The 68,443-nt window shown below is 44.6% G+C and overlaps 2 protein-coding genes and 1 pseudogene across 2 annotated transcripts; 2 read left to right on the forward strand and 1 right to left on the reverse strand.

Moving 5' to 3' along the window:
- Window positions 1–1,272: 1,272 nt before the first annotated feature.
- Window positions 1,273–1,525, reverse strand: LOC121456035 (annotated as a pseudogene).
- A 5,366-nt stretch (window positions 1,526–6,891) lies between these two features.
- On the forward strand, window positions 6,892–13,269 carry LOC121461966 (lysozyme C-1-like). The gene is made up of 4 exons (XM_041673358.1): window positions 6,892–7,050; window positions 8,659–8,823; window positions 11,866–11,944; window positions 12,412–13,269. Exons 1-4 carry the CDS (start codon window positions 6,915–6,917, stop codon window positions 12,476–12,478), a joined length of 447 nt encoding a protein of 148 aa, XP_041529292.1. The 5' UTR covers window positions 6,892–6,914; the 3' UTR covers window positions 12,479–13,269.
- A 5,869-nt stretch (window positions 13,270–19,138) lies between these two features.
- Yeats4 (YEATS domain containing 4) lies at window positions 19,139–29,767 on the forward strand. The gene is made up of 7 exons (XM_041669018.1): window positions 19,139–19,380; window positions 23,314–23,433; window positions 24,354–24,420; window positions 24,516–24,610; window positions 26,935–27,027; window positions 27,266–27,353; window positions 29,061–29,767. Exons 1-7 carry the CDS (start codon window positions 19,330–19,332, stop codon window positions 29,228–29,230), a joined length of 684 nt encoding a protein of 227 aa, XP_041524952.1. The 5' UTR covers window positions 19,139–19,329; the 3' UTR covers window positions 29,231–29,767.
- Window positions 29,768–68,443: the final 38,676 nt, after the last annotated feature.

Consider the following 68,443-nt stretch of genomic DNA (forward strand, 5'->3'; position numbering starts at 1 on the left):
TGGCAATGAGCAGAGTCAACTAGTAAAGAATAGGCAGGCAATGATAATAGGATGTCAACACTTCTAGTAGGTAGAGGAAGAGAGAATCCATGATCCTCATCATGGACTCCAGCTATTATACCCTTCTCCCTTTTCCCAACTGCTAGTGATTCTTGGTCATTATTGAATATACTATATGTTAGCTGGGAGGGAAAACTCCATAATGAACTTCCATGCTGTGGCCATTCATGATTGGTGGGAAGTCAGTGATGCAGGTAGCTGTTTCTCTTATTTCTGACTCTTTAAGAAATATCTCCTTTATGTTCTGTACCTAAACCCACTACACTCCTTGCCTCCCTGAACTGAACTTTGGTGAATTGTAACTTTGATCTATTGTTGGTGTCCTATGTGAACACGTGGACTTTTGTTCTTATCCTTTAAAAAAGTTATAGAAACACCAGTCCAGGGACAGAGTGGTTATAATCAGAGTTATAATGTCATATGCAAATTGTTTGATAAAATAAAATCCTGCATTCTGAGCCATAAGCCAGGACCCATTTCTATAAGCTGCATTGGAACAACTTGAGTTCCCCCAGACATAACTGCCTCCAGGTAGGACTCAATATGATTTCTGTCTGTGGCAATCATCTCAAGAAGGAGAAAAGACATTTTTATCCTAATACTCATGATTACCTTTGAAACGGCCAGTTCTACTCATTTGCCTTTGAGGTCTCTGATTTTCCAGTTAGTCACTTAGTGTTTAGGGCTGTATAAAACCAACCAAAAATCACCACACACTATCCAAAATTACTATGAAAGACAGGTCAAAGCAATCATTTAGAAAGATTAATTCAGAAAAAAAGATGCTCAGGAAATAAAAAAAAATGACCCATAATGTGTATCTTATAGACAAAAGAAAAAAATCACACGCATAGAACAAGTTTTTTTTAAAAAAAATATTTATTTATTTATTTATACAATATTCTGTCTGTGTGTATGTCTGCAGGCCAGAAGAGGGCACCAGACCCCATTACAGATGGTTGTGAGCCACCATGTGGTTGCTGGGAATTGAACTCAGGACCTTTGGAAGAGCAGGCCATGCTCTTAACTACTGAGCCATCTCTCCAGCCCCTGCATAGAATAAGTTTGATGCTAAATTTCTTTCTTTCTTACTTTTCTTCTTTTTTGCCCATAACGTAAGTAATTTATTGTATCTTCAGAACACTATAATATAGACTCCTGTCGCAGAAAAGGGTCTTTCGGGCGGGAAACTGTCATCCAAATGCGTGCTGCTCACTTGTCATTTTTATACATGGCCTGGTTTTTCCTCTTGGACTGCTCAAACTCTTGGCTCCCCCAAGTGTAAATCAGAAAAAATGCTACAAATGGTGGCGCCAGGCGCAGGATGCGCTCGCGGGTGCAGTGCAGCACGTTGTGGATGCCTTGGCTGAAGTAGTTCCGGAAGGAAGGCGAGCTGCTCAAAGGGTGACAAGCTGTAGGAGATCACGTGAGGCATCCACCTCAGATTCTGGAATTTGCAGCCCATGTTGGCAGCGGCCCTAAGGAGGGAAGATACAAGCGTGGCTTAGGCCTGCAAGGAACTCCCACTGCCCCCTGATGCTAAATTTCAATGATATAATAAAATAGAATTTTTATAGAGAGAAAATATAAATTATATTATAAAAGAAAAATGCGATTGCATTAAGAACATTTACTAGGAGTGCTAAGGCATGTTCTACAACCCATGTCTACATGATGGAGGCAATGGAGGGAATCGTCTGAAGGGCACATAGCTGTTGGGTAAAGAGAGCACACATTGCTCTATCTCAGAGGTCAGGAAGCTCAGGGGAGGAACCTCCTGCTTTTGGATGATAACCTCAGCTTCAGCTATAACCACTGAATGTCTGTCTCAGGAGGAGACTGGACCCACTCTGAGAGAGATACCCTCTTTGTTTTAGGTTTTTGGAGTTTGGTTTGTTTTTGTTTGTTTTTTGACTGTAGTTTCTTGAGACACTTGTAAATTCCTGTACAGGAAATGTAGTTAGTTTTTGTTTTTGTTTTGAATTCAGAAAGAGAATTACCACCTTTGCACTTGATAAGCATTGTGGCTCAGAACAAGATGACCAATTAGAAAAAGAAGGTGAAATTTCCATTTACGATTAACAAGCTTACTCCCACTTACATAGTCAAAATAGATTTCGTTCTTCTGATTTGAATGAGAATGAAAACGGGGAGTGAGATGGTCCCTGGGAATCCAAGGCATTGTACTCCTTTCTTTTTCTTTTTCTTCTGAACCATCTTTCTGGTTTCTGCAGTTCAGAACCCTTTGGAACTGTGAGGGCATCTTCGGAGGTCTGTTTGCAATTGTCCTCTAGAATGAGTCGTATTAAACTAGAATCCATAGGGCCACTCTCTGAGCTTGTATCTGAAAGATTGCTTTCCCTTTTGTATTAATATGAAAATGGCAAGAGAAGTTGCATAAAATTGCAATTTTCTAACTGTTGTGTCCCTAAACACACAGACCGTCTTAAGCAGCTGCTTTTTGCCTCCTGGGTCAGGGGACTTCTTGTGAGTGCAAGCAGGAAGTCTTACTCCTAACCCAGAAGTGATATTTTGGTGGTTCCTGTAATACCTGGGTTGCTAGCCCAGGTTTTGGGTGTGTGAAAGTCAAAACCAGTGCATTTGGTTTGAAGACTAATGATCAATTTCTGGCCTTTAAATAACCAATGTCTCTGAGTTGAAAGTCCTACTCAGTGAAAATTAGGTAAAAGAAGGCAGCAAATTTCCTTCCCAAGTCTCCAGACACAATCCCATCACCTTGGTTTAATCAAAGCTATAGTCTGACCTCAGTTGGCCTTTACATCAGGAAACAGTTTAACACTGACAGAAATGACAGCTCAGTATATTCCAGAGGCCTGAGTAAACAGTGCTATTTCTACCACACTGCCACCATTGTGCCAGTTTCTAACAAACAAAACAAACAGAGCCCAACTAAAGGTTACCGTGTTCCAAAGCCGTGAATGATGCCACAGCCTAAGCAGCAAGTACCTAGCTGGCGTCTGCTGTACATTTGCCCCAGACACATGAGAGAACTCTCTGCTCTTGCTGTGACTGCACTCATCCTCCCTGGGGCTGCCCTTCTGCTGTTTCCTTCTTCCCTTTGTTCTGTTCTACCTGGTCCAAGTATGGGTTCCGCACTGATGCTCTGAGAAGTTCATCAAGGGCCGCAGAAAGAACTGTTCTCTGCTGTTTACTCTGCTTCTCTCTGTCCTCTTTCTTACTCTAGGTCAGCAGGTTCTTGTGTCTGTCCTTCTCTTCATGGCACCATAGCCATGGGTTGTGGCGATAACTGTTAGATAAGCATGGTGGTTAATATGACAGATGCTGAGATGTATTCCAGGTAAGCAGGCAGTATTGATAATGGCTGCCACCACAACAGGGAATCCATCTCAGGATGGATTAGAAGGAGGAGTACAAGGATCACACAGAAGTTCTTACTTTTCCAAGTTTCCTGAGGGGCTCAGTGTTCTAAGATACGTGACTTTACTATCAGAAATGAAGCTATAACTCAAGGGTGTGGGTGAGCATCAGGGCTGTGCCTGCTTGCAGAGGCAGAGATTAAAGAAGGAATATTAACTTTACACTGTTCTTATAGCTAAAAAGAGATAGAGACCCATGTATTGGGGAAGGTGTGGCTGCTTTGTCTTACAGTGACCATGTGAAAAGCAGCAGGCCATGACCTAATATTCCCTGCTTTGGTTACAGTATATGAAGGAAAGAATTCCACAGGACAGAAGGCAAAGGGTGTGGGGGTCCACAGATAGGGTCATTCCCCCTAATGTAACTTCTTCCAGTTGGATTGCCATGCTGTGGGGAATCACCTCCCTCCTCACCTTCATTCTGTGCTCATCGGATGCCGGTGCTTGGATAAAAGGCTGGAATCTGTACTCCTGCATTAGGAGACATTATACATAAGAGTCCAAATGGCATGTTAAACTGTGCTCTAGATTAATTGGATCAGCATGTAGGTTAGACAGGGGCCTGAGATATAAGAATCAAAGCGTTTATTAAGGGAACAGCCATAGGTCCGGTGTCGCGACCTCCTCGACCAGCATGGATGACGCGACACCGGAGCTCTTCTTGCAAGCAGTTTTATTCAGGACTTTTTTACAATTGTAGCTCTCTCTCTTCTCTCCCCGGGCAAGCCTCTCCCAGCCCTTAAGTAGGCCTGGGCTACCAACCCTGGATAGCCACGTGGGCACCGTCCATTGGTCCACGCATATGCAAACAGCTTGTGATCATCGGGTGATGATCGCAAGAGTCCGGCCTTAGCCAAATAAGGAGTTGTTTGTCAGAGAGCGCTCACCTTTGGGATCGTGGAGGGCGGAAGCCAGCGCCATCTTTAAGGTGCGGCTCCACGCAGCTCTTTATACTTAGATATAAGAATCAAAGCGGGGCTGGAGAGATGGCTCAGAGGTTAAGAGCACTGACTGCTTTTCCAGAGGTCCTGAGTTCAATTCCCAGCAACCACATGGTGGCTTACAACCATCTGTAATGAGACCTGGTGCCCCCTTCTGGCTTGCAGGCACACGTGGAAGGAATGCTATACACATAATATAATAAATAAATTAAAAAAAAAACAAAAAAAAAATAAGAATCAAAGCGTTTATTAAAAGAACAGCCATAGGTATAAGCCAGGAGATCCACTAAGAGTTTTGAAGCCTCCTGTCCAGTGACGCTGATGCCTGTTGTCTGATTCTGATTCTTAAAGCACAGTTATCTTTTGATTGTCTTACCTGACTGGACTGGCACAACTATTCCCAGCCTGTTAGTGTGTAATGTAGAGCCTAAAGTATTTATCTAGCAGCTACACTGAGCTAGGCGTGCCTTTTACCCAGACTCCGGGTTGAGGGAGGACAAAGGCACAGAGCATCCTTCTTGTCCTCACAGCACTTATGGGAAGTTCATCACACTGACTGGAACACAATTCATGTTGTGGTGACCTCTATAGGAAGAGTGGAAGCATTTATGGGAGGCAAACATGTGGTAATACTGGGAGGGAGGTACCCCCAAGCCTTAGATTATAAACAGCCCGTGTTTCATGCTAGATCTTGACCCAGAACCCAGTCACTGAGGGAGGGGTATGTGAGACCTCACTCCTCCCAGAAGAGCTATCAGCAGAAAATGGTTGCTGGCCAGAGGGGGAAGGAGTAGCCTTCCTCAGGGGTGTAGCCACTGGTAATTGCCCTTGCTCAAGTCAGTAACACTCACCCATGTTAATGCAACAACCTAGGCCGTGCGCACACATTCACAAAGGCAGTATTGTGGAGGCCAAGGCTGACACTCAGTGTCTTTCTCGGTTGCTCTCCACATTACACTTTGAGGCAGGGTCTCTCACTAAGCAAGGAGCTCACCATTTTGGATTGTCCCACTGGCCAGCTTACTCTAGGAATTCCCCGTCTCCCTACCTCATGTGCTGGGATTTCAGGCTGAGCACCATGCCACATGGCATTGTACATGGGTTCTGGGTAATAACCTTTGATCCTCCATGCTTGCACAGAAAGCAGTTTACCTGCTGAGCCATCAGACCAGCCTCAGTTTTGAACTGAGAAGGCAGAGGGACACAGGGTCTCGGGCAGCAGATTTCAAACTGGATACTTACGCAAAGATGACCTTGAACCTTCTGGTCCTCCTGCTTCTCTGTCTTGAATGTCGAAATTATAGGCTTACAGCATCATTCCTAGGTTTATGGGGGTTTAGAAGGCATTCCAACGTTTTGTGCACACTAGGTAAGTATTCTACTGCCCCAAACTGCAGTTAAACATTCATGAATATTTCCCTATTATCTCTAGGATAAGAGTCTAGATCCTACTGTAGTTTGGGTCTTCAGTTTGCGGTGCAATTTCCTCCAACTGCATTTTCTCTCCAGACACCTGCATTGCCTTACACATCTTCCTCAACATCTTCTTGCTGCTGCACCTCACTGCAAGAAGTTCTGTTCCTATCCTGCTCCACTCTCACAACATTGCAAATTGTGTCTTTAGAAGTTGGAAGTCCAACAAAATATAACAAAAAGACTCGATGCACACAGCTCTATATTAAACTGTTATTCAGGGTGTGGACAGAAAGTTTTCAGGGCTTTAAAGACACTGTTTCTTATATCAAAGATGACCAGTATATTGGTTTTTCCTTTGCTTATGCTCAGAAAGGACTTAGATAAGTAACTTGAATGTAAAAAAGAAAAAAAAAAAACCTGGTTGCTGCTCATGGTAGCACATATGTTTAAACCCAGCATTCAGTAGGCAGAACAGTTCAAGTACAGTCTACTCTAATAACAATTTACAAGCCAGTGAGTGTTGCACAGTGAGACCTTGTCACAGAAAAAAAAAACCAATACACTGGTTTACAACAAAATACAATCTAGAAGTCTAAAAAAGGAAACTGATTAAGCAAAGACATATAACCATAAATACTAAGAGATTATTTATGTGGTAAGGTCTATGCAAGATAGTTTGCAGTGAAAAAGACAATGCAAGATGGTAAATACACAGAAAACAATTAAAATTTAAAAGATGTGTGACTTATAGTCACACTTTATTTTAAGCAGTAAAGCATAACCGCTTTTCTCTTTATATTGGCCATATTCAAGATAAAATAATATGGGCTTCCTGTTTAGGAGGATTGCAATCTGGTTCTCTGTGAGCCAAGTCTTTACACAGTCTCATTTCATCATTGTCTATAGGACAGAACATCTCTGTTCACACACTGGGAGAAAATAAAAAATTATTTTCAAGTTTACGGATCAATAAGAACTTCCTGCTTGGAAGTTCACAGGGAAGATCCCCCAAACCACTAGAGGATGAAGGGAGTTAAAAGATGCTTAAATACTGGTGTCACTTTGCTCCAGGAAGCTGCTGAGTTGATTCCCAGGCAAAATGAAGGCTCTCCTAGCCCTAGGGTTGCTCTTGCTTTCTGTCACTGTCGACGCGAAGGTCTACACACGCTGCGCATTTGCCAAACTTCTGAAAGAAAATGGGATGGATGGCTACAAGGGAGTCAGCTTGGCAGACTGTAAGTCTCTTCTTACATCAGCACCCCTACAGAACAGGTATAAGAAAGCGATGAGTGAGCGGCGCAGGACCCAGAGACAATAAGCTTGTAGGATTCCCGTGTACTTGGCTTGATTTGATGGAAAACACCAGCATTTGTCTTTATCATCACAGACACTGGGGTGAGGAGAGCACGGGAGGGGGCATCTGTGCCAGGCTAAGGCAATAGAACCTGAGGTGCTCTTAGAGCGTCACTGGGTTTTCAGGTTGCTTCAGACTCGAAAGTCCACAGGAGGCTGAGAATACAAGAGAGGACTCAGAGCTGGAGTGACTGGCATTTGTCTTCATGTCTTTCACTATGGTATGGAGAGTTTTAGAGAAATGTTTTCAAGCTTTTTGAACTTCCTCTGCAGAACAGAGGGGTCTGATTTCCCCTAGAGGCTGCTGAAATGATGTTGGACACTGTGGATGCAATGATTTAGTGTGCTTCTTCACTCTGAGATGGCCTTTCATCCTACACAGTGGAGGACATGGATGAAGAAAACTTGTTTGTGGCTTACTCCCATGATCACATTATAACTAATGTGGTTTTCAGATTAGATTAAGGCAGTTACTACTCAATAACTAATTGTCCATGAACAAGTAAACCGAGAGAGCATGTGTAGATGAATTGGTGGACAGATGGATGACTGGATGAATGAATGGATGGGTGGATGGATGAATGATTGGATAGATGGTTCGGTAGATGTATAGGTGGATTGATGAACATATGATTTGATTGGATTGCAGAATAGCTTTTCCTATTTTTGCTTTCAATATTCTCACCAGCATTTGTAGTGCTACACACTCATGGAATTCAAGCAATGGGACGCTGAGGCAGGAGATTGCGTATTCTGTACAAAAGTAGAATACTTAGTGCCACAGAGAAGAAAAAAGAGTTCTAATTTAACATGCTAATTGACTTTGGTTATTATAGCATTATCTTAGGAAATCCTTAGTTTTCTCATAGGAAATCTATTAGCATATGTATTTGATATTAATTTATCAAATTTACCTAATTACTCTCCATGAGTCTATTTCTGGCAGTGGGGTTTTGAGGATAGACAGAAGGGGGAGAAACAGTGGAAGAAAGAGCTATTTTATTTTAAAGAGCAGGGGGAATGCTTTCATTCTATAGCATTGTTTGGCCTGAAACTTGCTGTGTAAACCAGGCTGTCTCAAACCCATGAAGATTCACAGCCTCTACTTAACCACTGCTGGGAATATAATTGAGTACCACTGTGTTTGTTTCATATATTTGAATATTTAAAGGACCGTATCCCATTTATTCTCAGTGCAAATCGATTTGTCTTCAAGTAGATTTTGTTTGGAGCACTTGAAATTTTTCACTGGCTGACAGGACAGCAGTTCTACCTACTTGAAAGGCAGAGGCAGGAGGATCATTGAGACCAGGGACTTCCCTGAGGAACACAGCCAGACCTGATCTGAACTTGTAGTATCATATTTTATTCATATATCTGTCCTTATAAATAAATCACTTGTAAAACACAGCAAGAGAAGAAGCTAATTTGGTATCCAGTGTAAATCATTTGGTGTCGCCGCTTACTGATGAATATTCTTTTCTTTCTAGGGGTGTGTTTGGCTCAACACGAGAGCAATTTTAACACAAAGGCTACAAACTACAACCCTGGAAGCCGAAGCACCGACTACGGGATATTTCAGATCAATAGCAAATACTGGTGCAATGATGGCAAAACCCCGAATGCAGTGAACGCCTGTGGGATATCCTGCAGCGGTAAGACATGGCAGGATTAGTTCAGAGAGCAAACAGCTCACCTGCCCTAGGTGCAAGAGCAGAGATTCTGTGCAGGAGACAGCACTGACGCAAACACCAGGAACCTGGGCAGACTGTCTAGACTGCTAGAAAGTCATTGTCATTCACATTGAAATTAGCCAAGGGAGACAGTAGACTTAGAGCATAGTGTGCTGATAGAATGCCCTGCCTACCAATCAGAGGGCCTGGGTTCCACCTCAAAATCCCTGAATTACAAACCAAATACTGCCTGGGAAGACAGCTCAGACAGGAGTCCCATAAATCAAGGTTTTACCCTCAGCCTCCACATAAAAATTTGTTGAAATGCATTTGTTTTTGTTTTGCAATAAAATCATTGTATTTTCATTTTTAATAGATTTTATTGAGCTATTAATTTTCTCCAATCTGTCCCTCCCTCTCCCCCCTCTCTTTCACCTCTCCAATTATTCTAATGCTCCCAATTTACTCAGCAGATCTTGTCTTTTTCTACTTCTTGTTAGATACACGTAAGTCTCTTTTAGGGTCCTCCCTATTGTCTAGGTTCTCTGGGTTGTGAATTGTAGGTTGTTTTTTTTTTTTTTGTGCTTTACTCATACTTTATATGAGTAAGTATATATATTTGTCTTTCTGGGTCTTGGTTACATCACTCAATATTATGTTTTCCAGATCCACCCGTTTGTCCGCAAATTTCAAGATAATCATTATTTTTTTTTTCTGACTTTCATGCATTTGTAAGACCAGGCCAGCAGAGTCTGAGACAGGCAGATCCATGGACCTCACTTGCCAACCAGCATAACCTAATCTGTAAGCCAGTTCCAATGGCAGACAATCTCAGAAACAATGGGGACTGCTTCTAAGGAACAGGTCTTGTACCTGTCCTCTGAATTCTACATTATAATAGACACATGTACATTTTTATGGGTGCACATACCACCAGAGACACACATGTTAAAGTAGTAGAAAATTTAAAAATAAATAGTTGTTATCATTAAAACTTGACGTTTGATTAAACCTATACTCACATACACTTACTCATTCACACAATTAAAATTAATAAAAGTAAATATTTGCAACATTGTTATTTTATAACATGAATGTTTCTGGGATATATATATATATATATATATGCAACAAATAATTGTAAGTGGCCTTATTGGTGTTTTGTTCTGAAGATTTCCATTCTAACAGTTTATTTATGACTAGTTATAGATATTGTTGTATGGCCCTTTTTACCTAATGGATTTTATTATAAGGATTTGTAGCATATAGAAATGAAGATATTACTATAATAAAGCTCATATGACAGGGTACTATGGAGTCCTGACATTTTGTCCAACTGGCTTCTTTGGTATGTATTGATGTGCTCTTCATGTTGAGAGATCTTAGAGCAAATTACTAATTTCAAATTAAGTTTTAAAGCTTTAGTTTGCATATTCAAACAATTCACTCCTAGGATCTCATCAAATAAAATAACATAGATTTAAGTATTTAAGAAGAAACATCTTATCAACAAGAAATGGGGCACACAGGGTTAATATCAGGATGGAGGCTTGGGATGGAAGAACTTGAATTCATACCGTGGTGGAAGTAATATGCAATTTCTGTGCATGAATTTAATCAGCCAATGTCGTTCTATTTTTCCAGTGTGGGAAGTGAACCCAAGACTTGGTTCATTTTAGCCAGGCACTAAACAGTGAACTATTAATTCCTACTCTGCTAAATTTGGTTGTTAAAAATTTTCAAGAGAACAGATGGTGGAATATTTTTGTCATCTCCTTAGCCTATCTGCAAAAGTGTTTTGTAGACTCATCTACAGTCATTGAAAGGGATTAGTATCTACGGGGGTTGAGGAATATTACTCCTGGTTTGACTGCTTAGAGAGTTCATATACCTGGAAACCTCTGGAAAATACTCTTCTAGATTATACATCTATTCTGTAGGTTAATGTAGAGATATATAACATAGATATGTACTCACATAGAAACATGTAAAGATTTCCTATTTTTACACAAATTATACTTGCATAGCTTCGAGAGATGTTCATGGTAACAAATATTGACCTGAATTCTCATTTTAAAAAGAGAATAAAGTTTCAATAGCAATATTCTCTACATTGAAAACACCACACAAGTATAGAAACTTTTTTTTAAAAATTGTTTATTTATTATAGTTACAGTGTTCTACCTGCATTCCAAAAGATGTCTGAGGATCTTATTATAGATGGTTATGAGCCTCCATATGGTTGCTGGGAGTAGAACTCAAGATCCTGGGGCTCAACCAGTGTCTTTAGTCTGAGTTATCTTGACAGCCTCAGGTCTTGAGTCTAAGAGCACCTGACTCCATTTATTTTACTGGTTATAAATTGCTGGGAAGAGGTTTATTCACACAAGGCTTATGCATTGTTTTCATTCATATCTTTATGTGTGTGGGTGCTTTGCCTGCATATAGGACTGTGTGTCACTTGTGTGCCTGGTTCCTGTGGAAGTCAGAAGAGGTTTTCTATCTTGGGGAACAAGCATTACAGACACTAAAGAGCCACCATGTGGCTGCTGGGAATTAAGTCATCTGGAAGAGGCTCTTAGTCACTGAGTCATCTGTGCAGTATCTGTTTTCTTAGGATGAATTTTCCAATGGTAGACCCAGGTGACTGTTATTAGCATGTTCTAATTTCCAGTGTGTAAAGGAAGAGGAACTTCTCTTATGGTAGCTGACAGTCATACAACCTCCAGTAACTCTTCATTACTTCAATATGTTCTCTACTTTTTATCAGTGATGGAATTCTAAGACCACTCTACTTTCAAGTCTATTCCATCACCCAGGGTCTTGAGAAATGAGAAATAAAATGGCTTATACCATGTCAAGTGGATGGAAACAAGAGGGACTCTCTCCAATAATCACATATGAATGGACAGCTGTGATGTCATTTTTTGTATTCACTGCTCAGTGTCACAGAAGAAAGCTGCCTGGATCTGAACTAAATGGGTTCTCTAACCGTCCTTGTCATTCCCCACCCCTGTCTTTCAGTTTTGCTCCAGGATGACATCACTCAAGCCATCACGTGTGCAAAGCGGGTTGTGAGGGACCCACAAGGCGTTAAAGCATGGTATGTGGGAACTTGGGAAGGGGAAACTGTGGGTTCTGTTGATCTAGGCAGTGAGCCTTAATGAGGCCCAAGTGTCATTCTGAGCACTGCAGGCACTGCTGGGACCTGTCTCTACATCATTAGTTTTAGGGGATTTCTCTGAATTCTGAGAATCCTATATACATGAATACTCTCTTCTTAACCCTCCATAGAGTGAGCTACTTACTGTTCTGTTCCTGAGACATCACAATGACATTGATCATCCTGTGCTCTGCTCAGGTTCAGGAGGAATAAACTGCCCTGCAGACACAGCTCCATCTTCAGTAGCCGTTTCTGCCTGCAGCTGTAGCTGTGTTTCACACTAGATCCTGGCCCAGAAACAATCACCATTAGTGTCACGGGTACACTGTTTCTCCCCAAGGTTAGAGTATGTGTGTGACAGAGGAGAGGCGTTTAACCATTTCTCCCCTGTCTCATTTTCTCCACAGGGTGGCATGGAAAACCCACTGTCAAAACCAAGATCTCTCCAAGTACGTCAAGGACTGTGGAGTCTAACCGCTGTGCGTTTCCACTTCAGCTCATCCTCTCTCTTTCTCGCTCTAGAAGTAGTTATGGGAAAGGTCACACTTTCTTGGTTTCCCCTTCAAACAATCAGGTTAAACCAGGAACAGCAGAAAAATGGAGCCTATTTCCTAAGTGGCTGACTGCTACCTTATGTGCTCATTGCTTTAAGGAAAATCTCCATTCTTTGGTTAGCTAATGGAGCAGATGCTGGTCACACTGGTCAAACACTTTATCATCATACACATCTGTAAATTCTTCACCTATGATATCATTTACATTACGTTCCATCATAATTAATCTCCATTGTTGAATACACAGACAACAAATTCTTAAGGAGATAATTCGATATTGGGTAAAATGGCGGCTGCATGAGCTGCAAGGCCTTGTGTGTAACTCCAGCACGTAGTCAGTTAGAACACCGCTGTGTGGGGCACGTTTGGTTTTAAGGGAACAGAACTCAGAGTGCGTAGAACTGAGACAGCCTCAGCTTAGAAACTTGCTGTCATGAAATGTGTGACCTTTTCAAAAAGTAGAGAACGGTCCCATTTATACCACTTAAAATACAAATTCTTAGGTCATAGTCAGGCTGCTTTAATCCTTAGGAGAATCCTCACATGCTGATCATGAGGTATTCCAGAGAGATGGGTGACTGTGTTAGCCCTTGACTTTCTTCATGTAGCTTCGTGCATATTAACTAACTCTGAGATGGATGAGCTTGGATCAGCAAATCTAAGTGCATTGTGAAAAACTTCAAATACCATTAAATGATTTTTTGATGCAAATCTTGTGTGTGCTTACTCTTACATGTGGTCTCTGTGTGAAAATTGTTCATCTATTGGAAAAATCAACTAGGTATTCCTTTTTTTGTTTTGTTTTGTTTTGTTTTTTGAGACAGGATTTCTCTGTAGCTTTGGTACCTGTCCTGGAACTAGCTCTTGTAGACCAGGCTGGCCTCGAACTCACAGAGATCCGCCTGTCTCTGCCTCCTGAGTGCTGGGATTAAAGGCGTGCACCACCACCGCCCGGCTTAGGTATTCTTAATACAGTATACATACTCACCTACATTTAGCCAGAACCTACATGCTAACGTCCACATAGCCATTGGCTACATCCTCATCTACACATATCCTGTGCCTACACTCCCATCCACATGCAACCCGCTGATTTTGCTGGTGTAATATTCAAAAGTAAACAGACCAATGTTTCTTGTCCCTAATAAACCCTTGACAAAGTAATTCCCACAACATGACATCCTCCAGTCATGCAGACATGAAGATATTGCTGCAGTGACAGACAGATCCCTGTGTGCTGTTCTAGCATTCTTGAGGCATTTTAAAGTGTATGAGAAACATCATAGTTTATAAAAGGTATAGGTTGTTTGTTTTGTTTTGTTTTTTTTGCATTTTGTTCTACGTGTATGGATGTCTTCCCCCCACATTTATGCACCACATACATCAGTGCCCTTAAGAGCCACAAGAGGGCAGCAGATCCCCTGTGAATGAGGAACAGATGAGTGTAAACCGTGCTGTGTTCAGTAGGAACCTGGGTCCCCTGCAAGAGCAGACATCTTACATGCACTCTCAGGAAATTCTTTCTCAGTAATTTTCCCTCGGTCTAACAGAATAAAGCTGGCTAGATCTGAACAAATTCTGTGGCCGTCCCTTCTGTGCCTCCCTCCTGTCTTTTACCTTCACTGTAAACGACACCTCTCAAGTCATCGCCAGTGCAGACTCTACTGAGGGAGTGATTTAAGTTTTAAGAAGGAAAACTTGGGGGGCTGGAGAGATGGCTCAGAGGTTAAGAGCATTGCCTGCTCTTCCAAAGGTCCTGAGTTCAATTCCCAGCAACCACATGGTGGCTCACAACCATCTGTAATGAGGTCTGGTGCCCTCTTCTGGCCTTCAGACATACAGACAGAATATTGTATACATAATAAATCAATAAATATTTTAAAAAAAAGAAGGAAAATTTGTCCCCTTATTACAGTTACATGCAGTAGATCACTTCATCCTTTAACAAACAGTTTTTGGCAACTCTTTAGAATCTTATCTTTAACTTTGTCCTTGTTTTAAGCTTATCCAAGGCACTTAATATCCATTCAGTTAATAGCCATATGGGTCTAACTCCAGACCATACTATATTCTGTGAAATACTTTGTTTTTCCAAATCATTTAAAGTGTTTGTACTATAAAGAGGATTGGAAGGGGTGCTAAGAAATGCTGTCTCCTGGATATAACATAGCAGTTGGACCAATAAATTCTCAGCAGCAATGGCTTTCTGGTAGTTCCATTAGCATTTCAGCCTGGCTGAGGAGAAGTGTATGAGGCTCCACCCCTCCCAGAGGAGCTATCAGCAGTTAATGGTTGTTGAGGGTGAGAGGGAGAGAGGAGTTCCATCCCTCAGGGTTTAGTCACTGGTAATCTCCCTTGCTCAAGAGATTAACACTCACCCAAGGAAATGAAAGCAACACTCTCTTATACTGCAGACACACATAAATAAAAGTCCTTAAGTGAGAAGAGGGTATGATGGGAAGGAGTTCAGTGGGAAGAAGAAGGGGATAGGAGAAGATATTGGGTAGGAACAAGAACAAAGTACATTGTATGTGTGCATAAAACTGTGAAAGGCTAAGTAAGTTTAAAGAAACCCAGGGCCTCATACACTGAAAGAAAAGAACAATGCTACATAATGTTCTCCTGTCCAAGTTACCAAAAGTATTGGTAACATCCCTAGGCTGCTGCTATGTTCTTTCTGATTTGATTGAAGGGCTTTAGCTCTTGTTAAAGGTATTGTCTCCACATGTATTTGGAATCCCAGCACACTCAATGCTCCAAACTGTTTGTCCTCTTTGCTACATCACATCTATCATGGTACCTAATAACCCAGGGACCTGTCATCCAAAAACACACAACGTTCTCCAACAAGTTCACCTTCTGTTCCCACTAGTACAGGATGTGTGTGTGTGTGAAAGATCTGTACATGATCATCTGCTATATTCTCACCTCCTGTCTCTGTCAGTCTTCTATTGCTGTGAAGAGACACCATGACCATGGACCCTCCAATACAGAAAAACACTTAATTGAGACTGCCTTACAGTTTCAGAGGTTTATTCTATTATCATCATGGCTGGGCATGGTGGCATGCAGGCAGATATGGTGCTGGAGAAGGAGCTGAGAGTTCTACATCTTGATCCACTTGTAGTGACATACACCTCCAAAAGAGCCACACCTCCTCCAAAAAGGACATGACTCGTAACGGTACCACTGCCTTTAGGAGACACATTCAAACACATGACTCTACAGGACTGTTAGTTTCCACCTGGGCAGCAGCCTGCTTCTCCCGCCAGGGGAGTTACATCATCACTTGTCTCCAGGTACCTTTCCTCTGTCAGCTATGTGACATGTGCACCCCTTAAAAGTGCCCACCAGACACTGTTGGCTCTCATACCTCTTGCTCATCTCTCGACTGTCTTTTTCCTCTTGTCTCCTCCCTGTCCTCTCTGTCATCTGTCTGTCTGTCTGTCTGCATCTCTCATCTCCCCTCTCCGCCATGGCCCTTCCCTCTTTGACTCTTTTCCTCCCCCAATAAACCTCTTGTATTAACTGTTCGTAATGTGGCCAATGTAAGCCTTCCCTGCAGCTTAGATCTCTATTCTCTTCAGCTATAAGAAGAATGTGAAGTAAATATTCCATCTTTAGCTCTGCCTCTGCAAGCAGGCGCAGTCCTGATGCTCACCACACCCTTGAGTTATGGCCTCGTTTCTGTGAGTAAAGCCATGTATCTTAGAACACCTATCTCCTCCGGAAACTTGTAAATGTGAGGACTTCTATGTGTTTCCTGTATTCGTCCTTCTAATCCATCCTGAGATGGATTCCCTGTTGTGGTGACCACCATTATTGAAAGTACGTGTTTTCCTGAAATCCATCTCAGCACCTGTCTTATCAACCACCATCCTTATCTAACAGTTATCTCTAGAGCCCGTGGCTGTGGTGCCATGAAGACAAGGGCAGACACAAGAACCTGCTGGCCTAGACTAAGAAAGAGGAGCAGAGTAAACAGCAGAGAACAGTTCATTCTGTGGCCCTTGATGAACTTCAGAGCATCAGTGTGGACCCCATACATGGACCAGGTGGAACAGAGCAAAGGGAAGAAGGAAGCAGCAGAAGGGCAGCCCCAGGGAGGATGGGTGCAGGCAGCACCAGGAGCAGAGAATTCTCTCGTGTGCCTGGGGCAAATGCACAGCAGAACACAACTAGGCTTAGGCTGTGGCATCATTCACAGGTTTGTAACACGCCAACCTGATGCTGAGTTTTGTTTGTGTTTTGCTAGAAACTGGCACAGTGTTAGCAGTGTGATAGAAACAACACTGTTGCCGGGTGTGGCAGCGCACGCTGGTAGGATTTGCTGAAGGAGGCAGAGGCAGGAGGATCACGAATTCGAGGCCAGCCTGGGCTACACATATTATAAAAAATTTAAGAGAAAAAATTATAAAATTAAAAAAAAACAAAAAAAGAAAAACACTGTTTATTCAGGCCCCTGGAATATGTTGAAACATCATTTTGTCTGTGTTGTTTCCTAATGCAGAAGGCAACTGGAGTCAGACTATTTAATCTGAGTCAGCTCAAATTAAAGGTAGGTGATGTTCAGAGATGGAATGGGGTCTGAAGACAAGGAAAGGGAACTCTCTGCCTCTTTATATCTTATTTTCACTGAGCAGGCATTCCAACTGCAGAGACATTGGTTACTAAAAGGCCAGAAAGTGATCATTAATTTTCATATGAAAATATACTGGTTTTGGATTTGACCCACCCAAATTCTGCGCTGTTTCCTAGCAACCCAGGTATTACAGGGACTACCAAAATGCCACTTCTAAGTTACAGTTAAGCCCGCCTGCTTGCTCCCACGAGAAGTCACCTGACTCAGGATGCAGGCAGCAGCCTAATAAAGTGGTCTGTGTCCCTGGGATGCCGCAGTTAGAAAGTAGAAGGCCATTTTTATGCAGTTTCTCATGTCGCGTTAATTTTACTATTAACAGGGATGGAGAGATGGCTCAGTGGTTAAGAGCATTGCCTGCTCTTCCAAAGGTCCTGAGTTCAATTCCTGGCAACCACATGGTGGCTCACAACCATCTGTAATGAGGTCTGTAATGAGGTCTGGTGTCCTCTTCTGGCCTGCAGGCATACATGCAGACAGAATACTGTATACATAATCAATCAATAAATAAATAAATATTAAAAAAATTTACTATTAACAGAAAGCAGTGTTTCAGAAACAAACTCAAAAAGTGGTCCTATAGCCGGGCGGTGGTGGCGCACGCCTTTAATCCCAGCACTCGGGAGGCAGAGGCAGGCGGATCTCTGTGAGTTCGAGACCAGCCTGGTCTACAAGAGCTAGTTCCAGGACAGGCTCCAAAACCACAGAGAAACCCTGTCTCGAAAAACCAAAAAAAAAAAAAAAAAAAAAGTGGTCCTATAAATGACAGTGACACAAGACTGAATCAGAGGACCCTGCAAACCAAAGCACCGAAGATGTCCTCACCGTCCCGCGGGGTTTTTGTACTACAGAAGCCAGAAACATTTTCATAAAGGAAAAATAAGTGTAGTATAATGTGTGGGGCTCCCAGGGACTATCTCATGTCCCCATTTAAATCAGAACAAGCAAATCTAAATCGCCTATGTGTAGGAGTGAACGTGTTCATCATAAATGGCAATTTCACGGCAGTATTGTTCTAACTCTTGAAACCTGTCTCTGAGCTTCAATTCTTCTTGAGCGTGGAGGCAGTAATGGTCTTTCTGAATTAAAGACAGAGGGAAAGACCACACCGCATTCCCTGTGCGGGAATTGCCAAATGTCTCAAGAAGCTTGTCAAAAAAATAAATAAAACATAAACAGGGGAACCCTCAGAGTAGGTCCAGTCTCTGCCTGAGACAGACACTCAGTGGTTATTGCTGAAGCTGAGGTCATCATCCAGAAGCAGTAGGTTCCTCCCCTGAGATAGAGCAATGTGTGTTCTCTTTCCCAAACAACTATATGCCCTCCAGGAGGCTTCTTGCATTGCCCTGAGCCTCATGTAGACTTGGGTTGTAGAACATCTCTTAGCTCTCCTAGTAAATGTTCCTAAGACACTCACATTTTTATTTTATAATAAAATTTATTTTTTCTTTTCTTTTTTTTTTTTTTTTTTTTTTTTTTTGGTTTTTCGAAACAGGGTTTCTCTGTGGCTTTGGAGCCTGTCCTGGAACTAGCTCTGTAGACCAGGCTGGTCTCGAACTCACAGAGATCCGCCTGCCAATTTTTTTTGTTTATAATAAAATTTATATTTTTCCCTCTAGTGATTTATTGTAGCATCGAAGTTGTTCCAAGCATGTGATATTTTCTTCTGTCTATAAAATACACATTACAAGCCATGTTACACTGTGTTTCCTGAGCTGTTTTTTCTGAGCTCTTCTTTCTAAATGTTTACATTGAATTGTCTCTCATAGTAATAGAGTTGGGAAAGTATGTGATCTTTGGTTGATTTTACATCTCTACAAATCCTCGACCGGCTCTCTCCAAGGACAGCAGCAGTCGGGCGCCTGCGCAGTGTACGGCTGAGGTCGTTGCGCTTGCGCACGCGCCGCCGTCCCTCCCCACCCCCACCCCCCCCACCCGCCACACACACCCCTTCCGCTCCGCTCTCCCACCGCGGGGCTGAATGGCCGACCGCGCCGCTGTGGGTGTGGAGGAGGCAGTTCGGCGCCGCGAGCCCAGGTGACTCGCCCATCTCCAGTCTGAACCCCTCGGCCCGGGCGACCCCGCCGGCCTGAGCTCTTTCGTGGCGGCCGCGGCTCCTTCCCTGGGACAATATGTTTAAAAGAATGGCGGAATTTGGGCCTGACTCCGGCGGGAGAGTGAAGGTCAGTGCGCAGGCGCGGCGCGGAGGCCGCCGAGTCCCCTCGGACGCTCGGCTTTCCGGCTGGCCCCGCCCCGCTCGGCGTTCATTGGGCCCCGAGTCACCCGTCACCGCCTTCCGTCCCGCGGAAAAACAAAGATTCGGGGTTTGGTTGGGACAGTCTGTGGCGCGGACAGAGCTGGAAACCGCGGTGCCCAGGCTTATCATTCCCGACGTCGTCAGAGAAGCACTTAGCTTCTTTCGTGTTTAGTGGATGTGTGTCCCCATCATAATGTTGGAGATTGTGACATTTAATTCCCACACGTTTGTTTTAGCATCTAGCATGTATTATTGATAAGGGGTGGAGGTCAGAGCACAACTTGCGGGAGTTGGTTCTCTGGGGCCACCGTGTGCGTGGGTCCTTGATGCCAGTCTCTGGTCCTCCAGGCGTCGTTGCCCAGTGTGCCATGTGTCCAGCTCGCACTCTCCCACCTTCCTGCGTCACTGGTTCCTGATGCCCCTTCCCCTATTAACTCTTTATAAATACATTACAGGAATTTTTTTCTTCTCAAAAGAAATCACATTGGCCGGGCGGTGGTGGCGCACGCCTGTAATCCCAGCACTCGGGAGGCAGAGGCAGGCGGATCTCTGGGAGTTCGAGACCAGCCTGGTCTACAAAGGGCGTTCCAGGACAGGCTCCAAAGCTACAGAGAAACCCTGTCTCGAAAAACCAAAAAGAAAAAAGAAAAGAAATCACATTTATACCATCTACTTAGGTTTGGTTTTGTTTTGTTTTTTTTTAAATCTTTTTGGTTTTTCGAGACAGGGCTTCTCTGTAACTTTGGAACCTGCCCTGGAAACTAGCTCTTGTAGACCAGGCTGGCCTCGAACTCACAGAGATCCGCCTGCCTCTGCCTCCCGAGTGCTGGGATTAAAGGCCAGCGCCACCACCGCCCGGTTTTTATAAATCTTTATCAGCGCCATATTATTTTTATAGTACCTCAGCCGTAGTGTCTATACATCCATATCTGTTTGAATATTAAATGTGAAGTGATAATTCCTCAACACTCTCAAAGCCACTGAAACGTAATAGGAGAAAGAGATGCCAGGTTATGTTTGTGTTAGTATCAGAGGCTTCATTGATACATTTGCCTAAGCTAAGAACTTGAGCCGACTTTGAAGTGATTACAGAACAAGGGGTCAAAGTGAAAACTTGACTCTGCACATGTCCGTGGCAGCCACAGTGCTGTCAGTGGGACTTGCCACATAAAAGCTGCTTGCCTTCTCTTGAACTGACTTGAAATCCCTTTTACTAAGTTTACCGATTGTTTGTTTATGTGGGTACGGGCATGCTCCAGCATGGGCGTGGAGGTCAGAGGATAGCTTTTTCTCCTGTTCCGTGAGTCCAGGGGACCAGGCCCTGGGCATCAGGCACAGTGGCAGGTACCTTTTGCCTGCTGACTCAGAATTGTCTGTAGGCACACAGGTTCTGATATAGTTAACTGTCTGGCTGTGGTTTAACGTTTTTCCGCCAACTTCCTTTTTCTTTATTCCTTGCTGTTGACTACACTAATATGCTCTCTGTCCTTTGGGTATTTCTATTATTGGACAGACTGTCTCAGATCTATGTGCAAAACTTAGTATTTTTAATAACAGCTTTCCTATCGTAACCTGTCGGTACAGCCTTTACCCCCAACCAGAAATGAGGAGAGCACCCTAAAACTGAGCACAGCTGTAGCGGACACGCTCATAGCTGGCGTGCTTCATGCCTTCAGAGGCCACATTTACTATTTTTGCCATACTTGCTTTCATTAATATTTACTGTAACATTTATTCTTAATTCCGTTTTTTGAGTCTCTTCCTAAGCATCTTGAAATGGAGAGTTCGACTTCCGAGTTGTAGTTCTGTCTTGTGTCATGAATATTAAACCATTGTGTTAGTTTCTCATTGTTGTAACAAAGTACCTGAAAGGAACCATTCTAAAGGAGAACGGTTTATTTAGGCTCTAGGCTTCAGAGGTATCATAATCCTAACGCCTGAATCTGTGCAGCTCTCACCACAGAAGCCGTGGACAGAAAGGGGCACTGGATCTTTTGGTTTAGTTTTATGCAGAGGTCAGCAGTTGGAGAAGGCAGCAGATAAACACCCACCATACTGCCTTCCATTTCCTCTATAGCCATTTCGGTGGCAGGGGAGCAGGAGAAAGGAAGCCCATCATTTTGAGCTTAGTTTTGCCCCTCTGGTCAAGTGGTCAGCCATGTTTCTTCTTACCATTCCTTGCATTCTTCCCTGTCCTCTTGAAGTGCCGAGTCTAGTTAAGTATCTGCTTGATGGAGGAAGGTCATTGGCTAATAAAGGAACTGCCCTGGCCCATTTTATTGGTTAGAGGATAGGTGGGAGGAGTAAACAGAACAAAATGCTGGGAGGAAGAGGAAGTGAGCTCAGAGTCTCAACAGCTCTCCTCTCGGGAGCATACGCCTGAGAGAGACACCATGCCCTGCTCCCGGGATGAAGCTCCGACCCAGGATGGACATAGGCTAGAATCTTCCCGGTAAGCGCACCTTGGGGTGCTACACACAGATGATTAGAAATGGGCTAAATTAATATGTGAGAATTAGCCTAGAAGAGAATGGGCCAAGCAGTGATTAAAAGAATACAGTGTCTGTGTAATTATTTCAGGGCATAAGCTAGCCGGGCAGGCGGCTGGGGTGTTGGGGACGCAGCCCCGCCGCCACCCTTATTACTTCATCTGCTGGTGTCAACCTTGTCCTTTTCCAGAAGCTTCTAGGCCGAGGGACTTAACTCAGAACCACCATCATCAGCACACATACCAAACATTTAGTAACATGTGCAGATCCCTTTTTACTATACGGAATACAAATGTGTTTATTATACAGAATATAAAATGCCCCTATTTGTCCCCACTGTCCTCCATCGGTTTCTACCTGTGGTCATCTAGCCCACTATAGACTGAGGCAAGGCTGAACATCATGGCAGGGAGCACACAGCAGAGCAAAGCTGCTGATCTCTGTAGCTGGGGAAGGGATAGGGGAGCCACCAAGATGGACCCTTTAGAGACCCAACCCAAGTGGCCTGCTTGCTCCCACAGAGCTCCACCTCCTAACAAGACATTCAGCCGTGAGCTCATCAGTGAACTAATTCATTAGTGCCCCTGTGAGCCAGACCTCTCAGTGGTCCTGGCTGGGGACCAAGTTTTCAACAATAAGCCTTTTGGGAGGTACTTTATATCCAAATTGTAATTTACATGCTGATGACAATGGAAAATGTTTGCCCAAAATCCTCTCATGAACTGTCTGGGTTTTTGTGCTGTGCTTTGGTAAATACTGCCGTAAATTAATTTAAAAGACGTTTACCTGCAAGCGATACCAGTCAAACTGTATTCAGTATCTTAGCGTTTAGGTTTGTGAAGACATTGTTTTTCTTTAATCAAATATTCATGTGCCTTACCTACATGGTGATGTAGATGACAGGGTTCAAGCCATCATTTAAGCCGTGGGACAACTCAGCGGGTAAACAACTCGGCGGGTAAAGGCACTTGCATTCAGGCCTCAGGACCCGCATGGTGGAAGGAAGAGAATCTCCTCCTGCAGGCCGTCCCTCCTCCACATGCACTGCACACTGCAGAACGTGCACACAGATGCACAGAACAGCAAACGCTTCTATTATGTGGGGGCTGGAACCAAACCTAGTCCTCTGCAAGAGCAGCAAGAGCTGCAGCTGCTGGACCGTCTTTCCAGTGCTCAGATGGGAAGGCTGGAATTAATTTGATACTTGGCTCTTGTGTTAACTTGAAATGAGTGTGAAAATGGGTTGAAGATATCTCTGTCCTAACTAAACCCTTAAGCTGTTAGACGCTGTTCCCTAAAACAAGTTGCCAATGCTCATAATATTTATTCAGGTGAGGTAAAATATTGATTTTAAACTTGTTTTCTTTTAGGGGGTTACCATCGTTAAGCCAATAGTCTATGGTAATGTTGCCCGATATTTTGGGAAGAAAAGAGAAGAAGATGGACACACCCACCAGTGGACAGTATATGTGAAACCATATAGAAATGAGGTATGCATTTGTTTTTCTATAGTTATTTTGAGGTACAGTTTGTTTACTTGACCGTAAATTATATAATTCTATGTAGTAACTTTCCAAGAATGAAGTGGACCCATTTTAGAATTCTCACTTCACCCCATAATTCTTATCTTCATTTAATTAATTAATGTAATTCAAGATGTTTTCTGATCGAGGTAAGAGGCTAGAGAGATGACTCAGCAGTTAAGAACAACTAATACTCATGGAGTGTGGTCTCCAGCACCCACACAGGACAGCTCACCAGTATCCATAATTACAGCCCTGGTGGTCCAGAGGCTCTGGGCTCCTTGAGCACCTAAGAGCACATTTTCAAGCACGAGCATTCACACACACATACACACATTCACACAAACATGTACACATATGAACACGCATTGTAACGGCGTAAACGAATGCAGACAGATTGTAAAAATATATATACAGCTTTAATAGACTTACAGAACCACCGTTCCCACAGAGACCAGGAAAGCAGAAGGGACGGCTGGGAGCACGCTCGCCAAATTTATAGGCAAACATTAGCCCGAGGCGAACACACCCCCCAAGGGGCGGGACTTATCCCTACAACGCATTCATACATACACATATGAACACTGGCTGTTATTTCGTTTGCTGTGCTGGGAGAGGAAATCAAGCATGCTTCCTGAACTACATCGCTGCCCTTTCTAAACACTTGGTTCTGATGTGGGGTCTAGCCATGTTGCCCAGCCTGCCCTCAAACTCACTCACCCTTCCTCAGCTTCTGGGTCAGCTAGGCTTACAGGTGTGTCTCACTATGCCAGCTAACCCTTGCTTTGTTTTAATTATGTTCTGTAAACTTCAAGAAAAGTATATTTTACAAAATTGTATGATATGCTAAGTGAGTTTCCATTGGAGCACTAATTTCTCTGTTTTAGGATATGTCAGCGTATGTGAAGAAAATCCAGTTTAAATTACATGAAAGCTATGGCAATCCTTTAAGAGGTATGTTACAGTTTTTGGTTCATCATATATGTAATTATAAAAGGAAAGGAACTACATCAGTAATTTACAGTTGTTTCTTTTTCTTTTCTCTCCAGTCGTTACTAAGCCGCCCTATGAAATTACTGAAACAGGATGGGGTGAATTTGAAATAATCATCAAAATATTTTTCATTGACCCTAATGAAAGACCTGTGAGTAACATTAACCTTTGCACATAGAGAGTAGAACATTTAGGGAATGAGCATGTGTTATACTTACCAAATAGCTGCTGTGTCCTTGCTCTCCGTGTACACTTAAGTCCTAGTGATCTCGCCCTAAGTTAAAATTTCCCTTATTATTTAGGATCTTTGAGTTTAGAAAGAAACTAAAATTTCTGAAGGTGGTGGGGGTGGCGCTAAGGTCCTGGCAAAGCTGAATGTAAACAAACCTTTCAGCCCCAGCGGCTCCGGCTGGTTAGTCTCAGCGCCTTCAGATCCTTCCAGCCTGAGTGAGCCACAGAATAAGACCCTGTAACAGGAAACAGAAAGATAGGAGAATTGAAAATGGGCATGGTGAGGAAGCCCCAGTGACCTCAGCACTCAGGAGGTGCAGACCGGAGTTCAAGGTTATCTGCTACTGCTCGTCTCAAGGAGACAAAGACGGAAAATGCACAGGGAGGTGGTGGTACAGGCCTTTAATTCCAGCGCTCAGAAGGCAGAGGCAGGTGGGTCTCTGTGAGTTCAAGGCCAACCTGGTCTACAGAGTGAGTTCCGGGACAGCTAGGACTATCACACAGAGAAACCCTGTCTCAAAAACACAAAAAGCAGAGTATCCTACCTGCCCGAAACCAAGTGATTCAGGAGTCAGAGTCAACCAGGCCTAATGGGATATGGGCCCTTCTGGATGTATAGGGCACCTTCCCTATCGATGTAGACCCCGCGAGGCCATGCTCGTTGTCATGACGCCACCTTCAGTGCCACCTCTGTCTTGGTATCCGGTGATAAAGGAAGGTCAGCAGGACTGCCCACCCCATGACCCTTCTCTATTTTTCTTTTTCCAAAAAATTTTTACATTTATTTATTTGTATGTGTGGCGTGCACACACGGTTCCATCCTGTGCTCTCGGGATGCAGACGTGTGGCGTGCACATAGAATCTTGTGCTCTTGGGTTTTAGACACTCAGACAGTTGTTGTCTGTCCCAGGAATTATTAAATACATCTTGAACGTGACCACATAATTCACCTTCCCACTTAAGATAGTCTGCTGCTGTTTTCGCCAGGCCCTGGGGATTTGCCTTCTCCCCTCACACACTCACCCCCCAAGCTAGGAGTAAACCCAGAGGCTCATACTCCTGAGCTGTAGTCTGAACCTAGGAAATGCCTTTTGCTTTTTTTTTTTTTTTTTTTTTCGAGACAGGGTTTCTCTGTGGCTTTGGAGCCTGTCCTGGAACTAGCTCTGTAGACCCAGCTGGTCTCGAACTCACAGAGATCCGCCTGCCTCTGCCTCCCGAGTGCTGGGATTAAAGGCGTGCGCCACGATCGCCCAGCTTGGGAAATGCCTTTTGACAGGAGGGTATTTCCAGAGAAGGCGGGCATCTGTAAGTTGATTTCATCTGTTTAAATTTAGTGGCAGATGTGTTCATTTTCCTCTACAGAATATACTTCCTGTTTTGTGGTTGTTTGGAAGAACCCCGTTTCCTTCCAGTGATTTTAGCTGACCTTGCGGGAAGCTCTGTGGCCTCTGGATGGGTTTGGGCCGTGAGTTGTGCAGCTTTGCCAGCTCCCGACTGGTGAAGTAATGGGTCATGTGCTGCCGCGTACAGCTTCCCCTGAGGCCTCACAGAGCGACACCTGTGTCTAAGTTACCTGCCGGCTGTTGGTGTGCCCCTGGGAGAGTATCTGGCTCCCACTGGAGATTTTAGTATATTAATTATTTTTTAGAAAACTATCTCCTTCCCCTCCCCACAGTCTCATTATGCAGCCCAGACTGCTGACATAGAACTCAGAAACACTCCTGCCTCAGCCTCCCGTGTGCTGGGATTAGGGGTATTGTCTACCACACCCAGCTGCAGATCCTTGTTTCCAAGGAGATTTAATATTCACAGAAAACTATTTAAATTCCCATGCTGTTTGGGTATAGTTACTCTCTAGAGATGCTTGCATAAACCCTCACCCCTCTGAGATGTGGGCAGACGGTTACCTGGTAGAAAACCAAGCACAGAAAGTTTGGGGGATTTGCCACTGAGTCACAACTGCAGCAAGGTCTGGAATTTGATATATTTACTAATTCCATCCCATAATTAGCTAAAGACATGACAAGGTCAGCCAGGCCTAGTGGTGCATGCGTGTAATTCCAGCACTTGAGTAGTGGAGGCAGGACTATCAGCAGTTCAAGGTCTGCCTTCTGCTAGTGAGTTTGAGGCCAGCCTGGGGGGTCTCAGAACTCAGAGAGAGGAGAGGGGGGGACGGGCGGGCAAGAGGAATGTTTCAGGTGTTGATGGGCGCCCTGAGAAGATGACCCCTGCTCTGCTCCACAGGTGACCCTGTATCACTTACTGAAGCTCTTCCAGTCTGACACCAATGCAATGCTGGGCAAGAAGACGGTGGTTTCTGAGTTCTACGACGAAATGGTAGACTTCATAATGAGGGGGCTTTCTAAAACCCTTCGGGTATGGTGTGGGGGTCAGAGTACAGCTTTGGGAGTTGTTCTCTCCTTCCTCTGTGTGGGATGGAACTCAGCTCTGACGCTTGGCAGCAAACACCTTCACCTGCTGAGCGTTCTGGCCCGCTCCTGCAGTGAGTTTTAAAAGCACTTCAGTTGGAGACCTTTGGAGTTATTGGTCTTTTTTTTCTCATTTTATCCCTAAGATATTTCAAGACCCAACAGCAATGATGCAACAACTACTGACCACGTCTCGCCAGCTGACGTTAGGAGCCTATAAACACGAGACTGAGTGTAAGTGCTTCAGTGTCTTCTGTAATGGTGAAATAATTGTTCATTAGTGGCTTTTTTAAGGTAAGTTCCTTAGCAGTTAATAAAACAAGCTGGGTATTACCATAGATGGCAGCAATGAGCTAAATAAAGGAGCAGTCACCAGTATTTCCTGTGCCTCTTTAGGTGATAGATGCTTTAACTGTAGTTGTTCTCTTCATCCTCGGAATGCCCGAGTTTTAACTGTCATGTGGTAGAAGGAATGAAGGGAGACTCAGAAATAGCTGGGGTTAGGCAGCAGGGAGTGAGGGTATGTTTGAACTCAAGTCTTTGCGATTTCAAAGTTAGCTTTTCTCACTCTACCTTGCTGCCTGTTAGTGATTCACGTGTGTGAGAACAGCTGCCCTTGGCCAGCAGCAGTTACCGAAGGCTTCCACAAGATGGCGATGTTGGCTGCAGGCAGGAGTTTTTCTTTGTCAAGAGCATACCATACTAGCCAATTGGCATGTTTAAGCAGATGTATATCAGTTTGTAGTTAAGACATTTATTTGGTAATTTTTGATGTATCCAGAGAATTTTTTTTTTTTTTTTGGTTTTTCGAGACAGGGTTTCTCTGTGGTTTTGGAGCCTGTTCTGGAACTAGCTCTTGTAGACCAGGCTGGTCTCGAACTCACAGAGATCCGCCTGCCGCTGCCTCCCAAGTGCTGGGATTAAAGGCGTGCGCCACCACCGCCCGGCTCCAGAGAAATTTTTGCTTTTGCATTGCTGGGGTTTGGATCCAGCACGTCACCTAAGCATACACTACCACAGACAACAATCCAGCCTCTAGACATTTTTAAAAAATAACATTCTTTTGTTAACATAAATAGTTGTAGTAATAGTTAGTAAAGCATTATATATCACACCGTATTCTAGGTACTTTCTTCACATTGGTTCATGTAAGATCTTCTGGACGGAGTTGGGGAGGTGGCTTGGTTGGGGAGGTACTCATGCACAAAGACCTGAGTTTGGATCGCCAGCACCTGTGTAGATGCTGGGTATGGTGGCATGTGCCTACAGTCCAGGAGCTGGTGGCTCAGAAGAGGACTTCACTGGGGCTTGTCGGCCAGCTGTTCTTGATCAGTCAGTGAGCTCCAGGCTCGGTGAGAGACCCTGTCTCAGAACAGTTAGAGAGCCATGGAGGAGAACTCCAGAAGTTGCTCTCTGGCCTGCACACACACGTGTGCACACTGCACACAGTCTTCTCTACAAATATCGTTTATGCCATAGATGAGGACGTGAGTATAGAACTGCGTCGTGGTTAGTAGAGCCAGATTTCAAACTTAGACAGTTTTGCTCTTTTTTGGAAAAGCGAGAGGCTCATTTTGGTGATATGATTTCGCTATGTAAGTTGCATCTATGAATTAGTTAAGAATATTTTGGGTTGGTTCACCGGCATTTCTTGGGTTTGTATGCCCCTTAGTCTGAAGTACTATGTACTAGAGATAAACAAAGAAATAGTGTCTCAAAGCCTTAACTATGAGTTGCTGTAATTTAGTTTTTCTAGAAAACAGCTTGGAGCCTCTGTCAGAAGTTTAGACTCCCTACCCTCCCAATCCACTGTGTCCCATGTTCTGTGTCCTAAAGTGTCCCCTCTCGTCCTGGAAACAGCAGCCCTGAAATGCTGTCTGTTCCTCTGTGCTACATCTCAGCACTGGAGGGACCAATTCACAGCTCACGTATTTTCTTCAGTCGCAGAACTTGAAGTGAAAACCAGAGAAAAATTAGAAGCTGCTAAGAAGAAAACAAGCTTTGAAATTGCGGAGCTTAAGGAAAGATTAAAAGCAAGTCGTGAAACTATAAATTGTCTAAAAAATGAAATCAGAAAACTTGAAGAAGATGATCAGACAAAAGACATATGAGTGACTGGAAGTAAGTTCAGCCAGAAGCAGGCGGGCGCCGCAGGAGGACGGACCTGGTGCAGGTGCTGTGATGTTCGTGGGGAGCCGCGTGGGCGTTAGCCAGCCGTGATTTCAGCAGTGAAGTCCCAGTACTCTGCCTGCTCAAGTCTTCCCTGGACGGTCCGTCTGTTCTGAGAGTCGATGCTGTGTGGCATTCTATGATGAAGCACAACTTTTAAAGTTTTTATTTTGCTGTTGTTTTTTAATTAGGACTATAGTTTATTTTCCTTTATGCAGGCATCCAAATTTTGTTACAATGTCTAACGTGTACATATTTTATACTTCGTGTGTATTAGTACTAAAAAGAACTAGTGTATGTATTTAATTCCTCTGGGTCCTACCTGCCCCATTCTACCTCTTTTGTGGACAATGTATCTGGTAAGGATTCAATAAATGTACTTTCCTGCAGCTATGTCTGCCTCCTGTGACTTCTCCAGGACTTTTCCACCATGTAATTTTAAATAAATATTTGGGTTTTTTTCTTTCTTGAGAATCTCATTCAGTGTGTCTGATCGTATTCACCCTCACCTCCTCCCTTAGCTCCCCAGATCCACCCGACCTCCCTGCTTCCCCAACTTCATTTCCCCTTTTTCTTTTTGAATTTAACTTATCAACTCCAGATTGCTCTCTGTATGCTTCTGGGAGTGAAATCTTGACACATCCTTAAAGAAAACTGACTCCCTCTCCCCCAAAGCCCTCATCTGTCTAGAGCTCCTCAGTCCTCCTAACACCTAGATCATGATACAGCAGTTCACAGAAATGACCCGGAAGTGACACCGATGAGAGGCCGGAGAGCCAGGCCCTTTCCAGAAGATGAGGTAAGGTCTGTGTCTCAGTGTGTCGCGGTGAGCAAGAGTGAACCACCGTGATCCTAACGTAAAAATGGATGGTTGAAGTCTGAGCTGTTTTGTTTTGAGACAGGGTCTCACTGTGTAGCCCTAGATGACTTTGAACTCACAGAGATGGGCCTGCCTCTGTCATCCAAATTCTAGGATGAAAGGCTTGTACCGGCTCGGGGATTTTTGACATTAGGGGTGGTTGGGAGTGCAAGTGTATGATAGCACAAGAGGACTTTCTGGGGTCCTTGTTGAGGCAGGGTCCCCTGTTTCTGCTGCTGCACTCCAGGTTAGCAGGCCTGTGAGCCTCCACAGGACTCCTTTTCTGCCTCCCACCCTGGGATGGAGATGTGCCCCACCACATCCAGCTCTGACTATGACTCGGAGGGCTCAACGTGGGTCATCAGGATCACACAGCTGGCCTTAAGTCCAGATGTAGGTCTTGCTGGACTTTCTGATCTGGTTTTTTTTTTCCTTTGGTTGCTTGTCTTGTTTTAAGTTTTAGTTACTTTTAATTAATCTTTTTTTTTTTTTTTTTTTTTTTTTTTTGGTTTTTCAAGACAGGGTTTCTCTGTGGCTTTGGTTCCTGTCCTGGAACTAGCTCTTGTAGACCAGGCTGGTCTCGAACTCACAGAGATCCGCCTGCCGCTGCCTCCCGAGTGCTGGGGTTAAAGGCATGCGCCACCATCGCCGGCTTAATTAATCTTTTTTAAATCCTTAAAAATGTAAGAGATACTCAATGACATCCTAGGTGGTAGTAATCTCATAACACACTGCTTGCAAATTCCCACCTGACGGGCCCTCCTCCACCCACGGAATTTTGCTCACTCTCTCTCTCCCTGTCTACCTTCCCTAGGCTGTCTGTTCTCTATCTTCAACAAAGCTTCATTGCTCCTTAGTAATTCCTTAGTGGATCATTATGGTTTGAATTTTTTTTTAATTTTTTTTAAGATTTATTGATTGATTTATTATGTATACTGTGTTCTGCCTGCACATCAGAAGAGGGCACCAGATCTCATTACAGATGGCTGTGAGCCAGTGGTTAAAAGTACTTGTTACTCTTGTTAAGGACTTGGGTTTAGTTCCCAGCACCCACATGGTGGTTCAAAACCAATTGTAACTCCAGTTCCAGGGAATCCAACACCCTCGTCTGGCCTCCACAGGCACCAGGCATGCACGTGATACACATCCATAAACCCAAAACTCTTGTACACATAAATCTTCTTTTGAAGAAGGAAGAGACTCCCTGCAGAGGTGGCGTGTGTGCAGAGTCCAAGCAGGCTGTGGCAGCTAGCAGCTTGGCAGGACAAGCTTCTGGAGAGTTCCACTCCTTGACAAAATATTGGTTAAAAGGAGTGCAGCTAAGACTAACCAAAGGGGGCATAAGGTTCCAGAAAAATCTCAAGGAAAAGCATTGCAAACGACAGCAGTTGCCATGGGATGGGGCCCTAAGGAAAGGCTGGCGCAAGCCAACCAGTCAGTGAGAAAGTTGGAGACAAAGTTCTCCCAGACCACAGAGGCACCAGAGTAGTTCTGGACAACACGATTATTTCTGACTTAGAGACGGTGACATTCTTGGAAAGTATGTGGACTAAAGTCACTGTTGAAATGGTGGCTTTTAAAGCTGCCCGAACCACCAACATTCTGAACTATTTCATCGCGTAAATAACTTCCAAGTCTCCCTTTTCTAATGAGCCGATGACACCCATTGTCTCAGAAGCTTAGTTTTGCGGCACTGTAACACACATTCCCGAGGGAAAAAATGTTAAACAAACCAAACCCTTCTCTGGCGAAGCAGCTTGGGCTCAGGGAAACTGTGCTATCCCTCTTTAAGCCTGCCGTGCCTGAAATGGGCACTAACGGTTTTCCAAATTCCAGTGCTGTCTCGCGTGCACACCGCTATTACCAGATGCTGAGGAAGCCCATGCTTCAAGCCAAGCCTCCTAGCTGGCCCCACGCTCCCTCCTGCTTTGGAGCTCAAGATCCAGGGATTGTTCCGAAATCCAAGACTTCGGGATGTGGCACAAATGTGTTTGTTTCATTGAGGCTTTTAAGTAGCCAAGCTACTTAAAAACGATTATTTTTATTCTTAGGAGTGTGTCCCTGTTCGTGCATGTGTACACCACTTGTGTGTTAGGTGCCTTTGGAGGCCAGTTTAGGGTGTAACTGTAGCTGTATCTGCAACTCCCCTGGAGTTGTGAGATTCCATGTGGATGCTAGAAATGGAACCTGGGTCCTCTGAAATAGTAACCTCCGCTTCTAACCACTAAGCCACCTCTCCAAAGTCTCAGAATTTCCTTCCTGCCCTTTGCTTTGTTTTGTTTTCCAAAAGGGGAAGACAGGGTTTCTCTGACTGTCCTGGAACTCACCCTGTAGACCAGGCTGGCCTTGAACTCAGAGATCTGCCTGCTTCTGCCTCCTGAATGTGCCACCACTGCCCACCTATGCCCCATCTTTTGAGTTGAGGATACAGGAACTTTTTCTGAAGAGACCCAGGCAGTAAATATCTGTTTTTGTCTGTTGGGGACCTCTGCTATTGTGTGAAAGCAGTCCCACACAGCAAATGCATGCAACTATGCAATAAAAACAGCTTTATTGACACTGAATTTGAATAACAATTTTTCATGTCAAAATATTTTCCTTCATTTGTTTTAACATTGAAAACTAAATGTAATAAGTGATATATATTACACAGGAATGTGTGTGTGTGTGCGTGCGAGAGAGAGAGAGAGAGAGAGAGAGAGAGAGAGGGAGGGAGGGAGGGAGGGAGGGAGGGAGGGAGGGAGGGAGGGAGGGAGGGAGGGAGAGAGAGAGATCATCCACTATTCACAGGCCACAAATAAGATTAGGCAGCTAGGCTTGGCCCCAGGGCTTGTTTTTCACCGGTACTGGGACATGTTGACCACAAGAGGGCGATATACGCTTTCCCATGGAATTCAGAGTTTGTGGCTGGGCTCTTGGAAATGTCCTGAGCAGATGCGATTAGTCCAAACTACCCTACCTAAAAAAGGGATTGCTTAGAGCCTGTGGGATGGCTTAGAGGATGAATCAGACTGACCGAGTTCAGTCCCTAGGAGAGAACCAACTCCCGTATGTTGTCCTCAGACAGACAGATAAGCATGCACACGCCACACGCACTTCACCGCACCCCCGACACACGTGTGCGCGTGTGCGCACACACACACAAAATAAATAGATGTAAAAGGAAATGTCATGGAACTCTGAAGAATCATGAAGCACAAGTACACCGGCTGATTTTTTTCCAGTGGAACATTACTGGAGACTTGCCCTCACCCGCTAAGACATTGCTTCTTCCTTCCCTCTGGGGCCCACGCCATGTTTATCTGACCCTCAGGATCCTTTGGTGGAACTTTTTGGGTTTTTTTTGTTGTTGTTTATTTGTTTTTTTGAGATGGGGGGGGTGGTCTTGGTATGTAGCCCAGGTTGGCCTTGAACTCAAATCTTCTTTGCTGACACCAGCCGGTGCACCTAGCTAACTAAATTCCTTCCTCCCTCCCTCCCTTCCCCCTCCCTCCCCCCCTCCCTTTCCCCTCCTTACTTCCTCCCTCCCTCCCTCTTCCTCCCCTCCCTCCTCCCCTCCCTCCCTTCAGTCCTGCTCACTAGCTCCATCTTTTCCAGCATCTTTTTCTCCACTGAGTCTATAAATGTTTAATTTATTTTATTAGTTATTTGGGGTTTGGTTTTGTTAGAGACAGGGTCTCATGTAATCCAGGCCTAGAACTTGATAAGTAGCAGAGAATAGCTTCGAACACTCCTGGCCTACAATCACAGGTTGTATTACCACAAACGATGGGTAACTTTAAATTTTTCCAAGTGTCTACCCTGAACCGGCTTTTAAGGAATTCTCGCTTATCCGTGGTTGTAAGCAGTATTTTATCCTAATCATTCGAAGCCTACATGCCTACGCTAAGCTCCAGACTAAATTAAATCACTTCTAGATAATATATCTGGATATTCTGCAGTCACTTTCATCAGAACATTCCTGAAGCGTAAGTCATCTCCTATTTTAGTCCTCCTCCCTCGCGAGCACCCCATCCTGGCACACACCAGTACCTTGTTGTCTGTGGTAGACAGCACCCCTCCAGCACAGGCTTCTCGGGGGAGAGTTATAAACCTCGCTCACAGAAATGGGTCCTGTGGCCATACTCATATTGTGTGCCCCTTCTGAGTTTGGATTTAGGGCATTTGTAATCAATCCTGGCCTTATCATCTTTTGGGATCATTGTCAGGCACTATTGTTGCCCAGCTTAGGGCTGGTGTGTCTCTGTGCTCGGAGAGGAGGGTTTGGTGGAGGGGCTCGGAGTGTGGGCTCCGGACTGAGACTTCAAAGTCTGAATGATGCCTCTGTGGCTGGCTTTGTGACCCCAGGCGAGTTATTTACTTAGCTTCTCCGTGCCTCAGTTTGTTCATGCTTAAAGTGGGCATAATTATAGTGACCTCATAAAAGATCAAATAAGATGATGTATGCTAAGAACTGGACATAGAACTTAGAATGCAAAAAAGTAAGTGTGTTGTTTTTCAAACGGCTTTATTAGAGTTTAATTTATATATTGTTTCGAGCTCACTTGTGTCTCCTCCAAAATTTGTATGTTGAATCCCAAGCCCCCAGTACCTCAGAATGTAATTGTATATGAAGATTAAGCATTTAAATATGTAATCAAGCTAAAATGGGGTCATTAGATTAAAGTGGGATCTAATTCAATATAACTGGCATCCTTTATTTATTTAGTTAGTTTGCTTTTGAGACAGAGTCTCTCAATGTAGCCCTGACTGGCCTGGAGCTGACTATGTAGACCAGGCTGGTCTCGAACTCACAGAGACCCACCTACGTCTGCCTCCCAAGTGCTGGGGTTAAAAGTGTGCCACCACAACCAGTAGTGGTGTACTTTTAATTCCAGAAATTCAAGGAAGGCTGAGGCAGGAGGTTCAAGGTCAGCCCTGGCTACAAAATAAGATCCTATCCAAAAAAACAACAAACCCAAAACGAAAACAGTCAGAAAAAGAAGGAGGAATGAGAGGAGGGGAAGGAGAAAGAAGTAAGAGGAGGAAGAAGAAGAAAAGAGGAAGAGGATTTGGAATCAGACACGTGCAGGAGACGGTGGACCGCAGACATGGGGGACATGGCTGTGTGCACCCAGATAGACCTGGGACAGGCTTTCTTCACAGCTTTCCGAGGGAGTGGGCCTTGCTTGCACTTTCTGCCTCCAGGGTTGCATAAGAATAAATCGGTGTTGTTCAAGCCACCCAGCGCATGGTGCTCCATCAGCTCCAGCAAACTGGCACCTGCGCCATAAATATCGCCCACTTGATGTACAATTCAGGGATTCTGTAGTAAACTTAGAATTATATACAACCATTACCACAGTCTAATCTTAGAATATTTGCATCGCCTCTAAAAGAAACGTTGCGCCTATTTGCAGCCCCGGCCCGTCCACCCTCAGCTCCGGGCAAGCATTGCATTCCTTCCTGTCTATACATCTGCCTTTTCTGAACATTTCTCATAACTGTCTGTGACGGTTAGCAAAGGTTGCACTTCAGAACCAACCCACTCCATGCCTTCCATCTCCTTAAAACTTAAAAATAACAAGCCCAAGTTGTAAGCTTTGTGGCTTCTATACAGTTATTCCATCCTATTATAGTTTCTTTGCAATATATGTAAGAGGAAATGTATATGGGCCTCGGAAGAGCTGGGATGAGGATTGAGATACTCAAGTCCAAAGGTCTGCAAGATGGCCCAGGGAGTAAAAATGCTGGCCATTGAGCCCCATAATCTGGATTCTATCCCTGGGAGCCATGTGATGAAAGGAGAGAACACTGACTTCTGCAGGCTACATACACACACACACACACACACACACACACACACACATTTGTAAAGAACAACAGAGAGTTGGGTGGTAGTGGCACACGCCTTTAATCCCAGCTCTCGGGTGGTAAGGGCAGGCAAATCTTTGTGAGCTCGAGGCCAACCTGGCCTACATAGTTTAAAAATAATTTTATGGTGGGGGTCACCACAACACGAGGAACTGTAGTAAAGGGTCACAGCAGTAGGAAGGCTGAGAACCACTGACATAGTAGGTTCGGGGTTAGCCAAAGTGACACAGTTGAGATCATGTCCAAAAAGGAAAAGAAAAAGAGAAATAACCACTGTAGCCAGGCACGGTGACCCTGCGTGGCTGTTTTTGCAGACCACAGAGGTGAAGTAAGGGGTTCGGCAGCCCAAGGACACCTTCCGCCACAGGTGGAATTTGAGGCCTGCCCTGGGGTACCTGGACTCTGTTTCTAAAGCAAAACAGCATCAGTATCCATGGTGAGGCCTGAAATATCAGCTGTTCCCTGAGCTGTGTGTGCACAGCAACAGCTAAACGAGACATTCTGTCAGGACCACATCTAGGGGGTCACAGCCCGGACAGCACAGGGTCCAAATGGCCAAGGACAGTGTTGAGGACACACAGAGAGGCACAACACAAAGTGTCTGTGCTGGCTAGCTCTTAGCAATTTCACACAAGCTCGAGTCGCCTTGGAAGGAAAAAAAAAAATCCTCCTTTGGAAGAATGGCTCCCATCAGTCCAGCCTAGGGAGAAGCCAAGTCATTTCTCTTGACTTGTGATGGATGGCAAAGGACCCAGCCCGCCATGAGCAGTGCCATCTTCGGGTAGGAGGGAAGGAAGGTAGCCGAGCATGAGCTTGGGAGCGATGTCAGCAGTGTTCCTCTGCGGCCTCTGCTTCACTTGCCGCCTCTAGGCTCCTGCCCGAGTCCTTGCCTTTGCTTTCCTCCATGATGTAGACTGTGACCAACACGTCCATTAGACCCTCCACAAGTTGTCAGGGGGACAGAAAAACTAGGACCGCTTCTTTTGTAGAAAATGAATTTTTCTTTTTTTTTTTTTTTTTTTTTGGTTTTTTCGAGACAGGGTTTCTCTGTGGTTTTGGAGCCTGTCCTGGAACTAGCTCTTGTAGACCAGGCTGGTCTCGAACTCACAGAGATCCGCCTGCCTCTGCCTCCCGAGTGCTGGGAAAATGAATTTTTCTAAAAGGTGACCTCATCTAGCCCAGCCGGTTTCAAACTTACGATGTAGTTGAGGACAACCTTGGATTTCTGACTTTCTTGCCTCCACCTCCCATGTACTGGTTGAGATATAGCCATGCGCCACCATGCCCAGCTTATGCAATACTCAGATTTAACCCAAAGCCTCATGGAGTCTGGTCAAGCATGTTACTCACTGATCTACATTCCCTACTTATAAGAGAAGGCTGTTGAAATAAAATCTTTCCACAGTACTATATCGAACCACGGCTGTGAAAACGTTTGCTTTTCTCATCTAGCAAGCGTGGCATCCCCGTAGTAAGCTTCAAGCGACATAAACTAGGAAAATGTGTAGTGATATATGTGTAGACGCAGATGTTCGCGCCAGACTGATTGATGGTCAACTGACGGTTAGTCCCTGACCAGAGGTGCCAGGAATGGGTTTGCATGGCTTTGTATTTATATGGCTTTCTTTTTCAAAGAAATGTTTGTCCCGGAGTTTTGTCAATAAATTGATAAATAAGTTGATTGTCAATTTGTCAAACAGTCAACAAAGTGGCAAAGAAGAATGTCTTTAAGGAATCACAGTGAGCGGGGATAAAAAGTCTAAGAAATCACACCTGCATCCATTCCTTTCTTAATTGCTGTGATAGACCTGACAAGAAGCACCTTCAGGATGAAGGATTTACATTGGTTCATACGAGAAGGCCTAGGCTATCACAGTGAGGAAAACATGGCGGTACAAACAGCTGCCGGCTCAGGTGACAGGAGACAGCAAGAGACTGTTTGTCGACTTCTCCCCTAAGAAGTGGGGTTTGGCTATAAACCTCAAGCAGAACTCACTTCCTCCAGGTAGGTCTCACCTGTCTCCCAAAGGTTCCAGATCCTCCCCAAATAGTCCCACAAGCCTGGGAACGAGTGTTCAAGAACATGAGCCTATGGGGGATGTTTTCCAGGCAAATTACAGTGCCACCCAAAGTCTTGTAGGGTGTATGCAGGCATTCACAAAGAGGAGCAAAGGGGTGTCTGTATGACCTGAGCACAGCTTCATATGCAGAAGGGACAGCATCTAGACACTGCAATCAGGAAGACGGAAGGCAGGGGACATGGGAACTGTTTCCTGAGCTGGCTTTGAAACTGCCATTTGGCATTGATAGTCCCTTTAATTTATGTGTGGAAGAGTGCTTGTCTTCACACATGTTACGTGCACCGAGGTGCTTGTGGACCCAAAAATTTGAGTCGCAGATAGGTGCTGGAACTGAACCTGGGTCCTCCGCAAGGGCAAGTGCTGTAAACTGCCCAGCCCTCTCTCCTCCCATCTTCTTCTTTCCAGCCAGGATCTCACTAGATAGCTCTGAATCCACAAAGATCTCAGCCAGACAATGGTGGTGCACGCCTTTAATCCCAGCACTTGGGAGGCAGAGGCTGGTGGATTTCTATGAGTTCAAGGCCAGCCTGGTCTACAAGAGCTAGTTCCAGGACAGCTAGGACTGTTACACAGAGAAACCCTGTCTCGAAAATAAATAAGTAAATAAAATGCAAAGATCTGCCTGCGTGTCTCCCAAGTGTGTTGGGATTAAAGTTGTATACCAGCATGCCTGGCTAATCTTTCCAATTTAAGTGCCCACAAATCCTATGTGCGCAATAGTTGTAAACCATAACTTAGTATCAAACACTGAATACAGGTATGTGTTACATAGTAGCATTTTAGTTAACACTGGACTGCATATAGCATGGTATCCCATAAGATTAAAATGTAGCTAAAACATTCCTAATGATGTCATAGCCATCCTAATGATAGGACTCAACGAGTTACTTGCTCACTAGTGACAAGACTGTTCTGCTAATAGTACCAAAGCATAACGCACACAATAATGTATGAGCAGAGTATTCCATAATGATAGAAACACATTAGGTATTTACTAGACACAACTTTTTATAGTAATTTTACAGTGTATTTCTTCTCATTTTTGTTCCCTCCTGAGATAGGATCTCCTTGTGACCCAAGCTGGCCCTCCAGTTGACTATGTAACCAAGGATGGCCTTGAGCTTCTGTTTTATTCTGCCTCTGCCTCCTTTGTGCTAAGATCACAGGCCTGCAGGATCATACCCAATTTTACGTTGTGCTGGGACTGAACCCAAGGACTTTGTGCATGCTAGGTAAAGATTCTCCCAAATAAACTACATCCTAACCCTCCTTTTCTACACACACACACACACACACACACACACACACACACAATGCTTAAACTAGGAATGCCTATAATTCTGATATTCAGAAGGTGAAGCAGGAGAATCTCTTGTTAAAAGCCAGACTGAGCTACACAGTAAGTTATAGGTTGGCTTGGGCTAGGCAGTGAGACTGTTATCTACAAATAAATAAATCTCATATCAAATGACCGATGCCTATATCACGTTTTGTGGTGTTTGAGAAAAGCACCTCATGACACATCTTTCAGAAGACATCCCTGTCATCAGGTGATGGGAGTGTCGCTATACTTAGGGTTGGCAGGGAGAGGGACCATTTCACAGCAAGTGTGACCCCAATGGCCTAAACGGGAGAGCCGCCTCTGTCTTTGCTAGGGAAGGCCACAGCTACGAACGCGAAGGCTGTGCTGTGTGTGAGCACAGCAAAGGAAGCCTGGGTGCAGAGACAAGAGCAGATGTGGATGGATGCTGACGGGAGGCGGCTGAGAAATCTCTGTGGGCGGGGGCTGGCCAGGGACCCCAGCAGGAATGTCAGCCGTTGATGCTGTGAGCCCTGCTGCCCCAAGATGGCATCTCCCACTCTGAGGAATCCGTGTGGAGCGTACAACGGCTTGAAATACATTTTTAGAAGGTCAGTTCACATCTGTTTTCTATTTGTCATGTTTTGTCAGCACTTCTGTGAGAACAGAGCCATTACACCAGGCCAGGAAGCCAGAGGCAGCCAGATCCTGCAAGCCTGGCACCTCCCAGGTCCTTGATCGGTGCCCCGCCCCCCCCCCCCCCCCCCCCCCCCCCCCCCCCCCCCCCGCTGCCACAGCCCCCAAAGGAAAAGAGCTGAAAATGCCGATATACCCTCCAGTTCCACTCTCAGTTTCTGCCATGGTCACCGACTCCCTTGCAGACTGCTTCCAAGAACAAGCACAAGGAAGAATTCAAGCCTGTCAATCACTTGTTCTCCCTTACCACCGATCAAATCCACGACAAACAACTTAGAGGCCTCAATCCTCTGATGTGTTTATCATCTGGCAAGCAAGAAAAAGAAAATTCCCCTAATTTTTTTTCTTTCTATTTACAGTCTTCTCTAGCCAGGAACCTGGAGTCTGTCCAAGAGACGCACGGCAAAGCAACCAGCTTCAGGAAAATCCCCAAGCTAAGCAACAGCAACGCCGCCGAGTCGAGCTTATCAGAGTAGAGATTTCCCAATAGTGCTTATCTTGAAGCATTTATCAGGAGCAAGGAGAGCTTGCCGTAGATCTGGTTCAAAGGGCAGCTGAGCAAGCAAGCTGGGTCACGTTCCCCACTTGTCTCCTTGAGTCCCCCACGACCAGGCTGACTTCAACGGGGTTGATTTGAAATTACAAGGCTTCCAAGACACTTTAGTCCTTCATGGGTCAGTAACAACAAACTTCCAGGGCTTAATTTTAATTTGATGGATGTATTTCATGAAGCACGCAGGAGTACAAGGTCATCCTTGGCTACCAGACACACGAGAGTCTTCTCAAAACAAAACAAAACAAAACAAAACGTAAAGCAACATTTGGTATTTGGCGAGAGACAGACAGTACCCAGTCTGCTTAAAGCCAAAGGAACTAGCATCATGGGTAAATGTTTCTGAGGTATCTGAACAGATGAAAAATGATGACCTGGATTAGGAGTCTAGCCCATTTGCTGTGCTTGCCTACGACGCACAAAGCTCTGGTCTGCTCTCCAGCACCAGATAAAATGGGGTCTAGTGCTACATGCCTCCAATCTTAGCACCGGCAACATGGAGGCAGGCAGATTGGAAGTTTAAGGTCCTTAGCTCTGGAGAAAGTTTGAGGCCCTGACTGGAGAAAAAAAAGGAATGGCTAGTTATCATTCCTAACCTTCCTTGTCAGGAGGCAAGCATTCTGTGACCACGAACCCTTTGCTCTTCAAGTCTGATGACCAGTGCTTTGTGTTATGGTTAGAAGTAGGCTGGAAATGAAGGAAACACGCTACTGGTCACTGTCATGTGCAACACGTCTAGGATTGCTCATTGGTCCTGCTGGAAAACACAGCAACTGCTAGTTATATGAAAACAGTCCCCAGGGAAGACACCGGGGCTTGGTTTAATATTGGGTTTTTTTGCATATTAATATTATGCAAAATATTAATATTTCTTAATATCTCCCCTACACACACACACACACACAACCAAACAGAACACCAAAAGCGTCTGCAAGCAGACGTGCCTGAAAAGAATCGTTGGTAAGACCTCGTTTCAGGGTACAGAGAGCGTTCAGCTAAGATAGATAGCCACGTGAACCAGTGAAATGAATTATATTTAAAGTTTCTGGCTTTCTTGTTTATCTTCATCAACCAAGCTAGCTATATTCTAGAGATGAAATCGAAGATCTTTCTGGTTGGAGGCAGATGCTGGGGACTGTCTTGGAGCAGAGAAGCCCTTCCCCTAGGGAGTGCAGTTTTGGCAGAAGATGGCAGGCTTCTGTTCAGTGAACAGAGGTTTCCAAAGCTAAGTCACATTGGAACTTCAGATCCTGCGTTCGTGAGATGCACAGGATGGTTTGCCAGTTTTCAGATCTACATCGCATCTCAATTGCCGACTTTCTATCCTTTGTTTTGCTTCCCTTCTGGGGTGCTTGAGGTTGACCCATGAACCCCACACATGCTAGGCAAGCATTGTATAACTGAGCTACACCCCCAACCCTGCATCTTTTTTAAAAAAATGTCAATAATATATAAATGTTCCTCTAAAACATTCACCTGTCAACAAAAGGATGTATGTATACTAGGATTGACTCTTACTTAACTATTTTGGTTTGGTTTGGTTTATTGAGACAGGGTTTCTCTGCAGCTTTGGAGCCTATCCTGGAACTTGCTCCGTAGACCAGGCTGGCCTCGAACTCAGAGATTCGCCTGCCTCTGCCTCCCAATTGCTGGGATTAAAGGCGTGCGCCACCACCATCCAGCTTTACTTATCTGTTTTATACCAAAATTAAAGCCAACATCATCTAAATACATTTGGGATGACCCTTCAACACATTATCTTACCATCGTTATAACTGCCTGGGAGTTATCTTAAAGCTGGATGTGATGGTTCAGATCTATAATCCCAGTATTTGGGAGGCTGGTATAGAGGACTGAAGGGAGTTTAAGGCCAGTCTGAGATGTATATGATGAGTTCCAGCCTAGCCTGGGCTACAGAATGGAGCCCTGTCTCAACAAAACAAAACAAATAAATAATGTTTTCCTCCAATTATTTCCTGCCCATCTCTTGAATGTCCAGTTCAAATGCCACACCCCCCTTCACTCACGCACTGTAGGTCAATATCCCTGAATGAAGCCTCTCTATACTTCACATGTATTTCCAGAGTTGGCAAGATGGCCCAGTGGGTAAAGGTGCCTGCTGCCAAGCCCGACAACTTAAGTTTGATCCCTCGTCTCTGGAATCCACGTGGTGGAAGGAAAGAACTGACTCGGGAAAGTTGTTCCCTGTCCTCCACATACACACACGTAACAAAATTATCTATTGTGCTCATTATCCTTCTCTGTGATGTTTGCCATGCTTACTAGTTTGAATGAGAGAGGGGTGGGTGGCGTTATCAGTTCAGGTTTGAGACGGACTTCGTACGATGCTGAAAGGACCTCCCCATCACAGAAAGGCAGACTTGCAGGAATCAAAGACGGCATGAAGCAGGCAAGCATACAGAGAGCTGCCCTGGTCCATCTTTTCTATGGGCGACAGTGGTGTGGACCGGGTGGTCTCCCTGCTGTCGGAGCACTTTCTGAACTTCTTTGCTCACCGTTGCAACCTGTCACATCCTTGCAAACACTTGAACTGTGATCACATGTGTGATTAAATCCCTGCTTTTCAGTGGGAGCTGCTGTCATGAATTCCGCAGGTGATTTATGAGTTATGAGGTGTATATGCTGGGGAGGTTAATTTGGTCGACTTGATTGGCTAGGAGAGCCTATGGGATTAGTGGAGCACACTTCTGGGTGTGGCTGGGATGACGTTTTCAGAGACAACTAAATCTAGAGGACTCCGACTTGCTGCATGGGTTAATCCCTTGACAGGGTCTTTTTTTTTTTTTTTTTTTTTTGTCTAAAAAGACTGACATCTTTATTTCAAAGTAAATTGCCTGATTTTGTTGTTGAGCAAAGGTGGCATTGCATATGCTAGGCTGGTTTCAGTCCAGTTTAAGCAAGACTCACAAAACATGATCTTCCTCCCAACTGTTGGGATTACTGCTGGTGTGCCACTGAGAATTACCAATTCTAAAGAAACTGACCCAGGAAACATCCAATGGATCGTGTCTGCTATTCGAGCTGCCCGTTTTAGAAACCCTCGCTCTTGGGGTTTGGTCTGTGGTGCTGACGACAGGCCAGGAGTGTCCCCAGATGTAAGACAGTAAAAGGGCAGATGGCCAGATGTGCATTTTAGGGCTGGGAAGAGAACAAAGTGCTCCGAAAGGAAAACTGGAGATTCTGCAGAAAGTGGTCCAAGGGCAGGTGAGAGGCACAGGACTCTTGGCCCTTTAGGTGGGAAGGATGTGATGGATTTCGGAGGAGGAGGGTTTTGGTGGATGAGAGAAGATGAAGGGCTTGACGTGAGTGTACGAGTGAACTCGAAGACGCGGTGGTTGAGCTCTCTCAAGCCCCCACTCCCAAGGAAGGAGGAGTAGGTTGTATGGGAAAGACTGAGGCCACGCACGCATATTCATTTCGTCAACTGTACCCTATGCGTGTCCAAGGGCAATGGCATTAAGTTCATCATGAGAGACAGGGTAGAGTCTGCAGTTGCCAGAGACAGCTGTGACATGGTGTCTTGCACATCTGTATGCATCCGCTGCATGTGCTGCATGACTGCACGAGTTAGTATCAACACAGCAGTTAGGACCTTTTCTCACAGCATCTAACAGGACCAGAGAGGCAGCAGACCCCATGACCTTCACCAAATCCACAGACCCCATGACCTTCACCAAGTCCACAGACCCCATGACCTTCACCAAGTCCACAGACCCCATGACCTTCACCAAGTCCACAGACCCCATGACCTTCACCAAGTCCACAGACCCCATGACCTTCACCAAGTCCACAGACCCCATGACCTTCACCAAGTCCACAGACCCCATGACCTTCACCAAGTCCACAGACCCCATGACCTTCACCAAGTCCACAGACCCCATGACCTTCACCAAGTCCACAGACCCCATGACCTTCACCAAGTCCACCTAAGGAGCCGAGCAGCGAGACTAAAGATAAACTATTCTCGGCGGGTGGTGGTGGCGCACGCCTTTAATCCCAGCACTCGGGAGGCAGAGGCAGACGGATCTCTGTGAGTTCGAGGCCAGCCTGGTCTACAAGAGTTAATTCCAGGACAGGCTCCAAAGCCACAGAGAAACCCTGTCTCGAAAAACAAACCCAAAAAGCAAACTAAAAAAAACCTATTTTCTAGAAATATGAGATGTTGGAAATCATACTTCAAGATATTTTAAATTTTTATGTGTATGGATGTGTGCCTGCTGGCACTGTCTGTGCAGCTCTTGCGGGTACCTTTGGAGGTCAGAAGAGAGTGTCACGTCTCCTGGAACTGTAGCTACAGATAGCTGGGAACTAGGAGCTGAACCTGGGTCCTTTGTGAGAGCAGCAAATGCTCTTAACTACTGAGACATCTCTCCAGAAATTATACTAGAAAGAAAGAGAAGGAAGGAAGGAGGAAGTGGTTGGGTAGAGGTGTAGTTCAATAGTAGTGTGTACTTATCACATGCAAGACCCTGGGTTTAAGTTTCAGCACCAAATAAAACATTAGAAATTGATGTCTCCTTTCAAAATAAAGGAGGATCCAGGGCCTAGGCCATGGGAGGTGGTAAGTAAGGAGGGTTTGAAGAGTTCCCAGAGCTTGGAGGCAGTAAGTAACAAATCAAAGATCTACCTGGAGTTGAGAGCACGCATCTGGAGGGATTTTTCATTTAATTAACATTTTAAATTTTCCGCTATTTTGTGGGTACGTTCTTATTGTCGTTGTTTTGAGACAGGATCTCCCCTGGTATCCCAGGCTGGCCTTGAACTGTCTTCTAGCTTCAGGCTCCAAAGGGCAGGGATTATAGGTGCTCACCACCACACCCAGCTTGCTCAGCATTTCCAAAGTGCCTCCTGCATTCCGGACACCAAGCTAAGCCCTCGGGATTTTCTGTTAAATGGAAAAAGATGAAGAAATAAGCAATTGCCACAGGGCTGTAAATGCCATACAAGGGTTATTAGCGGGACACTCACTATTGGGAAATCAAAGGAGAGGCATTCTGCAAGGCTTGCTAGGAGGAGGTGTTAAAGTTTGTGTTTAGAAGAAGAGATGTACATGTTAGGAAGCTACTGGGAAAAGCCCAGAGAGTCTCTCTCTCTCTCTCTCTCTCTCTCTCTCTCTCTCTCTCTCACACACACACACACACACACACACACACACGTTGTCACGTTGTGTATATATAATATATATGATTTATACATTATGTATTATAATTCATATATATCATATTTATCACTGGAGGTTAGGACCAGCAAGACGCACCCTTGGAATTTTAGCTAGTTCCATGGATCTGAAACAGAGTTGCTCCTGGCAGAGCAAGTGAGGATGAAATTGAAAAGTTGACATGAGGGAGGGAGCATGAATGGTCTCGAGAAACCTGGACTCAACCTATGGACAAGGAAGGGCATGACCGTAACGTCATCAGTTTGTCCGAGGAGGTGCACTGGCCGGAAGCAGGAACATTAAGAGGGAAGCCGGTCCTGATGTGCAGTTATATGCTCATCAGCAGCTAGCTCTTAATGGATTGAAGTGAATCACGTCACTCTTAAATCTCTTTATCCTATGAGTAATCCAGGGTTGTACAGCCATCTTAGCCCAGTACGTGTAATGGGTGCCTACAAGACACTTCCCGTAAGTGCTTCTATTTTGAAAGAAAAAATACAGAAAAAGAAAGCTTCGGTTGCTCCCTTCCTGTTTTTGTTCTCTGTAAAGATGTGACAGTTAGAGCTACAGCAACCCTTTTGGGATTACAAGGCAATCAACCTAAGAATGGAAGCTGGAACAGTAAAGATGGCAGAACACAAGATGGACCATGGCTCTTGGGGACACTTTTAGTTTCCAAAATATCTTTGGAATGGCCTGCCTTGAACTTCCCAAGTTATTATGAATACTCTTAATGTCTTAAACCATAAGGAGTTAGATTGTCATTGCTCATAATTACTGAAGTACCTTATCTGTGGCCATCAGAGAAGTCTTTTTTTTTTTTTTTTTTTTTTTGGTTTTTCGAGACAGGGTTTCTCTGTGGCTTTGGAGCCTGTCCTGGAACTAGCTCTGTAGACCAGGCTGGCCTCGAACTCACAGAGATCCGCCTGCCTCTGCCTCCCGAGTGCTGGGATTAAAGGCGTGCGCCACCATCGCCCGGCCATCAGAGAAGTCTTATAGGCCACCTTGGAGCAGGGTCCTAGTGTGTAGCTCTGTTTCCACGCGCACAAGGGATGTACCATCTTGGGTCCATCTTCATCTCTCGCCATCTCTTCCAGGTCTCATCTAGATCTCAATAAGGTATTTTACCTGCTCATGCTCCTTTCTTTGCAGCGCTGCACTCTCCGAGACAGAACTCACTGCTCTCATCCAGTGTCCCAGGCTCAACACTTAGTGTACTAAATTAGTATTGATCACAAGCCACTGATTATTATCAATCAAAAGTCTTGCCTTTTTTTTTTTTAACTGACAGAAAGACTGGAAACCAATAGACTCTAATAGTATTTGAGATAGGAGAATCAAAACAACAAAGAGAACATTAGACGTTTTCTTCGAGTTCTGGGTGCTGAAGCCAGGGCTTCACGCATGCGAAGTGGCGATTCTACTGCTGAGCTAAACCCACTGCGCCCATGTATTGTACTGTGTTCTATGCTTCCCCAGGCTGCTTTGCTGGCTCCTGAGTAGGATACTAAAAGAGTTGCTCTTGCCTGGCGGTGGTGGCGCACGCCTTTAATCCCAGCACTCGGGAGGCAGAGGCAGGCGGATCTCTGTGAGTTCGAGGCCAGCCTGGTCTACAGAGCTAGTTCCAGGACAGGCTCCAAAACCACAGAGAAACCCTGTCTCAAAAAAACCAAAAAAAAAAAAAAAAAAAAAAGAGTTGCTCTGGTGCCTATGGCTCCGGGCTTGAGGATAAGCTCTGGCAAGGCCTCCATCCCACCCACGCAGCTAGAGTTCCAGCAGAACCTGTTCTCCCGACTGTGCGACCTGGCAGGTGATATCTTAGCCTCTTCCTCCCTTCAGGACTCAGAAGCAACAGTGTGCCTTAGGCCAAGACTTCCCTGGTGTCTGCCTGGAGGGCGTCTCAGCTTATAATGTTTGGCAGTGTCTAAGGGTTTCCCTCCTGTAGGGTCTTCTTTGACCAGATCTACTGCAGGAGAACCAGCACATTGCCCTCCCTCTTGCTCGTGGGTAGATCTGCTCTTGCATGGACTCCGAAGAACTGGCGAGTGTTTCCGCTGAGCCGTCTCAGGAACCTGTCTCGGGAACTCCTACCACGTCGCTGGGTCTTGGCTCTGCTTCCGTCTATGACTGATTTTTTTATTATTCACTTTTGCTGACCTAGAATTGTAACCTTTCCCTTCTAGTAAAACATTAGCATAGACTCTTGCCTCAACCTTTGTTTTCAAGAACAAAAGAAAGAATAGCTATTGTTCAGAATCTGTGCGTGTGTGTGTGTGTGTGTGTGTGTGTGTGTGTGTGTGCATGCCTCAGCAAGTGTGAAGAGGTCAGACCATAGCTTTGTGGAATCAGGTGTATCCTTCCCCTTCGTGTAGGTTCTGGGGATTGAACTCAAATCTTCAGGCCTGTGGAGCTAGCGCCTTTATTTGTTGAGTATTCTCACCAACCCCCAGATCAACCACTTAAATTATGTATTTGCAGATGCTTCCTCAGTTTAAAACCTTTTTGAAGGTGAGAGTTGTACGTGCCTAGAATCCTGCACTTGGGAGGCTGAGGCAGAGAAGTGTAAGTTTGAGCCCAGGTTGAACTATCTAGTGAGTCACTGTCTCCAAATTAGCGAGTAAATAATAAATAAGTATTTTATTTATTTATTTATTTATTTATTTATTTATTTATTTTTGGTTTTTCGAGACAGGATTTCTCTGTAGCTTTGGAGCCTGTCCTGGAACTAGCTCTTGTAGACCAGGCTGGCCTCGAACTGAACTCACAGAGATCCGCCTGCCTCTGCCTCCCGAGAGCTGGGATTAAAGGCATGCGCCACCACCGCCCGGCAAATAAGTATTTTTAAAACTTCCTTTTCAAAATATAGGCAGCAAGGGATGCCAAAATGGCACCGAATCTTTGTAATGTTGCTTGTTGAATTAAGCCATTATTAACAATAAGGTATTTCTTAGAAATTAGCACTGATATGTGCCTGTGGTCTCAGCTACTGGGAGGCAGGATCACCCAAGTCCAGGACTTTGGGACCAGCCGGGACAACATGGTGAGACTCTAAAAGAAAACGTGTCCATTTAAAAACCCTCTTTACGATCTTAAAGAAGGTGGAATAAAGTCTCAAGGGCATGAGGCAAACAAGTAGGATCAGCAAAAGTTTAATTGTCTTTGACTTTCAACATTGAGATGCCAGTTTGAGTTTGATGGTAGTGTCTTTAAAGAGTATATTTCTCAATGCGCCAAGCCTGTGTTGACAAGTTTTTTGAAGGCGTGTTGGAAGAATAATTGACACGTAATTATTTTTTGCTTGATGTTTGGTTTATCTTAATGCCATCTAATATCAATAAAAATTACAGCAAATGATGAGTGTCTGGGTTCTTTTCTCCTGACAGACGTGAAATATTATGCGCTTTTAAGCGTTATTCTGTTTAGCATAGAGATGTCTTTTTGCTGCACTTGGATTTGTTTCCTATTGGATACATTGAGGAATTCTACAGCATTAACAAAGAAATCCTGAGGGGGGAAATAAGCCTTGAATCCTAGCGGCAGCATAACTACCTTGAATTTGTGAATGTCTCTGTCTATAAGAGGCTGGGATTATTAACAACAATAAATTAAAGGCACTATCAAATCAAGATACTAACTATAAAATCTTATTTGATGTAAGAAACAGACGCCAGATTTCAGCTGATTGTTTAGTGGTCTAGAACAGTGTCATGGAAGCACACTGAGAAATAAACTGCTTAAAGACAGTGGTTCTCAACCTGTGTGTCGCCACCCTCTGGAGGTCAAACGACCCTTTCACAGGGGTCCCCTAAGATCATCAGAAAAGCAAATAACTTAAACTATGATTCATAAAAGTAGCAAAATTGCCAGGCAGTGACTCAGTTGTTACCCTAAGAACAAGAAGGATGAAGAAAGCCTTTGGGTTTATCTAAAAATGGGTCCTTCCAAAACACAGGTTCTCCCACTCCAATTCCTAGCAATCATAGACTAACAAGGTCTGGAGACTAGTAGGGAAATGGATAAAGGAATGGAAAGAAGGAATAACCGGGCTAGAGAGATGGCTGAGAGGTTAAAAACACTGGCTGAGTCCAGAGGTCTTGAGTTCAATTCCCAGCATCCATATGGTGACTCACAACTGTCTGTTATGAGATCTGGTACCCTCGTCTGGTGTGCAGGTGTATATGCAGGCAGAATACTGTATACATAATAAACAACCTTTTTTTTTTAAAGATTTATTTATTTGTTATGTATACAACATTCTGCCTTGATATATGCCCGCACACCAGAGGAGGGCGCCAGATCTCATTACAGATGGTTGTGAGCCACCATGTGGTTGCTGGGAATTGAACTCAGGACCTCTGGAAGAGCAGCCAGTGCTCTTAACCTCTGAGCCATCTCTCCAGCCCTAAACAACCTTTTTTTAAAGAAGAAGAAGGAGAAGAAGAAGAGGAAGAGGAAGAAGGAGGAGGAGGAGGAGGAGGAATAACTCTGCTTCTGCTCAGACTTTGGACATCAGGTAGTGGGCTGCTGTGATTGCGCTGCCTTTCTGCCTCTCCCCGTGGAGTTCAGCAGGAAAGTGAGGTGCTGACACACTCATTTCAGTCTCCACAAACAGTGAGAGATTAAGCTTGTGTTGTTCTAAACCTAGCAGGGTACGGTGTGTTAGTGCCGTCCTAGGAAATGGATGCCGACATTAAAATAGAGATTCCGGGGTTGGAGAGATGGCTCAGAGGTTAAGAGCACTGGCTGTTCTTCCAAAGGTCCTGAGTTCAATTCCCAGCAACCACATGGTGGCTCACAACCATCTGATCTGGTGCCCTCTTCTGGTCTTCAGGGATACTTGCAGGCCGAACACTGAATACATAATAAACTAATAAATAATAAATAAAAATAAATAAAAAAATAAAAAATAAATAAAATAAAATAGAGATTCTGCCTCCAATTACTCTCGAGGCTTTCCTGACCTGGGATAGGTGACTCTATCCCTGGAGAACTCCCCGAGGTGCTGACGTGCCTGCTAGGGGCGGAAACCCCTTCCAGGAACAAGCTATCTTTTGTCGCATAAAACCAAACCAACTGTACCAGAATACCAACTTTCCTCAGTGATGCTGGTCTCTTAATCACTGCTAATTTCTTAGCTGCCCCAGACGTGTGAGTAGAGGAGAGTTTAATGTCAAAATGACTAAGGAGCAGTAAGGTACTATAGGTCGTCAGCTTAGCTGGTAGATAAGAATACTAAATACGGAAGCAGTGCTCTCGTCCATGTTCAGCCTTGTCACCATTCTTCCATGAGCCTGTAGAAATCTCTGGCTAGAAAGCCCTGAGACCGAGAACGGATGGTTGTACTGGCTGATTTAGTGTCAACTTGATACAAGTTAGTCATCAGAGGAAGGAGCCTCAGTTGAGGAAATGCCTCCTTGAGATCCAGCTTTAAGGCATTTTCTCAATTAGTGATCAATGGTGGAGGGGCCAGCCCATGGTAGGTAATGCCATCCCTAGGCTGATGGTCTTGGGTTCTATTAAAAAAAAAAAAAAGGCTGAGCAAACCAAGTAGAGTAAGCCAGTAAGCTGCATCCCTCTGTGGCCTCTGCATCAGTTTCTGCCTCTAGGTTCCAGCCCTGCTTGAGTTTCTGTCCTGATTTCCTCCAATGATGGACTACGATATAGATGTGTAAGCCGCACAAACCCTTTCCTCCCCAACTTGCTATTTGGTCTTGGTACTGGGTTGCAGCAATAGGAACCCTAAGATAAATTAGTACCGGTGTAGTGCGATATTGCTGTGTCAGACCTGACCAGATTTTTGGGACGATTGGGGAAGAACTTTGGAACCATTGAGGGTTGAGAGTCCAGTGTGATCTTCTGTAGGGAGCTTGGAAGATGAGAAGGTTGAGAGCAGTGCAGAAGATGCAGGCCTGGCTTGTGAAGTTTCAGAGGGAAGATTAAAGACTCTGTCTGGCACATTTGCTCTTTTGATTTAAGCTTCTGTGGTTCTGGTTAGCCCCGGCTGAAGAGTCAGCTGTGATTAACAAGATACCAGAACTACTGAAGTGAAACCTTTGCATTACTAGGACAATTGATGCTGGGCAGCTGGAGCTAAGAAATTAGCAGTGACTAAGAGGCCAGCATCACTGAAGAAAGTGTTTCCTGAGAGGACAGAGAAGCCATGTTTCCAGAGGCAGCCAAGGTCATAGCTCATGTTGGCAGCAAGACTTGGGGATATGTCAGAGTCGCTCAGATGATACTGGTTTAGAAGGTGTGAAGGGGTCACAGAGAGCAGCTGAGGCTTGGCACCGTGAGAGGCCAGGAGAAGCCATTGGTGAAGGTAGAGTCTCAGTGGCAGTTGAAGACCCAGGACTGATAGGGTCGTGCAAGGAAGTTGAGGCTTGACACCACGAAGAGAATCCATGAGAGGCTATGGGTGAAAGTGCAGCCAGCTGCAGCAAGCAAGCCCAGCAATTTGAAGATGGATGCAGTTACTGTTGAAGCCTGCTTCAGCCAGCTACCATCACAAAACAGTCTGAGTCATGAGGCTTAAATCACAGAAATTTGTTCCTTCACAGTCTCTCAGACTGGGAAGTCCAAGCCTAAGAAACCAGCTAATTCGTTCTTGTCGAGAGCTGTCTTCCTGCCATGCAAGCAACCACCTTCCCATTAGGGTCTTAGTATGACAGGGGCCTGAACACTGCTCTCTTCCCCTAATGCAGTTAGATTAAGACTCCACCCTTATTACCTTACGTAGCTTCAGCCAGTCCCCCTCAAAGGTCCCCTTTCCACCTATAATTATCGGGGGGGGGGGCTATTTTCAACATTTAAATTTGTTAGTGGGAGGTAAGGACACGATTCAGCCTATAGAAAACTGTAAAATAGGGCTGGAGAGATGGCTCAGAGGGTAAGAGCATTGCCTGCTCTTCCAAAGGTCCTGAGTTCAATTCCCAGCAACCACATGGTGGCTCACAACCATCTGTAATGAGATCTGGTGCCCTCTTCTGGCCTGCAGGCATACATGGAAGGAATGCTGTATACATAATAAATAAATAAATATTTAAAAAAAAAAAAAAAAAGAAAACTGTAAAATATTTAGCTAATACAGACTAGATCAAAGACACTCATGCATGAATATAATAGGCGCAGTGGTTTAATGTCTGTTTTAAGGGGTGGGGAAGAAGCAAAGGAAGCTTATCTTTTCCCACCACTTCTTCCTCCTGTACACCCCAGTAATATCACATTCCAGTCCTCTGTGGTTACCCAGGGATGTCTCGGAGGAAAGGGGACCTTAGTTTATGAGATAAATCCAACTATGCCAGAAGATTAATATATTCTGGGAGAGTGTGCACAGGGCTTAATTTAGGTTTCTTCCTTAGTGTCTTGCTAAATCCTTTTTCAGTTAGCAAGATAACTCTTCATGCAGGGGGCATAAAAAAAAACACCTCAGAACTTGTATCACCTTAGAAAGATACAAAGTGGGGGCTGGAGAGATGGCTCAGAGGTTAAGAGGTCTTCCAGAGGTCCTGAGTTCAATTCCCAGCAACCACATGGTGGCTCACAACCATCTGTAATAGGGTCTGGTGCCCTCTTCTGGCCTGTAGGAATACATGTAGACAAAATAGTGTATACATAATAAATAAATATTAAAAAAAGGATACAAAGTGCTTCCAATTGCATAACTAAGTATGTATATATTCATATATCTTATGTGCCTGATATTGTGCTAAATGATTTCTAGAGCCATACCAGTTGATATAGCCATCCTTCCTGCAACCCCATGAGCCAGAAAACTGAGGCAGTGTTAAGTCACTTGCCCAAGGTTGTACATCTAGTAGGTGCTCAAATGCTACCTGACCCTCACAACAGGACTTCAGAGTCCCTATCTTTCACCACTCCGCTCTGCTGCCCGGTAAGGAATAGCACCAGCTTTAGGACTTTGCTGGGATAGTGGCTGGACTAAGAGATGATCAAAGTCAGTGGAAGATGATGATGCAGGCAAGCAACTACAGTGTAACTACAGTGCAACTACAGTGTAACTACAGTGCTTAAAGTGCAACTACAACAAGCAACTACAGTACAAGATGCTTAAAATACCCCAACAGAGATACAGAGTCAGAAAGTTATCATGGGAGATCACTTCTGTTGGGTTAACTATCTTTTAAGCTGTTAGTCTCCAAAGACTTTAATGGCCACATAGCAACAGGCTGTGTCCAACGTAAACATAATTTGCAACGGGGTGAGGTTGCAACAGTACAGGGTATACCACATTAACCTAATCTCTCCTGCACCCGTGGGAGGAGGTGCACACTCTCTCTGGTCACACTCTGCCCTTCTGAACGCAGAACTGGTTGCCCCGAAGTTTTGTCCCCAGGGCAGAAAAGGAAGATTGTATTCCTTCCCATTGCTCCTGCTCACTGAGCCCCTGTGAGCCCCAACAAGGGGCTCTTCTTAGGCGGATGAATAGATGTGTAGAGAGGCAAGAGGCCAGGACTTATGGGCTCAAGGATCTCTAAGATTTATTGGAGCTGCTGGTTAGAGCGCTGCTGTTTTCATGAACTGGACCAAAATGCTCTCACACCGGGCTTTCACCAACTAAATAAATAGCCTCAGGTGTCCACTGACCTAAGGGGACCTGCTTGTAGTTTGTATAATTGCCAAACCACTCACTGGGGCCTTGACAGATGAGTCCTTTAGGTTTCAATACGAAGTGAGAATATATACCCAAAAGAGAGACTGAAGTCTTTCTTTCCTTTTTTTTTTTTCAATATGTTTGTATATTTATTTGTTTGGAGACAGGGTCTCGCTCTGTAACCAAGACTGACTTTAAACTCCCAACAAACCTCTGGCCTCAGCCCCCCAGGTGCTGGCATTAGAGTCATGTACCACCGTGCCCAGCAGAAACAAATGCTTTCCAAAAGAGAAATACAAATTCCCCTTTTCTTGACCTTTCGTCGGTTCTCTTCTATTGAGTGCCCACTCTGCACTAGGAATCTTTCTGGGAGGTGAGAATGCATCAAGGAGCCAAGCAAAGATTCACGCCCTGTTGGACATTAGACTCGAGTGAGTGGAGGTAGATGATTAGCCAAGGACTAGTGCTGTGTCTTAGGAGGTGATATACATGTGATGGAAAAAAAAACAAACATAGAACAGAATAAGGAGGATTCAAGGGGCCAATTCCGACCTTAACATAATCGCCAACATAGGATCATTGAGAAGATGATGTTTGCAAAAGAATTTAAAGGATATTTAGAGGATTTGCCAAGTGATTATCTGGGGAGAGATAAACTAGACAAAGGAAACAGCAGGAGAAGGGAATGCCTGGCATGTTTGAAGGAGACTAGAGCAGAGATAGGTCGGGGCCAGAAGGATCCAAGGATGTGGACCCGTAAGCATTTAAAGAGACTTCTCTTTGTACAGTGTAGGACTTGACTATTCAACCAGGAAGTTGCCAGTAGAAGGGCAACTGCTGCGTTGCAAGCCGACTCTACGAGAGCGAGCGGGTGACTAGGAAAATAGAACGCAAGGACTGCAAATGCTGCAGACAGAGCAAGCTGTGGGAATGGCAAGTCTCCAGGCCAGGGAGAAAGGGCATTGTAGACCCAACTGCGGGCGTTATTGACATTCAGATGGTATTAAAGTCAAGGGATCGAGTAAAGGCAAGAGATTCCCTTGAGTCCTGGTAATACTGAGAAAGGAAGACACCAAGATGTAATGAGTAATGGGGCAGGCAGAAAGTACAAATGCTAAATTCTTGAAAACCAAGTGAAGAAAATGTCCCAAGAGAAAGGCAAATGGCCACCGTATCCAGTATCACTGAGAAGCCAAATTGGATGAAAACTGAGAATTGGTCATTGGATTTAAGCACATGGAGACTTAGCAAATGTTTCAGGACAAAGGAGGCAAAGCCAGAGTAGAACAGATTGACAGGTGACTGGACACCCTACATGATGTGTAAATTATATCACCATGAAGTTGATCTTAAAGCTCAACACAAAGGGAGGGCCATAATCAAACAGCCAAACTCTGGAAATAACATATAGATTCAGCAATAAAAAATGAGTTTAAAATCATGATGTGGTTATTCTGTGGGTTTCTGTACACTAAGAAAGAATCAGCGAGTATAGTCCCAGGGTCAGACAGGGCACCAGGCCAATGGGTCATTTGCTTACCTATTATCTTTAGTTGGTTTTGTAAGCAGAGCTGTGGTCGTGATAGGCTTTATGGCTCACAAAGCTTAAAGTATTTACTATCTGACTTTTATATATAGTTTGTATATATAGTTTGTCAATCCCTGGTCTAGGGCAATCAGAATGAATCAACAATTGCTGTTTGTAACAAAATGGATCAGTGTCTGCAAGTATTAACGTTGAGAGCACGAAGCAGTACAGAGCAGAGTCATCCCTGGATGCCCAGTTGGTGAAGTCTCAAAACCAAAGATGTTCTGACAGTGCTGGAAATGGTTTCCCTGGAACTAACGGCAGAGCAGCCTTGGGAAGTGTCCCTCTCGGTTGCCGGTGATTATCCGTTTCTTGAGCTAAGGGTAGGTGACCAGGAAAGTTCACTCTGAAAAAAATTAATTGAGCATTTAGGACTTTGTACACATCTCTAAATATCTAAATAAGATTTACTAAATTTAGGGGGCTGGAGAGATGGCTCAGTGGTTAAGAGCATTGCCTGCTCTTCCAAAGGTCCTGAGTTCAATTCCCGGCATCCACATGGTGGCTCACAACCATCTGTAAAGAGGTCTGGTGCCCTCTTCTGGCCTGCAGACATGCACACAGACAGAATATTGTATACATAATAAATAAATAAATAAATATTTAAAAAAAAAAAGATTTACTAAATTTAATCCCAGCACTTGGGAGGCAGGGGCAGGTGGATCTCTGTGAGTTCGAGACCAGCCTGGTCTATAGAGCTAGTTCCAGGACAGGCTCCAAAACTACAGAGAAACCCTGTCTCGAAAAACTAAAAAAAAAAAAAAAAAAAAAAGATTTACTAAAAATTAAACGTGCCAAGGGGAAAACAGAGTGAATTTTTGTTGTTGTTGTTGTTGTTGTTGTTGTTGTTTTTCGAGACAGGGTTTCTCTGTGGTTTTGGAGCCTGTCCTGGAACTAGCTCTTGTAGACCAGGCTGGTCTCGAACTCACAGAGATCTGCCTGCCTCTGCCTCCTAAGTGCTGGGATTAAAGGCATGCACCACCACTGCCCGGCCAGAGTGAATTTCTTTCATGAAGTTTTGCTGCAGGGGAAGAAAACTAAGAAAGACAGCATACAATAGGGCAAAAAAAAATGGGTGGGTAGGGAAGTGAGGGTATATCTGTAAGGAGCTGGGAGAGGGACTGGACATAATCAGAATACACTGCATAAAATTTTCAAATATATAATTTTTTAAAATATTTATTTATTATGTATACAATATTCTGTCTGTGTGTATGTCTGCAGGCCAGAAGAGGGCACCAGACCTCATTACAGATGGTTGTGAGCCACCATGTGGTTGCCGGGAATTGAACTCAGGACCTTTGGAAGAGCAGGCAATGCTCTTAACCACTGAGCCACCTCTCCAGCCCCCTCAAATAGCTAATTTAAAAAAGAGAATTTGGTAAATACTGATAAAATGCTGGGGAAATTAGTAGGATGTGTTAATGTATTGATGGAGGTTTGGAAAGATGATGCAATTGCTAAAATGCTTGCCTCGCAAACATGAGGACTTGAGTTTGATTCCCCAGAAGTCATGCAAAAATATCTTGATGTGACAGCTTCCACTTGTTATCTGAGGAGACAGAGACAAGGAGAACCCTGGGATTTGCTGCCCTGCCAGCCAAGCCAAAATGGGGAGTTCGGGTCAAAGAAACCCTGTCTCAGAGGGAGTTGTTATTATTCCTGAGGGTGACATCTGTCTGAAGCTGTCCTCCAAACAACACACACAGACACATACAGAAGCGCGCGCGCGCACACACACACACACACACAAGCATTTTAATTGAAAAATTGATGGATAAAGAGCTGAAGATTTAGGAAGGAAAGACGAAACGGCTAGAGGGATGCCCCTGAGTAGGGTGGACGGACGGGCGGGCGTACTGTAGCGCAGCAGTGGTTCAGCTTTGACGGGGCATAGAAAGGTCCGTGAAGCCAGGTGTTGTTCTTAATTCCCGTTTGTCCTATGGGGTAAAGACGATTACGCAGGGAAAAGACACAGACACGCGGCGGTACCACGTGGTAGGTACACTTTTTAATGGGAGGGGAAAACACACTAGGAAAAGTGAAAGGAAGGGACAAAGGGAAGGGTTAAGAAGGGGAGGGAAGGGACGAACTCGTGGCTTGTCCTTGCTTTTAACAGAGGATGCAAAGGCTTCTGGGAAATGTGTCCCGCGCTTGCCGTCCAGAGGGATGTTGGGAGTTGTAGTGTCCTAATGCTGCGACCCTCTTCCAGTTCCTCATGCTGTGGTGACCTCACTGCTACTTCATAACTATAGTTTTGCTACTGTGATGAACCATGAACTATCACAGATCTGATATGGGAAACCTCAAAGGGGTCGAGATCCACAGGTGCTGCCAGCACCTTCTAGATGACAGCACCCTGGTGCTTCCCTTCATGTGTAAAGAGTAATTCTTGGTGACCAGGATTCCCTGGTGATCCCAGAGCAGTGTCCTATGTTCCTCTTGTAGATGCTCAGCTTCATTCATACTCTACAAGGGTTCTCAAGCGCTCCCGATGAAGGCAATACCTTTCTGTTTGTCTACTGAGACGATTCTGAGCAACTACAGTGATCATTTACATTTCCCACAGCCATGCCAGGGTTGTGCCCAAGGTTTTTAGATTTGTTAGCTTGGATCAAGCTAATAAAACGGTTTACGTCCCAGAAACTTATTGTCTCACGGTTCTGGGAACGAGGGCTGAGATCAAGGTGTACGTACAGTACATGGCTCTCCATTTATTCTGGAAACAGGTAAATGCACTGTCAAAGGAGGGACAAATTATGGCCGGGTATGGTGGTGTAGGCCTTTTATCCCAGCTCTTGGGAGGCAGAGGCATGGGGAACTCTGAGTTTGAGGCCAGCCTGGGCTACATAGTGAATTCTAGGACAGTCAAGGCTATGTAGAGAGATCCTTCCCCCCCCCAAAAAAAAACAAAAACAAATAAAACTAAAAATAATTATTTGAAGACTTTTCTTGCCCATAGATTTTTGGATCTTTTTTTAACAATATTTTTATGATTTATTTAACTTTTATTTTATGTGTATTGGTGTGAAGGTGTCAGATTCCCTGCAACTGGATCCTCAGACAGTTGTGAGCTGCCATACGGGTGCTGGGAATTGAACTTGGGTCCTCTGGAAGAGCAGTCAGTGCTCTTAACTACTGAGCCCTCTCTCCAGCCCCAGATTTTTGTATCTTTGGTGTAGGAACCGCATAAGAAACTCTTCGCTTGTTGTACAACGTCTTTATGTATGGGAACTTTGAGTCTAATACTAGCAACGTGGTAACTGGCTTTCACCTGATTTTCAGTCATGTGGAAGATGAGAGCTCGAAGCTGACCCCCACTAGCTGAGTTACATAGGGTGTAGGAAGGTGACTTGGGGATATCCTTTTTTTTTTTTTTTTGATTTTTGAGACAGGGTTTCCCCATAGTTTTTGGTTCCTGTCCTGGAACTAGCTCTTATAGACCAGGCTGGCCAAGAACTCACAGAGATCCACCTGCCTCTGCCTCCCGAGTGCTGGAATTAAAGGCGTGTGCCACCACCACCCGGCTCAGGGATATCCTTGATGAGAATACTACAACTTCAAAAAGTTGTCCGGATGATTTAGAGCATCTAGCGGGTATAAGGAATGCTGAATGACTCCCACTGGATAGTTCATGAGCACACATTTCAGAGAGGCTATGAGTAATACTGTAACGTGGAGGGGAAAGACATTGAGTCAGAGCAAGACTGGATCCTGCCAAACACAGAGAGCGGACAGAGTCATAGAACCATGAGGTCAGAGCTGCAAAGACCCACAGAAACAACTAAGGTCACCTCCTTGTTTTCTAGGCCAAATGGAGTCCATAAATGGAGGAGCCAGGGCATTTTGAGCACTTAAAAAGGCAGAGAGGCAAGCCCAGGACTTAAATATAATAAGAGGATTACAATGGATCAAATGAAAACAGAAGAGAAATGTGAGAGCTGTCCCCTAAGCCAGTGTCTAGACTAGATAATGTCTCCGCTCTCCCTCGCAGGTCACGGACACTGCCATGCCTTAGTAGTAACCTTCCTTCCACACTTCTGAGGCAAGCCCGCGGTCCTGAAGCAGGGATTTGCTCATAGGGCAAAGGAAAGGTCTCTTTGGAATGACCATTTGCGGAGGGCACTTTTTCTTACGGCACAGCAATGAGGCAGGCAAAGGTAAAATAAGAAACCCAAAGAACCATTGGACGGGTGTGATGAAATTCATCAGTGCAACTCAGTTAAGCAGGGTTCTTCAGAGTTAGACTGCCCAGCAACACGGATTATTACGGCGTCAACTGCATGGTTCTTCTCGTGCCTCACCTCGACCTCCAGTTTGCAGCAATCTCATCACAGGGATGACCATCCCTGGGCAGACATTTTGAAGACAAAAATCTGACCGTGACCTTTCTTGCTTATGACCCTCTTCACCATCCTCCCATGAACTAATCCTTCCTTACAGAGCATGCGCCAAGTTAGCAGATGAAGAGGGAAAACAGCCACAGGAATGTATGTGGCAGTCTAATTCATAATAGTAAAACTTCAGAAACAGGGAAGGAGAGATGGCTCGGCGGTTAAGAACATTGGCTGCCCTTCCAGAGGACCCAGATTCGATCCCCAGCACCCACACGAGGGCTCACAACTCTCTGTAGCTCTAGTCCCAGAGGATCCGACATATTCTTCTGGCCTCTAGGGGTTCTGCACACATGCGTTGCACAGACATACTTGCAAGCCAAACACCCGCATATCCAAACCAATAAAAAAAATTTTAATTTGGAAACAAATCAAATCCCTGGTGTAAAGGTAGCCGAGCAAATCCTGCTTTATCTACATGAACTGATAAGAATCTAGTCCATTCTGTGCCCAAGTGTGTGTTTGAATATGTGTGTTTGAAGACTTAGTAAACAGAACTCAGCAAACAACTTAAATTCAGTTGGGACAAATTGTGGGTGAACACAGTGGCAAAGTAGCAAAACGTAGGCAAGTGTTTGATACTGTGTGAGAGAATTTAAATAGGAAAAAATATGTTGTTTCTTCTGGGGGCATTCACCTGGTATTTGAGAGTGATTTTTTTTTAAAGCAGTAAATACGGATAGAGGCACAAGATTTCAGTGCAAATCCCAGCACTCGGGAGGCAGAGGCAGGCGGATCTCTGTGAGTTCGAGACCAGCCTGGTTTACAAGGGCTAGTTCCAGGACAGGCCCTAAAACCACAGAGAAACCCTGTCTCGAATTACAAAAAAAAAAAAAAAAAAAAAAAAGATTTCAGTGCAGCAGGATGGTCAGAGGCAGAGGACAGGGTACCACTTTAAGGTGGGGATGTTGGAATTAGGTCATTATGAAAGAGAAAAGGGAAGGGGCACGAGAGCCCACTGTGGCTTTGTGTGCTCACACGCTCACAGTCACCCTTGATCACAACAGCTCAAACTAGTGAGAACGCAGGCGGGAAGAGAACAGAGCTCTCCAGTGAGAGGGAAAACAGGCCTGACTTGCTTCAGCAAAATGCCAAGGTGTGATTGAAGGGGCCCCAGTGACCCACACGCAATTCTCTTCTCTTTATTGGTGACGCTTGCGGTCAAAGGCTTCAGATCTTGCTTTGTTCCAGTGTTGTGCGAGGGAGTGAATTTAGGGTTTCATGCACGCTAAGCGAGCATCTCACCACTGAGTTGTATCCCCAGCCTTCCTTTTACAGTCTGCTTTTCAGAAGGATCTCACTGAATTGTCTGTGTTGGCACAATTCACTGTGTGTGTGTGAGTGACTAGGATGACAGCTATTAAATGCACACGAGTCACTGAAGTATCCGCACTTTGTTGATTATTTAATCTTTTATGGTTGGTTGGTTGATTGATTGATTGATTGATTGGTCTTGGTTTGGCTTTCTGAGACAGGGTTTCTCTTTATAGCACTGGCTGTCCTGGAACTTGCTTTGTGGACCAGGCTGGCCTCACTCAAAGAGATTCGTCTACCTCTGCCTCCAGAGTGCTAGGATTAAAGGTGTGCACCACCACCACACGGCTCTTATGGCCTTTTTTTTTTTTCCTTAAGGTCCTTCTACCCCCCAACATACCTAAGTCTAAGACTATTTGCCTTTTGTTTCTGTCTGGGCACAGTCATATTGTGAACTGACTCCTGAGGGCTCCTGTTTTCTGCCTTTTTAAGTCTAACTCTGCAGCCTCAATCCTGGCTTATCCTGGGTTGACCAGGCTCTTAAGAAAAACTGGTTCATGTATCCCAACTCATGCATAATCAGAAAGTCTCTTTCCTCACTTGCAGCGAGAACCAAAAGCCAGTAGGATGTTATTTATGTTGGCCCATGTGTGCGTTCTCTGCCCACCAAGGAGACCAGGCATAAATTAGAAATTCCTGGTATAGGAAAGAGGTCTTGATTTTCATTTATAAATCCATCTCTCCAGAGCTCCTGGATTCTCCCTCAAAGTCTACTCCTATAAAGATCTGACTCGCATCTCACCTAGTCTGTGAATTCTCTCCTACCTGTGAACCTTCGGGGAAAAGGTAGTCTTGGTGTCTGCCAGGCTACCAGAGTCTTGTATCCTGAGAGCTGCTCGTGAGACGGCAGCTCTTATCTGTCTTTGTTTCCTCACGGCCTAGCATACAAAGCTCTCAGTAGAGGGCTTCTCCACTTGTTTTAAAACTAGGCCTTGCCAAGTGTGGTAACATGTCTGACCCAATGTTCAGGAGGCAAAAGGGTAGAAGATCTTTGTGAATTCAAGGCCAGCAAGAGCTACGTAGTGAGACCCTGCCTCAAAAAAAGGCAAAATAATAAAATAAAATTGGTTTTTTAAAAATAGATATAGGGAGATAATGAGAATAATTGAGCCTGTAATGAGAGACTTCTCTTCCCACTTGACGTTTTCTTTTTTCTTTTCCATCTTTATTTTATTTGCAATTGTGTTTGTGCATGCGTGTGTGTGTGTTATGTGCTCATAAGTGTGGAAGCCAGAAATGGGTATTGGATCCCTTGGAGCTTGAACGGTTGGGAGTTGTGAACCACCCAACGTAGCTGTTGTAAACAACTCTGGTCCTCTGCCAGAGCAGCAAAGTGCTCTTAACCACGGAGCCAGCTCTCCAGCTAGTACTGTAAAATTTTACCAGATTTACCTGATTATATGTGTTTGTTGACGGTCACCTTGGACAGAGTCTCCACGTGTATCTCTTACACTGCCTCTTTGTTTTAGCAAACAGTTTGCCCTTCTTTTCAAGCATATTGGTTTGGATGTTCCTACACCACTGTTCAGTGAGTGGTCTTCTTGGCTCTCCCCTGCACACCTGAACGCTTTAAATCCCTATTGCTTGGGGCTGGAGATATGGCTCAGTGGTTAAGAGCAGTGACTGCTCTTCCAGAGGACTCGGGTTCAATTCCCAGCACTTCCCAGCACCCACATGGCAGCTCACAACTGTCTGACGATCCAGTTGCAGGGGATCTGACACCTTCACACCAATGCACATAAAATAAAGTTAAATAAAGCATGAAAATATTTTTTTTTTTTTGGTTTTTCGAGACAGGGTTTCTCTGTGGCTTTGGAGCCTGTCCTGGCCTGCAGGCATACACATAGACAGAATACTATATACATAATAAAATAAATACATAAATAAAAATAAATTACTGCCGGGCGGTGGTGGCGCACGCCTTTAATTCCAGCACTCGGGAGGCAGAGGCAGGCGGATCTCTGTGAGTTCGAGGCCAGCCTGGTCTAGAAGAGCTAGTTCCAGGACAGGCTCCAAAGCCACAGAGAAACCCTGTCTCGAAAAACCAAAAAGAAAAAAAAGAAAAAAAAAATCTCTATTGCTCCACCCATATAAATCTGGGAACATGACCCTACTTGGAATTGTTATAAACAGAATCTCAGACTCCTCAGGTCTATCCAACCCAAATCTGCCTTCTAATGGGAAGCCAGAGAAATCTGTAGCACATTCCACTTGGAGAAGCTCTGCCTTAAGTCTCTAGCAATGGCCACTGTCCTAGCTCATGGCTGCCTCATTTCCTAGTCTCCGATCATTCTTAAGACATCGGCCTCCACCGTGTTAGTCATCCGTGACTGTGTCTAAAGTCACCATAACTTACAGGGCTGGAGAGATGGCTGAGCAGTTAAGAGCGCGGGTTCTTTCTGCAGAACCCATTTCAATCCCAGCACCCACATGGTGGCTAACAATTGTCTGTTCTTCCAGTCCTAGGGAATTAGATGCCCTCGGGCATACTTGTGGTATGCCTGGTACATACAGACAAAGCACCTATATATCTAAGATAAAAATAAATAAATCTTCAAAATAATTAACTGCAACTTCATTGCTCAAAGCAAACTTTCACTGGTCTCACAGCTTTTGCAGGTCAGGAATCTGGGTGAGGCTTATCTGAGCCCTCAGGGTCTCTCCCAAAGTCACAGGATGCTCTGCAGGGACTGCTCACTGCTGTGGGTGTTGGTGAAATCACTTCCTCCATTCCCGGTATTGTTGGCCCCAGGCCTCCCTTAGTCTTTGCCTGGTGGGTCTCTCAGTTCACAGTGTAGCAGCTGGCTTCAATAAACAAGCAAAAAAGAAGAAGAGAAAGCAGTTAACCTAGAAACAAGAGTCTTTTACAGCCTAGTGTTGGAGGTGGCAACCATTCTTTCTCTGGGCTTGTTTTTTGTTAGAAGTCATGGGCTCGGCAGGAGTAGTGCTCGCCTTTAATCCCAGCACTCTGGAGGCAGAGGCAGGCGGATCTCTGTGAGTTGGGGCCAGCCTGGTGTACAAGGCAAGCTCCAGGACAGCTAGGACCACACACACACACACACACACACACACACACACACACACACACGAAAAAGAAATAAAACAAATAAACCTATCTTGAACTCCCACTCCCCTCTCTTTTACATGGAATTGTTTCTTGTGTGGTGTCATCGACCACATCCCTCTGTCACCTGTTTTGGGAACTGTTGTGAAATGGCTGATTTCCCTCCAGGGTTGACGGTTTGGTTAGATTGTGCATAACTGTGTACTTCGTGCAATAGCACATTCCAGGCGTGTTTCTTCTCTTTGTCAGTAATGCCAAGATAGGTGACTGACTTAAAGAGCCAACAGCTAGATCTCTCCTTCTTTAAGCTACAATCCTTTTGTTCCTGTTGCTCAGGCAGGAGGATTGATTGGCTCAAGCTTGAGGCTACCCTGAGATATTTAATAACAGGCCAGGCAGGCTATATAACAAGACCTTGCCTCCCCTTGTAACCTGCACACAATAAATGCATGGGGTGATATACACTCTGATATCAATTAGAATACTGGAAAATCTTTTGTTGGTGGTGGTTTTGTTATTGTTTTTGTTTTGTTTGTTTTCTTTTCCAGGCAGGTCTCCCTGTGTACCCCTGGCTGTCCTTGAACTTTCTCTGTAGACCAGGCTGATCTGGAACTCACAGAGATCCGCCTGTCTCTGCCTCCCGAGTGCTGGGATTAAAGGCGTGCGCCACCATCGCCCGGCCCTTGTTTTGTTTTTTCGAGACAGGGTTTCACTATAGCTTTGGAGCCTGTCCTGGAACTAGCTCTTGTAGACCAGGTTGCCCTTGAGCTCGCAGAGATCCATCTGCCTCCACCAGAGTGCTGGGATTAAAGATATGAGCCACCACTGCCCAACTGGAAATTCTTAAAAGGCAGTCATATTGTTGCTATATACCCAATTCATGGCTTCCTCTGCCACTAGACCAAAACTCACCTAAGGAAGGTCACCACTGACTTCTTTGTCATCAAAATCAAGTTTCTGTCCATCCTTCTGAACTTCCAGAAGTGGTTTATAACCTGTATCTTTTAAGGTTTTCTTTATCCCCATCTTCTATATATGTGTTTGTATATATGTATATGTGTATGCATGTATATGGTTTAATTTCAACATCTCCTACTTCACTTAGCTATTCATTTACATCCTTCTTGAAGTTTTTCTTTAACAGACTCCAGAAAAGTACAAAGGTCTCTCCTTGGTTTCAATTTGGACTCTACTCTGCCCACACTAGTAATCTAGTACAACTCAGGTAGATCAGACAAGCGTGCAATCTAGTGTGACCCCCGGGCTGTGACACATCTACCAGGAGAGTTGCTAGCCATGGCTTACATAGAGCTAGCACAAGCACTGTCATTTTTCCTCAAAACTACTTTTCTATCATTTCTTTTTAAATTCATTTTTAATTAATTAGTGTGTGTGTGTGTGTGTGTGTGTGTGTGGTGAAGGCCGTGTAGAGATCAAAGGAAAACTTGCAAAAGTCTGTTCTCTCTTTCCACCATGTGGGTTTTGAAGATCAAATTTAGGTCATCAGGCTTGGCAGTGGTTTAACCCTAATAGGCCATTTGGCAGAACCCAAAACTGCTTTTCTTGATTCCCCCTTATGTCATAGTGGTAAGAATATTTTCCTAGTTGTTTAAATTCAAAATCATGGCATCCTCTTTGCCTCCATTTCTTTCTAATTCTCTCTATGAGATCATTTCCAAATATATACTTTCCATTTCATTTTAGTGAACTGATTTTTTTTAAGAACAAATAACAATTATTTCCCCAGGTCTATCTTAAAACAAATGATGAAAAGCTAGCAATCGTATTTTTATCTCCTTCAGTGGTTACTTCTATTTACTTAAACATTTTTCTTCTTAAAGCCTACAATATTTTCTAGCCTTTACTTTGGATTTTTTTTTTTTTTTTTTTTTTTTGGTTTCTCTGTGGCTTTGGAGCCTGTCCTGGAACTAGCTCTGTAGACCAGGCTGGTCTCGAACTCACAGAGATCCACCTGTCTCTGCCTCCTGAGTGCTGGGATTAAAGGCGTGCGCCACCATCGCCTGGCTTACTTTGGATTTTTTAAAATTTATTTTTGTGTATGAGTATCATGCCTGCATGTGTATGTGTATATGTGTATATTGGTACCTGGTGCCCGCAGAGGTCAGAAGGCAGCCTTGGATCCCCTGGAACTGGAGTTAGAAATGGTTAAATCACCATGTGATTGCTGAACCAGGCTCCTCTGGAAGATCAGCCAGTGCTTCTGTAGCCCTGCGTCTGTGTTTAAAATTTTATTTTTACTTGTTGTCCACTGACTGACCATTAGATTTTCCTCTTTCCAGCCACACGTGCGTATACGACTCTTCTGCTCTGGTTAGCTATATGTCAAAGACCTATGGCTACTCTTCCAGCCTGCCCAGTAGCGCTAGCAAGTAGTTCTCCATTCAAGAACCAATCAAATATGGTCAACTGTTGAGACACTTAACACGTTAGAATGACATTTTATTTTTTATAAAACTACTTCAATAAGTTTTCTTTTGAAAGACCCTCCAAGAGTGTCTTTCCTCTGGGGAGACCCTTCCCAAGGAACAGCGAGACCACTTGTACGGATGCAAACAGCAAGAGGTTTATTCAGATACACAGGTACCTGGGGCGACAAAGTCTCTCAGAGGACTTGTGCGCCTCCAGGTCGGGGTAATGGGTTTATATATGTTTTGGGGAGCAAAAAGCTCAGTACAGAAGCGAGAAGCATAGTTACAGGGTTTTCATTGGTCAGTTTGAATGTGGCCGAGTTCAGGTCGGGACAAGGTCTCTAGTTCCCGAGAATTCAGATATGGGCTGCCTTGGCTCTTATCTACGGCAGACTTCACCGTTCCTCCCCGCCTGGGACAGACGGTGCCTAGCCATATTCTTGGTATTCCCGTTCCTCCCCTGGCCCAGCCACAGGTGTCTCTAGCTCGTTTTGGCAGCTTTTAAACTGCCCTTTGTTCAAACTCTGAATATTCAGTACAAGCCTTGTAAAATGGCGTTACCGGTGCTAAGTCGTTTAATAAGCTGGGCGGGGGGGTCTTTCACTTTTCTTTCTTGGTTTTTTGAGATTGCATTTCTCTGTGAAGCTTTGGAGCCTGTCCTGGAACTTACTCTATAGACCAGGTTGACCTTGAACTCAGAGAGATCTACCTGTCCCTGCCTCCCGAGGGCTGGGTTTAAAGGCAGGCGCCACCACCACCACCGGACTTCTGTGTAGATTCTTTCTTGGTTTCTCCGTCATCTTGTAAAATTCCATCTCTAATAGCTCCCTAACAAGTGTTTCCTTGCAGTGGGCTTTAGAAAGCTTGATTGTGGATCTGAAATGTTTTTATTCCACCCTTACTCATAATTGGTAGCTTCTGTAGAATTCAAGATCAGAAATCTTTGAAAAGAAATCTTTGTTTTTCAATTACCTATTTATTTATTTATTTTGGGTTTTTTGTTTGTTTGTTTGTTTGTTTTTTTGAGACAGGGTTTCTCTGTGGTTTTGGAGCCTGACCTGGTACTAGTTCTTGTAGGCCAGGCTGGTCTCGAACTCATAGAGATCCGCCTGCCTCTGCCTCCCGAGTGCTGGGATTAAAGGCGTGCGCCACCACCGCCCGGCCCAATTACTTATTTATTTTGTGTGTCCACTGCCATATGAGACAAGGCCTGCCATAGTCCTGGAGCTGAACA

This window comes from Microtus oregoni, unplaced genomic scaffold, assembly GCF_018167655.1.
Source record: "Microtus oregoni isolate MIOR12 unplaced genomic scaffold, Mior012 000001F_ref0000356, whole genome shotgun sequence".
In the NCBI taxonomy this organism is placed as follows: Eukaryota; Metazoa; Chordata; class Mammalia; order Rodentia; family Cricetidae; genus Microtus; species Microtus oregoni.

What these genes read in the sequence shown, in the direction of transcription:
- LOC121461966 (XM_041673358.1), top strand. Translation starts at nt 6,915, where the DNA reads ATGAAGGCTCTCCTAGCCCTAGGGTTGCTCTTGCTTTCTGTCACTGTC. An exon ending in GGGAGTCAGCTTGGCAGACT is followed by an intron (nt 7,051 to 8,658) that starts GTAAGTCTCTTC and finishes TTTTCTTTCTAG; the next exon opens with GGGTGTGTTTGGCTCAACAC. An exon ending in CCACAAGGCGTTAAAGCATG is followed by an intron (nt 11,945 to 12,411) that starts GTATGTGGGAAC and finishes TTTTCTCCACAG; the next exon opens with GGTGGCATGGAAAACCCACT.
- Yeats4 (XM_041669018.1), top strand. Translation starts at nt 19,330, where the DNA reads ATGTTTAAAAGAATGGCGGAATTTGGGCCTGACTCCGGCGGGAGAGTG. An exon ending in TGAAACCATATAGAAATGAG is followed by an intron (nt 23,434 to 24,353) that starts GTATGCATTTGT and finishes TCTCTGTTTTAG; the next exon opens with GATATGTCAGCGTATGTGAA. An exon ending in CTATAAACACGAGACTGAGT is followed by an intron (nt 27,354 to 29,060) that starts GTAAGTGCTTCA and finishes TATTTTCTTCAG; the next exon opens with TCGCAGAACTTGAAGTGAAA.